At 43.8% G+C, this 71,926-nt stretch overlaps 1 protein-coding gene across 1 annotated transcript; it reads left to right on the forward strand.

Annotated features, from left to right (window-relative positions):
• Positions 1-3,204: 3,204 nt before the first annotated feature.
• On the forward strand, positions 3,205-59,128 carry WASF2 (WASP family member 2). Its single transcript, XM_054999131.1, has 9 exons — positions 3,205-3,303; positions 32,890-33,043; positions 41,078-41,212; positions 42,556-42,709; positions 44,734-44,851; positions 47,293-47,423; positions 51,996-52,151; positions 53,287-53,780; positions 55,251-59,128. The coding sequence occupies exons 2-9, from the start codon at positions 32,914-32,916 to the stop codon at positions 55,406-55,408; spliced, it is 1,476 nt and encodes a 491-aa protein (XP_054855106.1). The 5' UTR covers positions 3,205-3,303; positions 32,890-32,913; the 3' UTR covers positions 55,409-59,128.
• The last annotated feature ends 12,798 nt before the right edge of the window (positions 59,129-71,926 follow it).

The raw sequence follows: 71,926 nt of genomic DNA on the forward strand, positions 1-71,926 counted from the left end.
GAAACGGTTGGGATTGGGCCTGAAATGACCAGTATTGGCTGCTGCCCAGCAGGGGTGCATTCCCCCGCTGGGCAGCAGCCCATTCCAGGCTGAACTGGGCCTGATCCCGGCCGTTTCGGACCCATTTCAGGCCCGAACAGCCAGGAGTGTGGGGGGGGGTAGTTTTAAGAACTGCCAGAATGCCGCTCTGGAGCATTCTGGCAGAAAAAAGCCCTGCTCAGTAATATTGGGGGTCATTTCAATATTGAATGACATGTGTTCCTGTGCTGGAGAGTAGTAAAAAGTCCAGTAGCACCTTTAAGACTAACCAACTTTATTGAGGCATAAGCTTTTGAGAACCGCAGCTCTCTTAGTCAGATCTGTGGCTTTCAAAAAAAAAAAATCTGTGGCTTTCAAAAGCTTATGCCTCAATAAAGTTAGTCTTAAAGGTGCTACTGGACTTTTTACAATTTTGCAACTACAGACTAACACGGTTAACTCCTCTGGATCTGTGATAGTGAGGAGGAGGACAGAGCCTCAGAAACAAGAGGACAACTCGCTCTCTCTCTCTCTCTCTCACTGCATAAAAGCATCTAAAACAGCAGGGAACTTAACCTTTGGGATGAAAGAATTGTGTCATTCCCTACAGAATCTGTGTCAATATCACAGCCACACAACTTCCATTACTGCCATTACTGCAGGTAAGAAATCCTATCAATTACCTATTCTTATTCCACTCTTTCTACCAAGGAGCTCAGAGCACTATATACAGTTCTCCCCTCTCCTATGTTTATCTTCACAACAACCTTGTAAGGTAGGAGAGGTGAAAAAATGACTGGTCCAAGGTTACTCAGCCAGCTTCCATGGCAGTCTCCCCAATCCTAGTTCTACACAATAACCACATCTTCTGATTGCATCTTCTCCCCCCTCCCCTCTCCACCTATATATCTGATCAGTTTCTTCTTACCCTCCATGCATCTGACGAAGAGAACTGTGATTCTCGAAAGCTTATGCTACAGTAAAGTTGGTTAGTCTTAAAGGTGCTGCTGGACTCTTTTCTATTTTGCTACTACAGACTAACATGGCTAACTCCCCTGGAACAGTAACCACAGCGTCACATTGGCTCTAAGTCATCTGAATTTGCTACCCACCCACAAACAGCACATTCTCCAACTGAGGAGAGCCAGGAAGGCCCAGTTACATCTCGCTAAGAAGCAGGACCAGTGTGTGTGTTTGTATGTATTACCAAACCTTGTTTAATGGAAAAAAAAGGTATTTGGATGCTAACATCAGAAGGGGAGCTTTGTTAAAATCACATAGGGAATCTCAGAATAGTTTTATATAGAAATTAATATATTATTTTACATTGGGCTCAGTCAGCCGAGTACCCAAATGGAAATGCTGTCACTGAAGGGGTGACTGACTGCAAGCAGCAGGTGGCTTCAGAATATTACAAGCGGCTTTTAAAATTTGTTCCAAAGTTAATTCAAGCACCTACACCTGCAGTTTTCCTTGTTCAAGCATCTGGATTCCAACCCTTCATTTCCTCTCATCTCCTACATTCAGAGTAGATTCTTGGTGAGGCTGACATACCCAGTCCTATACTGCTATTCCTTCACAGCCATAAATCTGAGCAACCGCAAGTGCAAAGAGGCACAGCAGCTGCAGGATTTGGCCCTAGCCTGGCTAGCCTATGATGAAAATTCTAACAAGGGCTGTCATTTTGCCATGATTTGGTGAGTGGAGAATTATGTGTGAACTCAGGGGCCTGGGATCTTGTCTCTATTTTGCTTTAGAAGATGTGGACTTATAAAAGTGTTGCTCTGTTTAGGATGCCATTCTATTGTGCTGGGACTGCCATTGAGAACGCTGCCATCGAGATCTCCCAAAAGGATGGAACGTTCAGCATCAAACGGAGGCCTGAACAAAGCGGTTGGGCGGTTCTCTGGAAAAAGGCTGTCCATCAAATCTGGGCTGCCAGCTCATGAAGATTATAACCAGCATCTTGTATTATGCCTGAAAGGAAATCAGCCACCAGTGCAGCTGCTCTAAAAATTGATGTTTTGTTTCCAATATCAACCACTGCATTCTGCACAACTGAAAGTATTGTAGCATGATTATAATGCTAGACTAGGATCTGGGAGACCCGGATTCAAATCCTCAATCTGCCATAGAAGCTCAGTGGATGACCTTGGGCCAGTCACACCCTCTCAGCTTAACCTACCCCACAGAACTGTTGTGAGGATAAAACAAAGGAAGGCGACAAGACGTATGCCATTCTGAACTTCTTGGAGGAAAAGGGAGATAAAAATTATACTAATGTGTAAGATAAGGGTGGCGGTGAGATCTTTTTAAAACATTCGACATCTACTGCCCTTGCCTTTTTACATGGTATATCTCAATTTACCCCCCCCCCAATCAGCATCGACACATGGCACAGCCCATCCCCTCAACATATTAAGCCCTTCGTTATGCATCTTTAAAACAATTCTTAAATATATGTATTCGTTACAAGTGACATCAATTTGAATCTAAAGATACGCATTAAACAAAAAGCTTTAAAATAGAAGCATTACAAAGGACAACACCGTTTTAAATGCAGCTCCCTGGACCGTGACAACCCACGTTTGTTTCTCTGTAACGTATGAACGAATGCGTCTCAACAACTATTTTACCAATCAATTCTAATTTTGCAAACCTCACCCCGCCCTTCTCTGTTGGGAGTTCCCTTAACTTTCTTGCTTTGCAGCAATAGACTTCAAACACTAGGGGGCGCTCTTTTTTGAAGACCAACCCATTCCAGCGTAAGAGATAACGACAAGGAGTGGTGAAACCATAAGAGGTAAAACTCCCAACATTCTCTTTGATAACATTATGATGACAGATCCCCACCATTCTTTTTAAAGGACAATGCCAAACATTTTTTAAAATTCGAAAATTATTATCTTCTCCTTTCAACGCAGTACACCTCACTTAACCCCCCCCCCCATTAACTTCAACACATGGTACATCCTACGATGTTTACTCCCACTTTTTTTTTTTAAGTCGCTTCCGTTGGGTGGGGTCGGTGATTTTGGAATCTGGGCGCGTACGCAAATCGCGTAAGGTAACGTTCGACAGACAAGGCGGCCGAGCCAATCGGCCGAAGGCGGGAAGGCTCCGAGCGGCCAATGAGGGCGCGCACCGGCGGCGGAGGAGGTGGGGCGAACGTCGGCCAAAGGGAAGCTGAGGGAAAGCCGTGGAATGGCGGACGGGCGGTGCGGGTCGCGTCGGTCGTGACGACGAGCTGAGGGAGGAAGGCGCGGAGAAGGCGGTTGCGGGCGGGTAAGGCTCGTCCCCTGGCCCTGAGGGGAGAGGGAGGACGGGGGTTAACCGGCGCCTTTAGGTGGTCGCAGGCCAGAGTGATTATCAGGGGCCGGGGTGGTGGGCGGGGCCTGCCCGGGCAGGAGGGCGACGCTCTACCTTGAGCGTGGGGCGTGGTCTGGAGGCGGGGCGTGGAGCTGCAGGGTGGGGCACCTGTGCTTGCTTTTGCAGCTTTAGCTCTGGGAAAGGTTGCCAACCTCCAGGTGGTGGTTGGAGATCTCCCGGAATTACAAGTAGATCAGTTCCCCTGGATAAAATGGCAGCTTTGGAGGGTAGACTCCATGGTATTATACCCCAGTGAGGTCCCTCCCCTCCAAAACCTGCCCTCTCCAGGCTTCATCCCCTAAATCTCCCGGAATTTCCCAAAGTGGAGCTGGCAACTGTAGTAGTGTGTCGTGGGTGCAATGTTGACTTGGGTTCAGGGTCGTAATATCCTCACCAGGTGACCAAGATAGCTCTTAGCCTAAACTTCCTGATGGGGTTGTTGAGGACAAAACATGGAAGAAATGTATACTGCCCAGTGACTCCGGTCTAATAAGAATAATAACAACATTCGATTTAGATACCACCCTTCAGAACAACTTAATAACCACTCAGAGCAGTTTACAAAGTGTGTTACTGTTAGCCTCGGGACAATCACTCTGTGAGGTGGGTAGGGCTGAGAGAGCTCTGAAAGAACTGTGTCTGACCCAGCTGGCTTCAAGCAGAGGAGTGGGGAATCAAACCTGGTTCTCCAGATTAGGGTCCTGCCGCTCTTAAACACTACACCAAACTGACTCTCCTCTCTCCTCACCTTTTCTCACAGGGGTTAATGATATTCTACCTACCTCTCTGAGATTCAAGGTGTAAGGTACACATCTTACACAGGGTAAGATGACGCAATCAATAGTGGTAGCCTGATCAACATCCAATAAGCTGTGTATTAGGACTATGATTACAGAAATCTGAAACAAGCATTCTGAGATATGATTCAGAATGCAGGTACAATGAAGAGAAATGGAATTATATCACGGGAAGATAATATAGTAAAGGTGTATGAGGATCCACTGGGAAAGGGCTGTTAATTCTTTGGAGGGAGGACAGTTGTGATTAAAAAGTATTAGATGACCACTGAATGCATGTTTGTTTAAAACATCTCTGATCTGCATTCCTTCTGAAATAAAATTTTCATTTGTGAAGCTTTTCATTACCATGTTGATAAAGGCCGCTGCTAAAGTACTCGTTTGCTGGGTGGGTACCTTCAAGCAGGAGTAATTCACTCCTGAAAGGATTTTAGAGGTAAGGTGGATATTATATTTATATCCTGTTTGTAGAACCAAAGCAACTTACAATACTGCTCTTCCCTACTCCACTCCTATTCTTAACTCTGTGGGGTAGATTAGGCTGAGAGAGTGAGTAACTAGTTTACGGTTACCCAGCAAGCTTCCATGGCAGAATGGTGGTTCAAACCTGGTTCTCCTGGATCTTAGCCTGACAGTACACCATACTGGCTTTTTACTTTGTACAGTGTATGCAGTCTACTTATCTTCCTACTATGTGGGGGGCATAGTGGTTAGAATGTTCAAGTCTCCAGTCACCCACAAAGTTTGCAGGGTAGCCCTGGGCTGGTTGGCCCCTGGAAGTCTAACTTACTTCAGAGAGTGGTTGTAAAGATAATGTGGAGGACAGTAGAACTGTATAGAGGTCTCTGAGCTAGTTAGATGAAGAGTGGTGTAAAAGAAAGCAGTAGAGGAATGGCTTGATGGGCGTTGTGGAAGCACTTTGCTTTGTAGCTGAAGATGCTACTGAAATAAATCCTGCTGCCAGGGTTTGCACTTGATATTCTCAGATGAGATAAAAATGTGCTAGACATGTAGATTACTCCTATAACAGTTTCTGTGTAGAAGTGCTTTATTTTCTGTGCTCTTCACACAGTTGTGTTCTGCACACAGCTGGCAGTGTGGACAAGTATGGAAGCATAGTTGTTGAAATAATTGAATTTCAGTGGGATCACACTTCATTTTCTTAAATTGCAGTGGTTGAACACCAGTATCAGTAAAACACTTTATTTGCTGTTCTCACAGCCAAGTTGCTTCATTCCCCATTAAATTGCTAGTGCACAGAAAATAAACTGCCTTAGTATAGTTCAAGAACATATTTGTGACTGCCCCCCCCATTGCATCTTTAATACAGCCCTTTGAATTTTTTGGAAGGTTAAAGCCTTGTTCCCATTGGCAAAGCAGATGGGTTGGTTTTTTTCTCCCCCTGCCCCCCCAAACAGTGTGTCTCTGTGTTACGGGGTGATGAAAAGGAGGGCAAATAGGATGCTCAGTGGATGGGTAAGATGGGAAATGATGGGACAGGAAATGGTCTCTTAATCTGGAATAGGGCGTTGACTGAGAAGGGAAGAGTATACACTCTATGTAGCATTTTGGTCCTTGATACTTTGGTATTTAAAGGGGATGGAAGTGGATCAGCTAGTGGGATGAGGAATTGAATGCTGCAAGAGAAGGCAGAGATTGGGATGGGCAAGGAGACAGAATCTACCTCGGGTATGTAGGTCTCTAGGGTGAGGTCCTGGCTTTATGCTCTTTTGTTGTGGCATGGAGGAAGAGCCTAGAGTGGACAGTGAGATGGGATAAAGTGGAAGCTCAGGTCTGGGTGGGATATGCAGCATTGCATCTGGTATGGGATGGGAAATAAGGTAGATCATGGAGGGGTGTATTTTGGAGGGCTGGCTGTAACAAATAGGCAGTCCTGGTGTTCTTGGAGCAGAAGTGTTAATATGAATTAATATGTGTTAATGTTATGTTAATATGTGTTAATATTAACCTGTGTTAATATGGAAAAACTCGAGAGGAGAACTGTCTGCTAACAGGACAGGGGAGTTGTCTCAGGAAGGATTGTGATGTTTGTGTTATGCAGGCTAGAGGTGGCCTGCTTTAATGTATTACCATCAGCCCTTTGGGAGGAGAGATATTCATGTATTCCTTACTCCCAACATATTTGTCCTTGCCAAACGGGCATGGTTGAAACAGTTGAGCATGTGTTCTTGTATTTATTTCAGAAGGATAGCCAACATATATAATTACCTCTATTCTCTCTAAATATTCAGGCTGATCTGATAATTTTACATCTCCCTTCTTGCTGATTGTTGTAATGAAACCACCCTTAAGGTGGCTAAATTTTCTGCTTCAGCATGCTCAATAAGAAAGCAATTGGTTTAATATTTTAGCAACTTCATCAGTATTAATGAGGCTGTGAAATCCTCTTTGAGTATTGATGACTTGTTTGTTATGCTTTGGCTGATTAATTGTAAACAAATAAACTGAACTGCAAGTTGGAGGTAGGACTTGAAGATGAGTGTGGTTGGAGATCTCAGGACAGGTGCAGCAAGGAACATGGAAATAATGTGGCAAGGAAGGGGAGCACTTACATTTGGTAAAGGTGGGCTTTGTTAATAAGAAGGGTTGTCCCTTATTTAATTTTTTTGATCTTTCAACCTACTGTACTCCAAAGGCTGGGACTGGGAATAAGTTGAGGGTTTCTTATCTAGAGAGCCTCTTTGGGAAGGAGGGTGTGCAGTGATATAAAAGAAACCAGAGATACCTTCTCAGAGCTGCTCCCTTCTCTGCTAATGAGTGCTACAGCGGACCTGTTTTTCCAGGTAATCAACCAATGTCCCTCCCATTACTGAACTTGGACTTCAGTTTTGCTAGAAGTTTGTAGTCTCATTTTTGAAGGAAAGCTGGTGTGCATTCACTATACAGATAAAAATTACCAGCGAGTGTATCACGTTTATGTGGAATCATTTAATCTATGGCACATTTGTATAGTTTGTTTCTATGAAATTTGCATTGTTTGTGCAAGTTTCACCCATTTTGTCTTTTGCATGAGGCTGGTTGCCCTTATTTGTAAAAATAGATTATGGGTAGAATTTTGCTTGTATACACATATCTTGTAAAATTAAGATTAGTTTTCAGTAGTGTGAACTACTGCCTGTGAAGCAGAAGCTGACCAGTAGCTATCTTATTGAAGAAGTAGTTGTATTTTGGCTGGGTGTGTGAAAATATGGACATATGATGATACATCAAATGCTCAGTTAACATTTGGTTATGTATCATTCCTGTTAGCATTAACAATTTAGGTTGAGTTCAGTGGGCATGATGCTTTACAGTAAATTTCCTTTATCTTCATCATTATAACTAATAATTCCATTTTCCACTAATGTTTACTTTAGCCAAAGGCACAAAGAATATTCGTAGCTGAGCAGAGATATAAATAAAAGTTCCCTAATCTAAACACGTTACTTTACTGTACACCTCACTGGCTGTCAGATCCAACTTTGGAGAACACCTAGCAAGGTTCCACAGTTTTGTGAAAGGAAAAGTCTGAAAACTCTGGCAGTCAAAATAAATGGTTGTTGTGGGTTTTCCAGGCTGTATTGCCGTGGTCTTGGCATTGTAGTTCCTGACGTTTCGCCAGCAGCTGTGGCTGGCATCTTCAGAGGTGTAGCACCAAAAGATAGAGATCTCTCAGTGTCACTGTGACACTGAGAGATCTCTATCTTTTGGTGCTACACCTCTGAAGATGCCAGCCACAGCTGCTGGCGAAACGTCAGGAACTACAATGCCAAGACCACGGCAATACAGCCCGGAAAACCCACAACAACCATCGTTCTCCGGCCGTGAAAGCCTTCGACAATACAGTCAAAATAAAGTTATGGAAATGTGTATTATGTTCATCTGTGCAACAACAATTTCACATGTCATATTGAAGATCCTGTTCCCTGAATCGTTCGCCAAATTAGTGAGTTGGAGGGGGTGGCTGTTACGGGCTTCTTTCACTAACTGAAAAATCTGGTGCCACTTTGGATAAAATGGGGATGGTTCAATGTGCACAAGTGCAACATGCTTTGTTAGCTGGCTTGAGTCTAAGATATACCAGGGTATTCTGGTGCAATATCCAGGTTAGTCTGATGAAGCAAGCTCTGACTTGGGAAAGTTTTAATGCTGAAATGAATATTGTTAGTCTTTAAAGCACTACTGGGCTTATGTTTAATTATACCAAGCAGGGTTGCCTGGCCCTCTCAACCTCCCGGTGGGGGGATTGGGGCCTGGCACTCGCCTTTCCGGTGTGTGTGCACGCAGCTCCTGCAAGTGTGATGTCACTTCCGGGAAGTGACGCCATCACGTGGCTCACCCCCCTCCCTGGAGCACGCCCATGCTCCGTAGGGGCTTGGATCGGGGCCGCTGTGGAAGGCAGGAGCCCAAATGGGCTCATTTTGGTCCCATTTTGGCATGGATCGGGCCCGTTTTGAGCCGCTGCCGAGCACAGGAGCACTCCTGCCCTCTGCAGTGACCCAAAACGGGCCTGATCTGTGCCAAAACAGACTCCTTTCAGCCTGATATGGCTTTTCTAATACCAAGTAGATAATTTGTTCTGGTAATGTGTGTGGGTTCTGCTAAAGATAGTTAACAGCTGTAATGATTGAGAGATCCCATTTTTTGTTGAGGGGGAGGGAGCATGAAAACTCAGAGATCCCAGTTCATACATTTCACACTGGAAACTTTTTTGTTTAATAGTTGTGACTTGTAGGACAGAAAAGGTGTCTAGTAACATTGAAATGTTCTCCCACTGTTTGTCAAGGATACAAGTAGAAGGACAGTGTTGGCTCATGATAGCTGTGGTAAGGTAGAGCATGAGCCACTGAGAGTAGATGATGACTGAGTGGATTTGCCAGAGATGGTGTCTCTGATCTTGTTAGGTCCTGGTATTGCCTGAGTACATAGGGGACAAAGTTGGTCTCTTGCAAGATCTGGTCCTTAGGTTTGTGTGTCTGTTAGGAGATGCCACAAGTTATTTCTTTGAATCCTAAAAGAGATGCACCTTGCTGATATAGCCATAGAAATTGGGTGTGGTGTCATGATTCAGTCTTGATGTAAAGGGGGTGGAGGATCGTTCTGTGGTCTGAGTTGAATCTCTTGGCTTTAATTAGTCATGCTGATTCACCTCTTTGCATGGCATTTCAGATTGTTTGGAGTCTAATGCACATGAAATGCACCTTCCCATCACTTGTACATCTAATAGGCGTGTGTTCATATAGATTGTGTATTCATATATAGGCCTTTTCAATTTCTTTATTTAAAACACTTCTATGCTACATTCTCAGCATAGTGGCCTTTAACCCTTCGTTTTTTTTTTTTTTGAAAAATTTTTATTGGGTTAGAATCCATTATTTCCACATTTACATTCAATTTTCCCCAATTTTTTCATCTCTAACCTCCTCCCTTTCCCCCCCCTTTTTGTTGACTTCCAACAGCTTTCCAACCCTTTGTCCCCTTTCCCTTACTTTTATTAGCTTCCTCTATCTAAAACAAATATATATTCTCCATTATTCTAAGCAGTACATCCTTAACTATTTTTAACATTATATGCCCAAACTGTAAGCCTTTGTTTCCATCTTAGATAAACAATTTATCCCAATTTTTCAATTTCAGGTATTTCTATATATCATAAACCATATAGATCATACGTTCATTTATATCAAACAATTTGACTTATTCTCTATATATATTACTCATTCTATCTTTTTATAATAGTTCTATATATCTCTCCTCACGTAGTCAATCAATTTGACCCATCTATATCTTCAGACATTCAGTTTGGTACAAAACTTGTCAGAAAAAAAAGAAAATATTGTTAGTTAATCGCTCCTTATATTTAGTCCTTATAATTAATTATTTTCTCTATGTTCTGTTTGTTAACCTATATATATCTATATATATGTCAATCTAGTAATCTGACTGTTTATTAATTCACATTTATCTCTTCTCCCCCCGGTAAAGTCTCCCCCTTCTACTTCAATACTTCAGTAGTTCTCAAACTGCCACAGTTTTCCTCCCACCTCCCATTTCTTCTCCAGGTATTGTTTCAGCTTCTCCCAGTCTGTGTTGAACTGCCCTGAGTCCAGATCTCTCAATTTTCTTGTCATCTTGTCCATTTCAGCCATATACAGCAATTTGTAAGTCCAATCTTCAATAGTTGGCACTTCTTGTACTTTCCATTTTTGCGCATACAAAAGTCTAGCTGCTGCTGTCATATAAAATATCAACGTCCTGTGTTGGGCTGGAATTCCCTCCATTCCCAAGTTCAGTAGCAGGAGTTCTGGGTTCTTATTAATTTGAAATTGTAAAATTTCACTCATTTCTCTTATTATTTCCCCCCAGTACTGCCTGGCTACCTCACACGACCACCACATATGATAGAGGGAGCCCTCATGCTTCTTACATTTCCAGCATTTATTAGAAGTATTCAAATTCCCTAGCGCAATCTTCTTTGGTGTCATGTACCAACGATAGATCATTTTATAAATGTTCTCTTTGATATTAATACATGTCGTTGTCTTCATTGTAGTTTTCCACAAGTATTCCCATGCCTCCATTGTTATTTCTTTATTAAAGTTTATAGCCCATTTCACCATTTGTGTTTTAACTATCTCATCCTCGGTATACCACTTCAACAGTACTTGGTATACCTTGGATATTCTTTTCTTATCTTCTTTAAGAAGGGTCTGCTCTAGTTCCGAATTCTCTATTCGTATACCTCCCTTTACAGAGTCCGAATTATATAAGTCTCTGATCTGTCTATACTGGAACCAATCGTAGTTAGGTGATAGTTCCTCTTGTGTCTTTATTCTAAGTTTGGATGCTTCAGTTTTAGTTATTTCTTTATACGTTAAACATTGTTGTTCATTATCAACAGCTCTCGGGTCTATCACCTCATATGGAACCACCCACAAAGGGGTTCCTTCTTGTAGATAAATTCTGTACTTCTTCCAGATTATGTATAGACTTCTCCGAACAAAGTGATGCAGGAACATCGAGTTGACCTTTACTTTGTCATGCCATAAATATGCATGCCATCCAAATATTTTTTTATATCCCTCTAGGGCTAGTAGTTTCTTGTTCTTTAATGTCATCCATTCTTTCAACCAAACTAGGCAGATTGCATCATGATAAAGTCTCAGATTGGGCAGTTGCATTCCGCCTCTTTCCTTTGCATCTTGTAAAACTTTCACTTTCACTCGAGGCTTCTTGCCTGCCCAAACAAAATCTGATATTTTCCTCTGCCATTTTTCAAATTGTTTGGAGTCTCTGATGATTGGTATTGTCTGTAGCAAAAACATTACTCTTGGTAACACATTCATCTTAACTGCTGCAATCCTGCCCAGCCATGACAAATTCAATCTATTCCATTTAATCAAGTCTCTCTCTATCTGAGTCCATAGTTTTTCATAATTGTTTTTGAATAGATCTATGTTCTTTGCAGTTAATTCGACTCCCAAATATTTCACTTTACTTGTTACTTCACAATCCGTTGTTTCCATTAACAATTGTTGTTTCTGCTTAGTCATATTTTTGCATAATATCTTTGACTTCTTTTTGTTAATGAAGAAACCTGCCAAGTCTCCAAACTCCTTGATCTTATCTATCACTCTTGGCATGTTCTCCAATGGGTCCTCTACAATTAACATTATGTCATCCGCAAATACTCTGACCTTATATGAATAGTCCTTTATTTTTATTCCACGAATTTCATCATCTTGACGTATTTGTATCATCAGAATCTTTAACCCTTCGTGATTGCAAAGGGGTACTAATGTTAGTCTGCAGGAGCAGAATACAATAAAAAGTGGCAACTTCACTCTTTGCTGCTTTGAGTATTACAGAGATCCCAAGCAGAGATCTCTGTGCTCTTTTAGAGCATTTGCTCTTTGCAGCTGAGTAGTTACTCAGTTGTTCATGAGTCACTTCACCCTCTTTCCAAAGAGCCTCCCTTTGTCCAAGACCTAGGCATAATCTTCTTTGTGACTGTGTTGGTTTCAGCTGAGGGTGGTGGATGTTAGCAATTGATTTATGGATGTCTCCAAGGTCCTTTTAGATAATCTGGATGCACTCTTGTAGAATGCACTGAGTGCACTATCGGGGAACAGTCATGTATGGACCTACTAGAGAGTCTGGTCTGCAAATATTTAGTAGGGCTGTTCTTAGTTCCTGTTTTTCTGGATTCTTGTAAGCTTTTGTGCTGCCTGGTGTTTTGCATGCAAAGAGGATTCTTGAAAGTATGCACAACTAACTGATGATACTTTTGTCAGGGGCTAACTAAACAGAAAAGGGCAAATAATGGCTAATAAATTGCTTTTTTATTCCAGTTAATGTAGAAGGTATCATAAGCTCCATTTGTGTGGAAAAGCAATTTAAAAATACAAAATCTGTAGATTGGAAAGAAACAAATGTTGTGCATTGCCACCGGGGTAGATAAAAAGGAATGATTTTTTAAAAAATCAAAAAATGATGTCTTTTCAGTAAGATTTTTATTTAAAAATTTAGCTGTGGGTTTTAATATTTAATGTATGCGTATGATCTGTTAAAGTTGGATTTGTGACCCTGTTGTGAATTTAGAAAAAGCTGTTTTTCTTTATAAAGAGAGTACTGTGGGGGAAATGTCTTTGTTAGGTATTATGCAGCACGCTTGTTAGTGCTCTTATAATATGGCTTGATGCTGATGACAAGTCCTCACTGGTGTCACCCACTCATGGGGGCACTTTCACTCCTGATCTGCCCAGTAACTACCTCCCGCCCTGGCTTCTAGTTGGGTTTATTTACTTTTTGTGGGATGATGGTGAGGCAAGAAGACAGAAGAAGGAGCAGACTAAAGCAGGAAGGAATATGGGGAAGAAGCTGCATCTTCTACTGTTGATTGGAACCAACACCCATCTTCAAAAACTTATTGTAGCTTGGATTGTGAGCATCAAGTTACCCAATTTGAAAAAGCAATAGTTTGATTGCAGACCAGTGTTTCTGCAAAGCGCACGCATCTCCACCTACATACAGTGATCTCTCCCCCCACCCCCCGCCCAGCAGCCTAAAATGCTCCCTGAAATATTTAATAAACTTCCAGTGTGTCCCCTGAGGTAGTTAGTATAAAGACTCTGTATAGTTTTTAATCAATGTGTTTGTACGGTTAGTGTGAGAAATCAGTATGTTCTTTTGTTTAAGAATATCCAGCAATGGAAAATTTGGATTCTAAACCAGCTTTTTATCTTGTTATTTTAATCAGTGCACCTTGACTGCTGCTATCTTTTTGGTGGAGGCATAAAGTAATGTAGTTTTTATTATCACACTTTTTCTCGAAAGTGCTCAGGATGGTGTACATGGCCTCTCCCCTGTCCCCCAACAACACAGTGAAGTAACTTAGGCTTAATGATAGTGACTAGCCTAGGGTCACCTAGTGAGTTTCAAGGTTGAATGGGGCTATGACTCTGCCTCCCTGGTGGTTATCTGACACTCTAAACACTACTTCATGAGTTTAACTGCATTGGCTTTCCCCAAAGAACTGTGGGAATTGTAGTTTGATGAGGGTGCTGAGAACTCTGTTAGATCCCTTACTACCTTAGAAGTCTGCTTTTTTTTTAAAGCACATAACAATGAAACCATTTTAAATCTATGATATGGATATTCCTTATCAGGGGATTTGACAGTAAGGATTCTGCCTAGATTCTCACAGGTGTGTGTGTGGAGGTGGTTTGGTTATTGCCAATTCCTCCCTACCACAGCAGCCCCAAACACTCCTCAAAATGCTTCTCTTGCGGGGCAGAGAGACCCTCACAGGAGCAGAGGATCAGCACTCCCCAGTGCTCCTGCAGAAATCTAGGAAGGATCCAAGACAATCTTGCTACCTTAATTATAAAATAAAATACAGATATGTGTAAATCTGGAAATGTTACTGATTGGAGAAATTGGCCTATAAATATTCCCTTTGCAAACATTATATTTAATATCAGCAAATTCTGTTAGGTTTAGTCTTGTAGAGTTGTTTTCTAGCTGCTGTGATTTAACTAAGTTGCTGTGATTTAACTAAGCCCAAACACTTTTTGTTCCATTACTGTTGATCTTCTGCTTTACAGAAGCTATGATTTGATCATATGTATGGGGTTGTCAATCAAATTTGATGGGCTGAGGCTCCAGCCCAGTGTTGCACGTGGCACCAATAGAGACATTCTTGACTTGGGCTTGTTACGGTGCAATCCTATGCAGAATTACTCCGGTTGAAGTCCATCAAAGTCAGTGGGCTTAGACCGGAGTAACTGCATAGGATTGTACGGTTAGTCATCTACCTACCTTCTGGGGCATAGTGGGCGGACAGTCCCTGCATGACTAATTACTGTACTGCCTTAACTTTCCAAAATGTAAAATCCCAGGATGGCATGAAACTCCACCATTTCACACAGTTGTCAGACAGACAGTGACACAGCCCTTTAACAGAAGTGCGTGCATAAGTGATTCATATGGGCACAGTTGATTCATTTATATAAGCTCTAAGCAGAAAATACCTTTTTAACAATTATTTTGATGGCTGAACACTCTCTAACAGGTTAAAACATCAGGGAATAGTAGATCTTTTTTAAAAAGGTTGATGCCTAAACTGAAACTTTAATGAATTTTTTGTTCTTATTCAAAATTAAAACATTTACCACCACCACTCCTGGTGGATGTTAGGAAGTGATTTTTGCTGCATGGGCATGTTTAACAAAAGCCTGTTGTTAGTTAGCTGCAGTGATTTAAATAAAGAGTAATGTTTTTCACACTTATTACAGGAGTTGTACCTCTCTTTCTTAGAGACTCCTGTTGCCACTACCAATGGTTGCCATTTGCTCTTTTGGCGTGCCTTAGAGCCTGGACTTTGTCTTCCTTGTAGTTGCTGCAGCCTTCATTGATTATAGGCCTGTCTAGAAAAATAGGTATGTGCAGCTTCCTCTTTGGCACTGAGGCTTCTCCCTTTCTGTTTTGATGGTCTTCATTCCCTACTGCACTGCTACGCTTCAGTGTACAGCTTGGCTTGCTGAATGTGCAAACTGACCAACCAGAAAAGAGCAGCCCCGGGGTACAGATCAGACAAGAGAGGGCAAACAGCCCCCCCCCGAGGCATACAATCAACAATAATAGCCAAAATTATCAAAACTAATATCTAATGTATATGTAAAGTGCCCAAAGGGCCTCAAGAGTCAAACTCCATCTGAAACAATTCAACCATATATATATACACACACTTTTACAATATTCAATGGTGGGAACACAATATGTACATAGAAAATATCCAGTATATGTCTAACCCCATTCAAGAATATATGTACATAAACGTTGACAGTATTCTATGGTGAGAATACAATTGGCACATGAGAACTATCCAGTGTTTATAATTCCATAGTGGCTTTGTATATATCCAGCTGTTAACAAACAGTTCATAGAACTATAGAAGCCTGCAAAGATGCAGTAGGTGCAGGACACAGATGTTCAGTCCAAACAACCATGCCTGCGGATTTCGCCAGCATGTCAAAAGTCCATCCCGTTTCGCATACATAGCTTCTTCATAGGCAATTTAATAATATTTTAACCAATCAATTTCATACCACCATTATCCTCTGAGATAAACGTATTAGCATCGTTCTAATACGTTTATCTCAGAGGTTATTGGTGGTATGAAATAATGGTCTAATAATTTTGACCATTTCATCTTCCAGAAAGTGGAGGAAAAAATGAGGGGGTCTGTTATCTTGGATCTGATTCTCATCAACAGGGAAGAGCTGGCTGATGAGGTGAAGTTAGTGGGGGCCCCAGGTAGCAGTGACCATGTCATTTTGGGATATTAAGATCTTGGGGAAAGGAAAAGGTAGTCAGTCATATAGACTTTAGAAAAGCTAATTTCAACAAACTCCAATGCTGGGTAGAATACTATGGTTCGACATACTCAAGGAGAAGGGAGTTGCATGATGGGTGAGAGTTTCTTAAAAGTGGGATATTGAATGCACAATCACAAACGATTCCAATGAAAAGGAAAAATGGGAGGTACCTGAAGAAGCCAGAGTGGTTCCATAAATAGCTAGTGAGTTGAGGATTAAAAAGGACACATTTGCATACAACTAAGGATGAATATAAACAAATAGCCAATGCTTGTAAGGAAAGTGTTAGGCTCAAGCTCAGTATGAGCTCAGGCTAGTGAGGGATGCTAAACACAACCAAAAAGGGCTCTTTGGTTATGTTCGGAGCAAGAAAAAGAACAAGGAAGTGATAGGTCTACAGCGGGGAGAGGAAAGTAGAATTTTAACGGTGGTAGAGGGCAGAACTGTTCAACTCTTACTTAGCCTTGGGCTTCCCCTGCAAGGGAAGCTGTGTGCAACCTGGCAAAAGTAGAACACATGTGAAGGAAGGGCGCGAGTTGTAGCTTAGGAGAGGCATAGCATTGGTACATAAACATGTAGCTTTTTAACATGAAATCAAGCCCTTGGGGGCAGGTGAACCATCTCCCCACCCCAAGTCTTCAGCTTTATTATTTATTTCATTTATACCCACCATTCTCTCTAATTGGTTTCCAAAGCCACTTACATTGTTATTGTCTCCTCAATTTTATCGTTCTAAGAACCCTGTGAGGTAGATTAGGCTGAGAGACAGAATGATTGGTCCCAGGTCACCCAGTCAGCATCCATGGCAGAGTGGGGATTCAAACCTGGGTCTCCCAGGTCCTAGTCTGACATTCGAACTGTTACTCCACTCTGGCTTTCAGCTTTCCCTTCTTTCCTCCGCTTGCAGTCCGTCCTAGGAAAAGGCTGGCCAAGTTGCAAAAATCGTGCAGTACTAAGTCACTCCGGTAATTTGTGTGGTGGCTGTTGCTGGGCCCAGTAGGGTCACCAGCCTCCAGGTGGGTCCGGGAGATCTTCCAGAAGTGCAACTGATCTTCAGACTACAGTGATCAGTTCTGGAGAAAGTGGCTACTTTGGAGAGTGCACTCTGTCGCATTGTACACCGCTGAGATCTTTCCCCAGACTCCAGCCCCAAATCGCCAGCAATTTCCCAGCCCAGAGTTGGAAACCAGCCAAGCCTCACAAGTTATGCAGGGGCTGTTGCTGGGCCCAAGCAGATTGTGAGATAATCATGTTATGTAGCTGTCACTGCACCTGGATGTCTTGTGCAAATTGCATATTACTGGTGGTTGCTGCTGGGCCTAGCCCTCCCTTCAGAGCAGGGGGCAGGGAGCAAGGGTGAATGGGCACTGTGAACTGTGCTTTTTACTGACAGAAACAAAGGTTTGAAAGATGGCAATATTGTGGTTGGCTAGCAACCTCCATAATGCCCACTGTGAGGATGTTCATTTCTTAAAACTATAGGTACTAGTTCTGTTTGTTTGTAGAGATACCCCCAAGGTATTTGGGTGGGGTTTTTTAGTGAGATTTCAGATTTTTCTGCAGACCAAGGTCTTTTCGCAGGTATGTTAAAATATCTGTCTTGTCTGTTAATGGCCCCAGTCTCCAAATTTAAGTATCCCCAGTTGGGGCCCCAATTCCCCTTCCCGTACTATTTCCTCTTTCCCTTCACCTGGCAGCCGCCATATCCTCACCTTTCTGTCCCTTCTCTCCTTTCCACCCACTAAACTTCCCTGCCTCCCTGGTCTTCAGCTGTATTATTTAATTCTTTTCTGCCATGCCTTTCTCCCAGTGGAACCCAAAGCAGTTTATATTGTTCTCCCGTCCTCCATTTTATCCTCACAGCAGCCCTGTGAAATAAGTTACATTGAGAGTAAGAGCATGACCTAAGGGCATCCAATCGTGGTAGAGTGGGGATTCACACCTAGGTCCATGTTTATCACCAAACAGTACTGGTTTTTGTGTGGTGGCTGCTGTTGAGTAGTAGTGAGTTGCCAAGTGGTTACCGCTGGGCCTTGGCGAGTCATGCAACTGACCTCAGTGAGTCCTCCCTCCAGGGAAGGGCGGTGGGGAATGAAGATGGCCTGCAAGGCTAAAAAAGCCTCTGAGTGCCCCCACCCCTTCCCCCTGCCTTGTACTAGCACCAATCAGAAGGCTGGCAATATTGTCATGGCCACTCAGGAGTCATCCATTTCTTAAAGCTACAAGTGCTGCTTCTATCATTTTGAGAGGTTTTATCCCCTAGTGTATTTTTTTCAGATTTGTCTACAAATCTGTGGCTTTTCTCAGTTTTGACAAGATCTGGTTTCTCTTTGTGGTTCCAATCTCTGAATTTTAAGTTTCCATAGGCGGAGCCATGTTGAGCATTAGATATATTGATAATAAGCCTTGATTCCAGGTGCCAAGTCACCATCTTGACATGAAGTGGTATTAAAGCTCCAGTGGTCCTCAGCCTGCAAACTATTGCAGGGTTTAAAAGGTGGAGGAGGTAAGGGGGGAGTCAGCACTTAAATTGAATGCCCTGCAGAAACTTCTGGCACATAGCTAATTTGTTGCTAGGATATGAGCTCAATGGCTCCTGGCTCTCCTTTGCCTTTGCTGAGAACTTTTGCTCTCTCCTGGGACAGCTGGGGGAAAACTGGAAGCAGTCATGTGGTTGATGGGCTGGACAAAGATAAGAGACTTTCTCCACAAGGGTGGGAGACAGAGAAAGCTGGCCTGAAGGGGAATCAGCAGGTCTTTCAGTTTTCTAGCTTTCAGTAGAGTTGGAAGCATTCAGTGTGTAAATAGTAGTTCATATATTGTGAGCAAGTTTTATATTTAGGCTTGGTATACTAATTATATACACAGGATTATTATCCAGATTTACTGAATCGCTGAAGTGGGGGCTTCTGTTTGAAATCTGTTCACTACCCCCCCCCCCCCGCCCCAGCTCCATGCTTGAATTGAAAAGAGAACAATTCTTGGTTATTTTTCTTCTTTTCCTTCTAGTTATGCAGCAGTCTAATGGTAGAAGTTGGCCTGCCTTATAATATTAGCTTAAACAAAAATGGCTTGATTCTTCAAAAGTTTATGCTGCAATATCTGAATGTTAGGTGCCCCAGGGTTCTTGTTTTCGTTAATGCAGACTTATCCCATTGGAACCCATTAGTTTAGGCCCAGTTCGTTTACATTCAGCTGGATCAAATGGTTGGATTTTATTATTACACAGGCCAGTCCATGATACTTTACAGAGCATAAGAAGGCAAGTTTGTGCCTCAAGGAGCTTACAGTCTAAAATCTGAGACAATGAAGATGACAAAGAGAGGGGAAAGAAGATGAAGGTGGAAAAAAACTGTGGAAGACTGTTCATTACTGTGACATATACAGGGGTTAATTCCTGTAGGGGAACTAGGGAGTCGTGTGAAAGTTTTCAGTTTTTTCCAGGACTGTGCCTCTTCCAGAAAGCATATCATACGCATAAAACATTTGCACTCCATAAAAGATGAGGAAGAAGCAACTCTGCACCGTATTCAGGAAGGCATTCCAGAGCTCTGGGCCAACTGCAGTAAAGGCCCCGCTCTACACAACTAACCTCTGAGTTCTTACCTCTTCAACCTGATCTGCTGATTTAAGGTTGCCAGCTGGTATGGAGAAAAGTGTCCTGTCCCTTTAATAATAGGCTTAATGTGTGGAAATGGACTGTTGAAGCTTTTTGTCGAATGGAGGTAAATAAGATCGCCTGATAAATAATGTCCCATTAATCCACTATTAAAAGAAAAGGACATTTTAAAGGCAATATTAAATGTGCTTAATATGATAAATAAAAAATTGTATTTGATATAAAAGCTTCTGGGCTCCTTAATTTTGAGGCTGGCTCCTCAATTCACAGAAAATTTGTTAAGGTTTGATATATAAATAATATAGATATATAGGGCAGCAAACTCTACATCTATTGCCAGTGGATGCGCAGTCATGACCAGAAGCACAGATGGCTTTAAAAGGGGGTTAGAGGCATGGATGATGGGACTGTCAATGGCTACTAGCCTTATTGAGAGTAAAGGGAACTTCCGTATTTACTGCTGAAATCCAGTGCTAGCAGACAACATCTGTGGACTGCAGCCTCTGTGCCCTGTTTGTTTGCCCTCTGGGGCAACTGTTCAGTCACTGCGTAAAACATGATACTGGGCTAGGTGGACTGCTGGTTTGATCAAGCAGAGCTCTTCTTACATTAATATTTCTAACATATTTGCACTACTCTGGTCATGAAGGTCTATCATTGGGAAATTACAGAGAGAAAATTAATTGATGACAAAATCTGTGCAGGTGTTGTCTGTCACTTATCTTTGAAGCATTTCTGTGAGTTCGATTCAGGCTGAGCTGGCAGTTCTTACCATTTCCCCCTTCCCCCTCTAGATCCCCCCCCCCAATAATGTTATTCTTCAGGATCCTCCATCCCCCAGGGGCAGTATTTTGTTCAGTGGGGTGTAGGGAGGGAAGAAGCTTAGTTTTTGCTGATAAAAAATATAGCCTCATCCAACTGACTGTGTCCTGCTGTTCCGAAGCAAAAAACCAATATGTCAGTGTCACTGGCCTGTGCAGCCGATTGAGAGAAGTCCATACTTTTTTTGGTAGTTTACTTGGCAGTTTGATTTCTAGGCAAGATTGGAGAAGGAGATACGTGTTTCTGTTGATGCTCCCAGATCGTGTCCTCAGTGGAAGGTGAAAATGATGGAGTGTATTAAGATAAAGTAAGGCGGGGGAGGAGGCAGGGTTTAGCGCTCCTTTCCTGTTCGTTCTTTAATTCCCCCAACACACATTTTACACTTGAAAGAGTAGATACACATGTGGATCCCCTCCACCCTATAATGTCTAGTTTAGTCATGAGCTTCAAGAATGGGAATATGTTGAGCAACTAGCCATCCCATTCCCACCCACCCCCACCTACCATAAATGTCTTCCTCCACTGCAGCAATGCTTTGCTCAGGGCATCTGTTCTGTGTGGACAAAGGTTGAGCACTGGTTCAAAGAGTGGTACTTTGGAATATATGTAGGGTGGTGTTGGGGAGGAGAGTTAGTTCACTATTAGCCTAAGACAAGTAATAAAAATGGCAGTGGAACTTCTCCCACTTACAAGATCCTTAACTCTTTTGCTACGGATAACAAGAAATAGATATCCATAGTTGATTAGAACATTGTTCTAAGACCACAGCGGTGGTCACAGTGTCTTGTCATTGTATAAATGCATGGTTTGTGGCTGATGTCTAAATACCTAGTTGGTTGCCCTCTAAACAATATCAAGATGGTTGGTTAAACTCAAATGTCTTGCTTTTTTAAAATTAAAAAATTCTCTGAGCAGTATTTTCATGATACAACTATTTAGCCTCTAGCATGCATTTTAGTGTTTACAACTATGTCTTACCAAAATAAACTGTACCAAGGATAAGGGGCTGAACAGTGAAGTCCTAAGTAGAGTTAACCCTTCTAAGTCTATTGTCTTCAGTGGATTTAGAAGGGTGTAACTGATTAGGATTGCACTATAGGGAGCTGGAAAGAGAGTGTCAGGCTGTAACCTGCTCATCGGAGTCTGCTGTGCCATGGACAGTTACTGGAGCATACCCTGAGACTTTTCAGCCTTGCTATTTTGTGAAATTATGATCCCCCTGGCTAGCCTCTTCTTTCTTTTAATATGCATGAGTGAATAAAAGCTGATCTTGACTTAGGTAGAGTGTATCATTTTAATTGTTTGGGGCCCAGACCCTTTCCCAGTCTCAGTGCCGTTTATAGATTGGTTAGTTCAAATACTTGAAGCACTTCCTCTGCAGGTTTTGGGTTTTTTTAAAGAATGAAATCCCAACAGCTGTGTATGAAACATTTACGAAAAAGAAATTAGCTGCCATACGTTTTGTAATGTCAAAGGTTGACTTATAATATGAATGTGGCAATGATTAATTTAAGATATTAAATCTATTCAGGCAAGAATGCGTGTACATATTGTAATGACTTCATTTTCTTACAATTAAAGTAATTGGATTATATTTAATGAGCTATTTACATTTAATAATTAAGAAAAGACTTATCTTTCCAGTATTCCCCAAGTGCAACAAGCAGAAGGGGGCATTCAGTTCTGGGATATAATTAACAAGCCATGAGCTGAAACCACAAGAGCTAAGGAACTGTTTGTGGAAAAGGTACTTTATTTAGCTAATTTAGAATCGTTGTTGAAAAATTGGTGCATTTTAAATCTACTTCCAAGGACTTGCTTGCGTGACATAATTTTGGGTGCTTACAATGGAGGAAGCCACCAGATAACCAGCGCTAGCTAATGTAATGCGAGGGACAGTGGGTTCTTTCCCCTTTGTGTAAGAAACTGACACATGTTTTTCGTAGTTGAGCTCATAGAAGCATTTAAGAAAAGGGGAAACCCAAGTTAAGAAAGGGATGTCCCAACCATAAGCAAATGAGAGTGCACTTAAATATCTTTAGGTGAATTTAGATACTCAGGACAATACAGTTTGCAAAAAAAGTTCACAGAAGTTACTGGCCCACCCAGACATATATATGTTAGCAGTTGGTCAGGTCATGGAAGAAGAAATAGGCTTCCAGTTTGCAAACATTTCCCTCTCTGGGCAACCAAGCAAGCATCTGTTTACAAGGGTTGGTTAATCTCTTTGCAGCTGCTACAGTTGTTCTCAAAGTAGGAGGATGACTTTAAGAAGGAAGGGCTGTTCAACCCTAGGTTAGAGATACGAAGGCCTGGAAAAGTTGGGAGCAAAACGAGGGCCCCCCCCCCCATTTGAAAGGGAGAAATGGGGGGAGGGGAACGTAATATTTTTTTTAAGTGATAAAGGTTTTTAAATATTGCTATTTCAAAGTGCATTTTAATATTTATGAAATAAATATGTAAGATTACACATGATGTTGTGGATTTTGTGTGGCTAATCTTGTTCACTGTTAACTAACCTCCATGTTGCTTCTGATAAACAGGTATTGCAGGTTGTATTGTTTCTGGAAAGTCCTGCCTGTGTGAAGAGGAAACTCTCTAAGTCCAGATGCTAAGAACGTCCTTTATTTATTACAGTGTTTATGGTTTCTATTTTTAAATTTCATATTCCTCCCTAGTTTTCCAGCTGGAACAAATCAAGATAGGTTCAGAAACTTAGAGTGCAGCAGCTTGCCTTTCTGCCTCTGAATATATCTTCAATCTATACAAAACATCTACGTACTAATGTATTTGTAAAATTCAGAACAGTACATTTTTAATGTGTTTACAATGTGTCTCTGTTTTCTTAAGATTTTATTTGATAAGAAAATAAGTACAGCATATATTTCAGTTTTGTGCCAATCTTGCGTCATTTTCTGAATCAGAGGCGGGAGCCCACCTCTGGAAATGCTGCATCTCTAGTCAAGGCCCTTTCCACCGCTGCCTTCCTGGGCATAGTAATTCTGTGGAGAAGCTCATCTCAGTGGGTCTAGACTGGAGATGGTTACAGTTGAGAAGGCTTAGATGGCCTCTCAGAGAGCTCCCTGTCTCATTCCATCTGACAGACTTACGATATTGATTGTGTCTGTATAGTTTGTATCTATACAATTTGCATTCTTTGCTTGTGTCCTTGCAACGCTTTGGAAATCTTACTGTCCTCTTTAGTTACATGCACCAAAGCATGAAAATGGTAGAGTGACTCTCCTTGTGACCCAAGTTGTATGTTTGAGAAGCTGGTATGATGGTCATCTGAATTAAAAAATGCTAATTCTGCCATTTCCTGTTTGAGTGTGCATCCTTTTGTGACATGGTGTCAAAAAATCAAGTGTGAAGTGGCTGTTAATCACTGCTTGATTCAGTCAAGTCACTAGCTTGATGGCTGTGATTTCTGTGGCAACTAAATTTGTTGTTAATGGACATGTTCTCATGGATACTTACTTTGCACAGGTCACTGAACATACATTTTTCAACCAACCAGTACGTGAACCAAAGATCTAAAGCTTGTGTTTGTGTTGTTTCAGTCTCCTTTATCCGTTCTTGCTTGCGTGCAGTTCTAATAGGAAGACTCCGGGGTGACATTGTTTTGGCTGTCTGGTTTTAGCATTAGAAATTGCTTCTGTTTATAAATGGTAGTAGAGGCAGTTTTCTTTGGCCTTGCCAAATGAAAAGAAGAAAAAAACAAGCAGTAAGGATGTGCATGGCCAACCTCTATCATCTTCCACTACATCTTTTTCCAAACAAAAAGCCAAGCAAGATTGAAGCCCAGAAACTCAAAATAACACCACGGAAGTATAATTAACGTTTGTTAAAGAATGTACAAAATATTAGAATTCTAGAAACTGTGCAAGACATGGAAGAAAATAATAAAACTAAATAACTACCCTAAAATACAGGTTTTGGTCCTCTTGGAAAAATGTTACTTTGTCAGACTAGAAGCACAAAAGTCCAGTTACAACTCCCAAGTCCTGGCAGTTCAGGTCTAGAGCATGGAAAGGCGCATAGCAGCAGATTTTCTGCCAGCAGCCAAACAGCACCCAACCAGAGCAGAATGGAAGCGCATCTGACTTCTGTATTCATCCTCCGTCATAATTACACTCTAAAGTCTCATTAAATCCTGCATAAAATCTTTCAGGAAGTAAAAACACAGGAAATGGTTTGCAAAAGCCAATTCGTACCTTCAGTCCTTGCAATGATTTTTTTAAAGTGTAATATATGTTCCATAACACAGAAAGTTCTGTTGTCTCAACTAAAAAATGTTTAAGAGTATCAGCATTAAGTTGATGTCTGTCAGAATTATTCTTGCTTTACGTGGTTGCTTTGAATCTCACTCGATGATGAAATGGTGAATAGTGCAGAAGTGGCTTTGTATAGTTCTCTTCCACAGTCTTTGCCAGAAAGATGATTTATATTTTTTTGGCAATATTTGTTTTGTTGCCAAGTTTTTAAATGTTGTACTTATCTTCAGAACAGCAACACTTCAGGTACTAGATCTGCACTGTACTAAAGGGAAAAAAATAGTTCCAGTTGTAAATGCCAGAATCAACGGCATCCTTGGGATTTTCTCGCTCTGCATTAAGCTCATTGAACTGCAAGCACTTTCTTATGCCCTTGGTTTCCTGCCTCGTAGGTTTGTCGTCTTTCCTGGCAAAGGGTGAGGTGAGGGCTCTTCATGAGTAGATTATTCTTCTTGTGAGTAGGATATTCTTTTTGAGTTGCCTAAAGTAGTTATAAGCTTGGGCTAGGATCTGGGAGACTTGAGTTCAGGTTCAGGACCCATAAAAGCACATTGGTGATCTTGAATACACATAAAGCTGCTTTCTACAGAGTCTGACCATTGGTATGCCAAGATCAGTTTTGCTACTCTGAATGGCTCTCTAGCATCTCAGGTGGAGAGACCTTTCCCATCACCTCCTGCCTGATCCTTTTAACTGAGGACTGAACCTGGGACCGTCTGCATTCCAAGCAGATGCTCTAACATCGAGCCTCTGCCTCTCCCTGACCTTGGGCCAGTCACTCAGTTTAACCTTGTTGTGAAGATTAAGACGGGAGAGGGAAGAATTATGTACACCTCCTCAAGATCCTTAGAGGAAGAGAAGGATAAAATTGTATGGTTAGGTGGATTTTCCTATACAAAACCTGTTTGGATTGTTAGAAGGGGAAAAAACCCTATAGTTGCCCTTAGCTGCTAGTTGTCTCGGCTATTAAAGGGAAGTGAATGTAAGCTTTTTTTCTTCAGGGGTGGGGAAGAATATAAATGTTCATTACAGCTCACTGAATGAAATGTTGTACAGTATCTCATGCAGATTCTTCATAATTATCGCCGTGGAGTTGAGGCTCCTCCCTTAGGGTGGTCCATCATTGCTGTACTCTAGATTTGCAGCAATGTATTCTTTGTTGCCACATTTCTAAATATTGTGCTGAGCCCTCAACAGAACTTTCTGCTGACTACTTTTTCATTTTTGTAAAGTCCCTGGTCCCTGCATGCCTCTTCAGTTTTTGGTCTGGCCATTCAGAGTTATGAAAAGACAGTCTTTTTCAGGCTGTTTCACAGAGGAACTGTTAACTGCTGAGAGAAGCTTGAAATCTTACAGCTTGTCATCGTAGATGGTGGAAAGAACAGTTGGCCTGTGTTTGCACAAGTAAAATGAGATTTCAAACTCTGCAGCCTGATGGGAATTTCAGATCTGATTATTCCGTTCGCTGTCACATACCTTTGGGCGTGTCTAATCCATCAGTGGGCATTCTGAAAAGCAGTCTCTCTCACTGAAGGTGGGGGGGGGCGTGTTTGTTATAGTTAGAATTACTGCAGGCACTCCTGAGCACAGGGTACGACATTGCCAGTGAAACATTTTTGAAGGTAGTTTCAAAAATATGCCAGAAATCTTGAGGAGCGGTTTGTCAGTAGCCAGTGACAGTTATGGCAATTCTAATTGGAAGAGCTAGCATACTGAAGTGGTTGGTGGTGGCCTAGCATCTGGAAGAAGCAGGTTGGAACCCACCCACCCCCTCTACCATGGATGTTTGCCGGGTGACCTTGGGCCAGTCACGTGCCTTCCTAACAAGTGGGTTTGAGGATAAAGTGGAAAGTGGAGAACAGTGTTATAAGCCATTTTGGGTCCCCATTGAGGAGAAAAATGGGTATAACTTAAGAGATTAAGGATTGTTTTCCCACACAAGTGTAAAAGGGTAACTTCTCAAAGTACTGCAGTTGCTGACATCTGTACATTCCCCCACCTTGTCCTTCCCAGGCCCTTTTAAACAGCAGTGCTGAAACAGGCTTCAGATTGCCTCCAAAAACGTATCATCTGAAGCTTTTCTTGCATGTTATATGAGGGTGGGGCACACATTGGCTTCCTTCCTCTCTGTGACTACGGATCACTCTTGAAGCAAAAACCCTGAGTAGCCTGGTACCAGGGGGGTAGGTCATGGGTGAGAGCTCTCCTAGCAGAATTGTGTGACCTTCTTCTATGAGAATAAGATGATCTGGTTTGTTCAGAGACTTACCTGCATGCTGGAAGGAAGGCAACTTAGGGTGTGCTCGCGTTTACCAGATGCTAGGTTATGTTTCCTTCTCTGTATTATGCTTAGATGTGTCCAATAAAACATTATTTTTTTCTGGGCTACAAAGTCGTTTCTTTGATGCTTATTCCTGCTGCAACTTAAGGTACTGTGGTGAGTTTGAGATCAGCTACTGTCTCTGTATAAACCTAACAGAGTAATATCTTTGACTGTAGGAAACATGCTATTAAGAGATCATTGTGTGCAAGGGAAGGTGGGGGGAATAGCCAGTAGTCCATGCATGGCTCACAGCTCAACCATTTCTGCTTTCTGATGCTTAAAATATGGGATTATGTCATTGTATGGTTTAGTCTCTTGCCACAGGGAAGAGTAGCTGCTATTGAAGGATCTGAAATAAAGATGTAGAATCATGGCATGGTTTCTTCTGTGTTGTATTTTGCTGTGGTACTGGCACTAGTTAATTGATCATGGTGAAATATTCCGTGAAGCCAAGAATGCCACTGCATATAGGAAGCAGGTCACATTTGTCTTTCACAGAGATATCAACCTTGCTGTTGATTAAACGGTATTGTTTTAATAAAGTTAATGCTTTAAAAATGCTTGACCATTATTTGACCAAGATGGGTAGCCATGTTATTCTGAGCATAGTGGTAGAAAAGAGCAAGAGTCCAGTAGCACCTATAAGACTAACAAAATTGGTGGTAGGGTGTGAGCTTTCATGAGTCACAGCTCACTTCAGATACAGCTAGAATATGAGTCTGTCACTCTACTTTCCAAGATATAAGGACAGATGGACTCACAGTCTAGCTGTCTCTGAAGAAGTGAGCTGTGACTCACGAAAGCTCATACGCTACCACAAATTGTGTTAGTCTTATAGGTGTTACTGGATTCTGCCTTACAGCAATGTGTGTGTGTCATGCCTCAGGTGGGGTGAGCCACCTTACGCTGCCACCACTCTGGGATTTAGGGTCCCTTGGGAAGGCCCAGAGTACCCTCCCAACCCTTCTGACCTCTGTAGCTTGGCCAATAAACAGGTGTGAGGACCCAGCAGAGTAACAACAAACAAAATAGTTTATTTACAAGGAAGTTAATATTAAACAAACAAACACACAAGCAAGGTGCATTAGCAACAATAGATGGGTGAAAGCAAAATAAGCCAAAGGCTCTAGCGCGACTGAACTCCCTGTCCCTCTGTCTGCCAGACCTGCCTTCTCACCCTACCTGGATGAGGGCCTCTCCCCCTAGCAGAAACCTCCTCTGACCTGCTCCCTGGGAGGAAGAACACAGGCTTTTTTTCCTCCCAGATTTATATAGCTCTAGGCCCCTGTGTTCTGATTGGCCAAAAAGGGTGCCAAAACGACCCAGGGGCTCCTGGGAATTGTAGGCAGGCCTACTCCCACTGCTAACAGGCTTCTGAGGCCTTGCTAGGCCTTCCTGGCACAGCCAGATCATGACAGTGTGTTTCTTTGCAGATTCCAGGAGGCCTGTGAGCTTCCAATTTTAGAAATGGAGCTACTAGAAGGGAAGGCCATACAGTTTTCATTGCCTGGTCACAATGATATCCTCATAGGTATATTTTCATGTGGTGGTGGTTCTTCTTGGTAATGTCTACCATGTATAGCTGAGACAGTTGATCAGAGTCTTTGTTGCTCTTTCATTGTATGCCTCCTTCGTTCTATGATTACCTTGTTGCAGGTAACGTTCCCTCTAATGTTTTGAAATGTACATGGCATGTGTGTGCAGTGCAATTTTGGGTGATGTAACGAGTCTCCCAGAACAGTCCTGTGGTGCCAGGGCTTCTGAGTGGACGGTAAACTATCTAGGACTCGGTTTGTTCTGACTGTGTATGGCAGCACTGGCACAGAAATTGCTCACTCGGCAAGAGTGTCTTTGCACTTCACAAAGTTGATAATGTGTTTTCTGCCAGACTTTGCCTTTAGAGTTTTTTCTTTAAAAAAAAAAGTGATACTTTTGCACAGAACGAACATTACAGTTGATTGACCTGAGTTGCACAGAAATGTGATTAGTTCTTCCAGAATGGAGACTCTTTATCTGAGAAACAGGTATGACAAGTTTTGTCCACATTTTTGTCATTCTATAAAATATGAAAATAAATGAATAAATAGGGGGAACGACCTGAGATCTGCACATTTAGCTACTATGTCAGGAAACAACAAACAGGGCGCCGTTAGTGCCTGTCTCATCAGTCCGGAGTCTTGGAGTGATACTGGATTCCTCCTTATCAATGGAGGGCCCGGTTATGGCAGTTGCCCAGGCTGCATTTTTCCATCTTCTACAGGCCAGGCAGCTTGCACCCTATCTGTCGACCTGCGACCTAACTACAGTGATCCATGCAATGGTCACCTCCAGAATAGACTACTGTAACTCGCTCTACACAGGGCTTCTCTTGGGCTTAACCCGGAAATTACAGTGGGTCCAGAATGCTGCTGCACGTGTCCTGATGGGCACACCATATAGGGCACATATTACTCCCATCTTGCAGCAGCTGCACTGGCTCCCCATGGAGTTCTGGATTAGGTTCAAGGTTTTGGTTTTAACCTTTAAAGCCCTAAACAGACTGGGACCAGCATACCTGCGGGACCGTCTCTCCTCATATGTACTCCGGAGAGCATTAAGATTAGCAAATAAGAACTTGCTGGTGGTCCCCGGCCCCAGGGAGGCCCGGCTGGCCTCGACCAGGGCCAGGGCCTTTTCAGTCCTGGCCCCAACCTAGTGGAACTCTCTGTTGGAGGACACCCAGGCCCGCCAAGACCGTATGTCCTTTTGGCGGGCCTGTAAGACGGAGTTGTTCCACCAGGCGTATGGTTGAGGCCGGTCTTTGATTTTCTGATTGCTTAGGAGCCTCCCTACCGGTCTCCCACTGGGGAGGCGACAAAGTCATCTGCCCCCTATAAGCGCTGTCACCAGAATATTATCAAACTCTGACCCCCCCCCACTTCTCTTGGTTTGTTTATGTTCAGATTGGGGAAATTGAAGGGGGCTGCCATCTGATATGCTATTTCAGGTATTTATGTATTTATGTTTTCTACATTTTAAAATCTATTTATATATGTATATATATTTTAAATGCTTATTGAGCATTTTACTGTACTGCGCCCTGAGCCCATTCGTGGGGAGGGCAGGCTAAAAATCAAATAATTAAATAACAACTTTGCCAACAACTTCATCAGCTGCCTTTGGGATATTTACATGGTCTTGTGGGATAGTATTCCTTAGAATGGTTGCATAGAGAAAACCCAAACATCTCTGTAGCATAGCTTGACGAAGGTATTGTGTAGCACTTTGTATCATATGCAGCTGATTACACATGTGGCAACGTCACACGAATTGTCGTGTTCCAGAATAACTGAGTAGTAGACTGAGTAGACTGGATCTTATTCATTCTTTTTGACTGTCATACAACAGAGCCCAAATTGTCTTAGCAACCAGTGTGTGTGTCGTCTTTTCTCCGCCCCCTGATAGCTAACTAAAGCTGATTTAAAGCATGCAGCTATTCCGGATGTGCCATTCCCTTGCGGCGTCCTCCTTTCCCCTTCTGCATGTGCTGCTGGTGTGATTTTCCTCCTTATCCCTTGCTCACTGCCAGTCTTCCTGTTGTTTCATGTGTACCCTCCTTAAAGGCAGCATTCCAAATCAGTGATGTCACTACCAAGAAAATGGTGGCATGCCCTCCTTATGAAGCTCATTAAACAGGACACAGCACAATAGAGCAGCCTGCAGTCCTTGATGTCAGAGAAGATATTGCCTGCTGGGTGTTCTGAGCAATTCTAGTGGTATGTCTAAACAAAATGCACTACAAAAACATGGTTGTTTTTTTAAAGATGTGTTAGAAATATCACTGAGCCACTTCATTGACCTCCTGCCTCTTGTTGGTTTTGGTTGTTAATTTTTGGTTGTTAATTTTTGGTAACCTCATGTTACATGTAAAAAATTGGATGCTCTGCTGTGCCCTCCAGATCTTGAACTCCTCTGCAGATGCAGGTCAAATTTGGAAATTCAGATTTTTGGTTTGGGAGGTAATTAGCAAAAGCTAATATCAGCTTCAGTCCCTTGACACCCTGATAGAAAAGCATCCAGGAGCGACTCCTGTACCTCAGAGATAAGCTGCCAGCTGCCATAGAGACTGTAAAAGGGTGGTTCAAAGTCAAGCGCAAACGGCTGACTTTTTAAAAAAACAAATGTTGGTTTGTCACTGTTGATGACAGGAAGAAGCCCCATTCCCCAAAGCTGTCAGCTTCCTGCTTTATTTGTTACCATTCCATCCACAGCAGATCAGAGTCTTTGTTGCAAGACATCTGTCTCTCCAGCAGGGCTGTTCACCATCTGACCTTGGGTGTGTGTGTGTGTGTGTGTGTGTGTGTTCCTTCTAAGGTATTAGCCAAGGAGGCATTGTGCATTTTATTTTCACTGTTTGGAAGTATCATAAATAGCTGGTTTTGTTTTTCTATAAGAGTTCTGAAGTCTTCTGTATAAAAGAAAAATTAATATGTGAATTACTTCTTTATTCTTGAAGTATCAGGCTGATATAACTATAGGTGATGTAACGGAGGGGGGAGGAAAGCATAAATGGAAGACCCTGCTAGGGTGGGGGAAAGAAGGCAGTCCTTGCCTCTGATGCCTCCGAGATGATGACCTTTGTGTCCAGCGTGGGAAGTCTCTGTGAGAGGACAAGATCCCTAAGATAGGACAGATCCAGTCTGTTTAGGGCTCTAAAAGTTAAAATGACCCATTTGAACTAAGCTTAGAAAATTGACCCATGAAGATGCAACAAAGTAGGAGTAACCAGCTGCTGTTATCCAGTGCTTATAAATTAACATGGCGCACTAGCAAATACTTTCAGAGCCTTATTTTAATACCTGACGGGAGAATCTCATTTCTGACTGTTGATATGTGTGGTGGACCATGAACTGCTCTCTGTTTTTATGTAGACTTCAGTACGTTTGAAACAATAAAGGCTTTGTGCTGTAAAGGAACTTGGGAGTGTGGGTGGGGCGAAGCTGTGCTTCAGCTCAGAAGCAGTTTTAAGCAAGCTTCCTGGTCAGCTAAAATTGCTTCCTGTTTCCTCAAGAAAGCCCAGCCTGTTTGGCCTATTGGAACTATTTTTAAATATGCCCTTACTCATTTTATTTTCGTAGGTTGTTACTTTGAGCTTTTTCAGTTCACCCATTTTGGTTGCTGACTCATTTGGTGGTTTTTATTACATTTTAAATGCAACTGATGAAAAGAAATTAACAATTGCACTGATTTAACAGGGAAAAGTGGGTTGCAGAAACAGAAAAAAGAGTGAAAATAAAGATTCAGAGGTTTTGTTTGCACTTGTAGGAGCAAAATTGCAATGGGGACTTTTTTTTTTGTCAAAACGATACTGAGAAATGCAGCAGCATCCCTGGTTTTAATCTGCTTGCCCAGTTTAAACTAGTCCCCCCCCCCCACACACACACAATGACTTTTGTGTAAACAGTCAGGAGTGTTTGGAAGCGGGTTCAGCTGGATTGTTTTTGTTTGAATGTGAAGCAGTGGATGGGATAAAACAGCAGCACTAGTTTTATGTTAGCTGGGCGTAGGTAGCATCCCACTGTCGCTGTTCCTGGTGGTGTTGCGACAGAGCCTGAAAACATCTGCATCTTTATTTTGAAAGACTCATTCGAATAAGTTTTTGGGGGGGGGACGTAAAGAAAAGGATAGAAATTATTACTTCAATAAAGCTGGTTCTGAGCAGAGAAATGAGCGCTGTGCCTCTTGTGTCACCAGGATTTGTGGCTGAGTAATCCTTTCCCCTGTTCTGGGGTGTGTGTTTATATTTCAGAACACTGCCTGAAGCCAGTCCACCATGCCATTAGTAACAAGAAACATCGAGCCAAGGCACCTGTGCCGTCAGACGCTGCCTAACATTCGGAATGAGCTGGAGTGCGTGACCAACATCACCCTGGCAAATGTCATTCGACAGCTGGGCAGCCTGAGTGAGTATCACGGCCAGCCGGAGTGCTGCCCTGTGGAGCTGTTGGGCTCTTGATTTAGCCATCTACTCCCTGCCTGTTTTTTCCCCATCTGTCTTCCAGGGGTAGTGCTCAAATATCTTCCCAGTAAAACTACCTTGAGCCTCCCTTTCTGTTCTTCATCCCACCCCACCTCTTGCATTGCCCATGCTAGAGGAGGAGGGCGCATCTGTGTAAGAATGACATGCAGTGGCTGCAGCAGAAGCACAGATGAAATGAGCGTGAGCAGGTTTCTAAAATGGCAGGCACGCAGAAGCTTTGGGCTGAGACTCTCTTGCAAGTTGTGCACACCCTCAAAGATAGCTCTGTATTTAAACTTTCAGTTTGCTGCTTTGAAAGTCTCCAAGCCTCTTAACAGAGGATACCAATTACTCCTGATGTTAGTATCTTCATGATACTTCATGTGTTCTGCAAATGTCAAATAGAAACCAGTGGATTTGACATTATCTTTTGCTGGTCAGCAGCTCTATGAAAGGGTGGGTTTAAAACATGGATCTAGGCTTTATTAAGAGGAAATAAAGGAACAACCTGGGCTTTTGTTTACCTTTTTAAAATCATGGCTGCTTTGGAGTTGCATTAACTACGTCCCATCTCTAGAACTTTTTATTTTAAAAAGTGTTGGCTCACTTAATACTTGTAAGTTGTAACAATCCAAAGACGTGGGTAATCTGAAGGGCGATTTGCCCAAGACCATGCAGGGTCCTCCAAGACTGGACCTCTCCTTTTCAAGTTTATATCTGTTTCCTGATCAAGTGCACATACTATTTTGCTCTTACACAAAGAAATATATTGGAACTTTTATACTGTCACATTATCTCACCTGTAGGGAAGCTTTCCTCCCAAAACAGAGACATGGAAACAAAGACAATTTCAAAGCAACACTAACCACTAAACCACAGGGCCATCTCTTACAGCCTTCTAACTGAAGAGGGGTCAGAAGTTTATCATTTCCAGGGATCAAGTGGAAAACCACCTGTCCCACCCAAAAATCACTCTTGTCTTGTAAGAGTTTAAAATCACTCTGATCACTCTTGAAATTATCAGATTTAAAAGAATCATAGTAATACAAATACATGTCCATATGTCAAAGAGATTGGAAATGGATAAGTATACATAATGTACAATACATTACCCAATGTATTGTAAAGCTAAAAGAAAATACAGTTTTTAAGAATGTCAACAAAGCTTTTTCAGAAAGATACAGTCTCGTATGACCAAAATCTGAGAGATTCAGAGGTATTTGGGGGTGTGGCTATTAGATTTGGGTTTGAGTTCAGTTACTTGGCCCAGTTACCTGAAACTCACACGCTCATATCAAAACCTTCCAATTTGTCAGTTCTGATGGTATGAGGTGAGTGCTTCTCTAAGCTTAGAAGGAATTTCCCATAGAAAGATACGTATCAAAACTTTATACTGTTAGCTCACGTGCCCTCTTAATAGGCAAGATCCACCCAAATGAACTCTGTGGGTGAGCCTGGGGATATGCGAGTAGCATCTCTTGGATCCTAGACCTGGACCCAGTAGAATCTCGCACTAATTAATACAATACATGGTTGACTTGCTGTCTCACTTTAGAACATTTTAATTCAGATTCATTTTCCCCATGGTTTGTTCTTTCACACTAAAAGCAGTCTTTAGCTCAGTGTGTTTGGCTTAGATGGTCATGATGAAGTTTTAAGAAGCAGTAAATACCAGTCGAACATGATGTTTGGTCTTAAAAAGAAACCCAAAAAACTCTCTGATTTGTTTCTCCTGGGGCTTACGTAGCTTTTCTTCAGACTGGACACCCTTGGAAACTTGACCTGGTTGGAAGAAAGAAGCATAGACAGTGCAGTGGAAAGTAAGAAAAGCTTGAACAAGATGTGGGAGAGCAGAAGCCAGCAGAGCAGGCTAAAGAAGCTTCTGATGCCCCACTTGTAAAAGTAATAAAACCATGAGAGTATGCTGAAAAGACCTAACATCATTACTAGGGCTTAATTTTCCAAAAAGCCAAGTGTTTAGCATTCCTTCATATATCCTAGACCTGGGCTGTTTGGAATTTAAAGGTCAAAAACAGCACCTGAGATCTGGTCTGCAATTGGGAGGGAGCGTTTTGGCAGAATCTTGTGTTATCTGCTGCCTGCTCAGCGCCCCAAATGCTGCATTCTGGATTGGTTAAAATGTCCAAACACCCTTCCCAGGTGTATGGAGCATAGTATAGGAGTCAAGCCAGGAAGTTATCTGGACATGTAGTACAACAGCAAAGTCCCTTGTTGAGAAGAGCTGGGGTGGGGGAGAGTTGGTACATCAGCTAAAGCTGTTGAAATATACACTTGACCACAGCTGCTACCAGAGAATCCAGGAGCTACATTGGCACCAGGAATGCTGTCAACTTTGTATATTTTGTGGAACAGGACCCCATCTGAGATAGTTAACAGTACACCCACTGCTTCATGGACCCCTCTGCCTCGCATGCCAAGTAACTCTGACATACCTTGGTGGATCAAATTTCTCTTTTGTTAATAAGTAGCAAGTTGTGATAAAGTTTTTAATGGTCTCTTAAAGAAGTAATGATTAAAAGGCACTTCAGAAACTCTCCTGCTAAATGAACGAACTTGGGTGAGCACAGTAAAGCTAACCAAAGTGGCTTATTCCTATAAAAACTTTCTTCTGAGGCAATTTCCCTTTAAAGTAAGGTAAATGGATAGCAAGAGCATGCTGTATTGACAGGGGATCTGAATGGCCAGAGTATATGTGAACAGAAAAACAGCACCTTCTTGCAACACACTTACATGATACGTTTAGTTTGCTTATTCTGCTTGTAACTTTCATAATTGTGAATGCATTATTTGGGACCTTGTAGCAGGGCCTGTGATGAGACAGGAAGTACACAGGAGACCCAAAGACCGGGGAATGGAAACCCTGTGGAACAGTGTGGGGGTGCTGCCCTTGAACCCTTATTTAATTTCTGGTCTAAGACATGATACTGGAACGTGCTTGCCACCATCACTAATGACTTGGTTGGCATTCTGATGCGGTACTTCCAACTTTTTACATATAGGTATTTATGTATGTGGTGCCCTGGGGTTCCATGGTGCCTGCTGACACCTTTCCTTGCACCTGCCAAATGTTTCTAGAAAGTGGGCAGGGCTAGGTAGGGCATTGCCCAGGAAGGCTTTTAATTGGCCATTAGAGATTTGATTGACTGTGCAGGTTTTTTAAAAAAATATTGCATTGGCCGCAGCTGCCACTGCAGCACTAGGATCTTCACTATGTGAATGAAAATAAGCTGCCGCAACCATTTTGTGACTGGCTCCCCTTCCTGCAGCAGCCATTTTGTGGCTATACTGTACCTATCACATGGTGTCAGAATTCCAAAGGTATTTGCAGGCTCAAAAAGGCTGGGGACCCTTGGTCTAAGCAATAACCCTGTTGCAGAGGGTTATCTCCCCACCCCTTCATTGAGATGAGGGATCAGTACCATCTCCATATAGAAACATGTGCCCGTGAGCCAGTCTGGTTCACAGATAAGCCACTGCTTGAACTCTTAGAAATGAAAAGCAGGTTGCAATGCGTCAGACCCCAGTTCAGATCTTTGCTGTGCTCTATATTTGTATGGCTGACTTGTGCAAAGTGACTTCCTCAGTCCCTGTTCTGCAAAATGGTGCAGGATTGTTAACAAAGTGCAGAACAAGCACTTTTGAAGTATGTATTACATCTGAAGTACTTCTCTGGAGCACAATAACATGACTTTGAGAAGTGTGAGGTCTTCGCAAAAGATTAGCTTACCAGAACCGCAGCAAGAGCTCTTTTGATCTGAAAGAGTTTTGATTTTGGAAAGCTTATTCTCCCAAAATCTTGTTGATCTCTGAAGTGTCACTGGACTCAAATCTTGAAACTCCTTTGGGTTGTGTATTCAATATCTGGTTGTGTATTCACAATATTCAAAATATTTCAGTTCTCATTTCAGTGAAGCCTGACTCCTTTCTTGGCAGCTACCAAGGAAGACTTGCTCTGGGGCTTGTTGTTGGCCTGATTAGTAGAGCAGTTTGTACTTGCTGCAGACTTCCTGTGGAGGGTGGTCTGAGTTTGGTGCTGATGCGCATTTCCAAGAGAGTGGGGAAGAGAAAGAGAAGGGAGGAAGTAAAAAGCACAACCTCTTCTCTTCCTTCTCTCCTATTTGCAGCATTTATCTTGATAATGCCTGGGACTTGGTGAGGGACAAGAAGATCCCTTTGTTGTCCTGGTTGTGATTGAATTGCTTTGAAGAAGAGCAGACTGCCTTGCTACCCCAGGGCATCAGAATTTGTCGTCTATGGCCTTTCATCTGTGTTGTCATGCATCAGCTTAGCCTACCTCTCTGTGTGGTTCTCTTTGTTTTTTCTCCCTTAGTTGAAAACCTAATGTGCAATGAACTGGGGTTGCTGCATCTTCTTTGCAACTGCTTGCACAGCATGGTCAGAATGCCCAGTTGCATATTTCTCCAACTAAACAGGAGAAATAAGCTAGCAGCCACAGAAATCCCAGCACTGCATTACAAGGGTTGTCTGTTCCCCTGGATGCATAGTCGACATGGGGGGGGGGGGGGGGATGTGAATCAGATACCAGAGCAGTCAGCCATTACACTTGGTCAGAGGTAGGTAAGCATCCTGAAAGCTGTGTTTGTAGGGAAGCAGCAGAATTGCACTGGTTTCTACAAAATAGGGCTTGAAAAACTCCTTCAGTAATTCTGTTGATGAAGTTTGTATGGTAGTAGCCAGACCTGGGAAATCAGTGGGACTTGTGTCCAGCTACATATATACATGGCTGAAAGTTGTTACTACACAATGAATAACAGTGTGCAATTAACATAGCTAGTGATAGCTATGTGATAGTGATGCACTATCAATAGTGCAATAGTTTGAAATATGTAGGCAAACTAGGATTGGAAAGACTTAAGTCCACATCTCCATTTAGCCATAATAATTTGCTAGGTGACTTTGGGCCAGTTGTGTGCTCTTCTCCTAAGCTACCTCTCACACACATTGAGCAGCCTTATACTGAACCAGACCGTTGGTTCATCAAGTTCAGTATTGTCTACTCATACTGGCAGCAGCTCTCCAAGGTCTCCGGTTAAGATCTTTCCCTACACCTGACCTTTCTAAATGGAGATGCCAGGGATTGAAACTGGGACTTTCTGCGTGCCAAGGAGACTCTTTGCCACTGAGCCACAGGCCCCTTCCCAATAACCTTGCAGGGTTATTGTGTTTGGAGGGGAGAGGTGAACCGTGTACTCTTTTGGATGAAGAGTGGGATAAGAACGTAATAGATAGAAGCTGGGAATAAAATTTGAGTTGAATCCACACTACATTTTTCACTAATGGAAGGGGAGGTATAATTTCAATTCGTTTCCCCTGCAGACCACTGATTTGCCCCCATGCCATTCTTGAGAGTCCTCCGGACCCTCAGCTTGCATATTTTGGGGGGATCAGTGATTTGCAGAGGGGACAGGGAGGCAGGAAGGTTCTGTTCCAAAAATGGAAGTGCCTTTCTCTTAGTGGAAAATTTAGTCTGGATCCAACCCTTTGGTACTGTTTGTTGCACTTAACAACCCCTTGGTTTTTGCGTGCACACAGACACCAAGAAATTCAGAAACAAACAAATTGCAACCATTTTGTGTAAGGTGTGTCTGTATTAAAATGTGTGAGCTGCCATTAGAAGGAATGTATCGTAAAAACGAGAAATCCATAAAGCTGTTTATAGTACTTCTGCTCTGTATTTGGAACCAACCACAGGGGACTGAACTTTCTTGAGAAGACCAGTGGGCCTACTGGTAAGAACCTACTAACAGTACATGGGAAGAAACTATTGGATGCAGCAAGTTGTGACAACCAACTTCTGTTCTCAGCTGGCTGTCTTTTAAAAAGTTTTGGGAAGCACATGAAACTGGTGTACATCTCTGAAATCTGTATACATTTGAGAGCTGTTGCGGGATAGCTGAGGTGTGATGTGCGTTGGTAATCAGAGATTATACTGTAGAGCACGGTTTCATGAAATGTACTGTGGTTAGCCTACTCGGTTTAAGTAACAAATTCCAGTTTACACATAACCCCCAGTTCGTCTGCTGATCGCTGCTTCTTTCCCTTCCTGGTAAGAGGGATAGCCTGTAGTATATACTGCCATCTCTGTAGCCAGGCAGGACAGTGCCACTTGAACAAACTGGTTTGGATCCAAGTTAAATTTTCTGCTAATAGGAGTTTGAATCCAACCCTGTACTGTGTGGATTCAGGTATCACAGCAGCCCCCAATGCATTCAGGCTACAGCTGGCTAAACAGCTACAAATCCTAGTTTAAAATCCCACTTGGGCGACAACTAACATATCATTACTTACTGGATTGTCTGCATTTGGACATCATGGATTTAATCAAACTATAGTTCTATCCATGTCTGAATGCAGACAGTATCACATCTCTTACCACCTCTGCTTTCTTTGTGGATGTAACCCTTACATTATAACCATTTACAGCTCTTTGATTATTTATACTCTACATAGTAAACTATTCTAATTTTTACAGTTGTTTTCTACTGCATTCAAGACAGCTTTGTAGATATGGAACCTGTTGAGGACACGGATCTGTTCTCACAGTTGTTACATCATCATCAGTATATCTAATTCTCAACAGCCCCATCTGTGGATACTTAAACCCAAAGATAGATGCCATGAACAAGCAAGATGGATCTTCCTACAAACCTGAGAAAATCTTTTTAAAAATGCATGCATACACACTGGAGATTTAAAAAACCCAAAACGATAAAAGGAGAGGTCTATGGGAGCTGCCATGGAAGGGAAAGAAGAAATAGTGGGCAAGAGGAAAATAAGAATCCCCCTCCCAATCCTTGAGGGTCTTCCACTTGTAATTAATATTTACATGATACATGTCCCATTGTGCTCCAAAGATCAGATGACTCACAAACCTAAAGAAACATTACGTGATAGTTTTTGTTCTGTTGATTTCTCAGAATTACTGGACACCATTTAGGCCTCTTGGATCCTCAGAGAACATCAAATAACTTGCAATTCTGAATTTTTGTATTTACATATTTAACTCTTCAGATTTACTCCTTCAGTTCATTTGCTGTTTGCGTTCAAGTGAAGCAGGAACGTGCTTTGGCTCAAAAGTTGGAGGCCTTATTTGCAACCTTGAAAGAACTTTGCTTTGTTTTTCTAGGCTGCAGGTAATAAATGACTTATTGCAAAAGGCAAGACAGGCAGGGAGTTCCTTTTGGTAGCAGGTATCTCCAGGCATCTTTGGAGTTTCCAAAGCACAATGAAATGGAGTTGAAATTGTGCAGGTCTCTAGCAGACCATCTTGGAAACCTAAGTGACCCACAGCAGAAGTAAACTCAGCATTGTTGCTTGCCCAGTGGTAAATTTTAATTTTATTTTAACAAAGTCTTTAAAATTCTACTTTGCTTCCTTTTACTGCTTAAAGATGATCTAGAGGATTGTATTAAATCAGAATGGTTTACTAATGTCCTAGTTGTGAAATTCTTGATGCTGTCCTTTAAGAAAGATCGAAATATTTGGTGTATACCAGTGCGGTGTAGTGGCTAAAGTGTTGGACTGGGATCTGGGAGCCCCAGGTTCAAATTCCTTTGCTGCCAAGGAGCTTCCTGGATGGACTTAGGCCAGTCCCGCACACTCAGCCCGACCTTCCTCGTAGAGCTGCTGCTGTGAGGATGAAATGACAGAGAGGAGAACAGTGTAAGATGCCTTTGGTCCCCACTGGGTAGAAAGATGGAGAATAAATGTAGTAAGTAAATAAATACATATATATACCTATAAGCATTTCACACACAGGCACTTTGATACAGAAGCCCTTAGTTCCCCTCTGCCCATCAACACTTGAGATGCATTGCAAATGCAACAGACAAAGGATGAAATGGTAGGTTTGGAGTAAGAACAAGAAGCTAAGGGGCTGGATGACTCAGACCATTTTGGAAGTGGTCACATTCTGCACCCTTCTTCCCCTTTACAGGTAAATTTGCTGAGGATATCTTCGGTGAGCTTTTCACACAGGCCAACACCTTTGCCTTTCGTGTGAGTTCTCTGTTTGAGAGAGTAGACCGCCTGCAAGTCAAAGTCACTCAGCTGGATCCCAAGGAGGAGGAAGGTAAGGGAGAAAATGATGTCCTTCTAGGCTGAGTACTCCGAAGAGCCATGGAAGCAGTTCAGGAAGGCTAGTGGCCTTGGAGTGAACTTGAAATGAGGGCTGGGCACCTGTCAGTTGGCCATCTGTCCTGCATGCACAGTCAAAACGGTTGTCAGATATTACATATAGTCAGGAATGCCCTTGTGTAAGCAGTCTCCCTTTTTATTGCACCATGAGCTCATTTGATAGTCATTCCCCTTCCTCTCCATCTGGGAGTGTTAGGGTTGTGCATGCATGTTCCCTCTTTTAGGAGCAGGTGCTTTACACCCTTCCCAGAGATGTTCTGACCTCTCCCCTTCTGATAAAGATGCACAATTTAGCTTCTCCTAATGGACATGAGTGATAACTTTTTAAAAAAGTAATGGTAATGCTGAGTTCAGGGAGAAGTATAAAGCAAACACCCCTCACAATCTGTTATGAGATCTCAAGCGTCCAAAAGTCAGGAAGATTGCTTTTTTTTTTTTTTTGGTGAGGCTCTTAAAAGGTGGTCTGCAAAGCTGATGGGCTTGACTAAGCTCCAGTGATTTGTAGAAATCAGCAGATTTTATCTATATTCAGATATTGCAAGCTCTGGTTCATTTGTGACGACCTCCAGGCTGGTTTAATCCCAAGGTGCCATGTTTCCTTACGTATTTGATCCTGGTTTGTGGCAAGAAACATATTTCAGTGTGTTTTAGCACCCACATTCTGTTGTCGCAACCAGCAGTTCTTCATTTGGACAGTCTTCATTCTCAGCTCCCCGTGGGAGGAGAGGGAACATGTGAGCCCAAGAATAACCCAGGCTTGAGCTCATCATGAACAAATTGTGGTTTGTTTGTGATGTCTGAATATAGATATTGTACCAACCATAATTCTCAGCTCTTGTTATAAATAAACATTTTTCAAATTATTTAACAACATTTGATCAGTCAGCTGACCAAAGTGTGTCAGTTCTGTTTAAAGCTTTCTGAAGGCTGATGGATATCCTTATTAACCATATGTGTGTTGTGTGTGTGCTATCCATATCCCTCCCTTTTTTAAAAAAAGAAAAGAAAGAAAACCTTCTGCTACTTAAAGAAGAAAGATTCCAAGGCAGTCTGATTCATTAGCGCACATGCACACCATTGAGCAGTTAAACCTATCAAGGCTTCAAATGCGGCTTCAGATAATGTTGTCAAAAGAGTTTCTTAAAAGGCTTCCTTCAAGAGGCAGCTAAAAGAATCCATACTGTTACCAGAGTGCACTGAAAAACAGTCACTGAACAAACAGTAGCCTAGTTTGTGTTTAAGATCAAGCCTCAATTTTCTTTTTTTCTCTCTTCTTAGTGTCCCTGCAAGGTATTAACACAAGGAAGGCCTTCAAAAGCTCCACAACTCAGGACCAAAAGCTCTTTGACCGAGACTCTCTCCCAGTGCCTGTCCTTGAAACATACAGCGTTTGCAATACACCACCACCTCTGAACATTCTCTCCCCTTACAGGTAACGGAGCAGGGAAGGCTGCCCAGTTGACTGATGAGGTCGTGAACCTACATTGAAACTGCCTTCTTCCCCAAAGGCAATGGAGTAGCGCAGCTAGTCCATAAGCAAGAGTCCTGTGTGATCAAGGGATTGGCTCCTCCTCCCCACACAGAGAAACAGAGGAGGCAACACTGTCTGGGCCTGTAAAGTTCTGAATCTCTGAAGGAGAGAGCAGACTAGGAAACACTTTTTCTCCAGTAGTACCAGAACTCTGCATGACTCAGTGAATTTAACAGTTTGTTCAGGGTAGACAAAAGGAAATACTTCTCCACACAGCATATAAATTGGCTTTTAAAATTGCAGTAGCAGTGTCCACTATCTTTGACTATTAGCTGTGCTATCTAAATGTAACCTCTGTGTTTGTAGGTAATGCACTCTTTGAGTATCAGATGCTGAGGGCAAACAGGCCTTGATCCGAGGACAAAAAGACAAACGTGCCTTGGTCCCCATTCTCTAGGGCAGGTTGGCCGTTACCTTGAGCCTGGGTGGGGACTGGATTCTCTTGACCACGCTGCTTGTGTGGGTGGGGGGCGCATCCAGAAGGGACGTGAAGTCTTTCCTGAGGTTTCTGCAATGATTTCTGGTTCAGTGCAGAGAGGAGTATTTCCCTCTCCAGTGTGTCTCTTTGATTTTAATGCAAGGAAACTGTAGCTTGGCTAAAAGCAGTGTGAGAGTAGGGTGTGATGCTTTCTGCCCAGCAGGCACCGCTCTCTTCATTAAACAAGAAGGATCCCTGGCCCCTCCCCCAGGACTCTGAGTCATTGCAGAGAGCCTCCGGGGCAGCCTGTAGCCCCCAGAAGACAAGGAATCAGCAGGTGACTCTTCCAGGCCTGCCACCCCTTGCCACACTGAGTTACAAGGGCATGGGCCTGACCCTCCTCCTCCTCCTCCCTCCAGGAAACAAAAGAGGTGCTGTTGCTTCCTATTTGTCAAGCACGTCTCTCACTCCCTAAGGAGAGCTGGGCTGAACACACCCAGGGAGGGAGCCCTGTGTGGCCTGCAGATCTCCAGGACTACCCATACTGTTGCCCTGACCTGGATAGTCCAGGTGAGACTGATCTTGTCAGATCTCAGAAGCTAAGCAGGGCCGGCCTTGGTTAGTAATTGGATGGGAGACCTCCAACGAAGACCAGGGCTGTAGAGGCAAGCAATGGCAAACCACCTCGGATAGTCTCTTGCCATGAAAACCCCACCAGGGGTCACCATAAGTCAGCTATGAGTTGCAGGCACTCTCCACCACATTCCCATACCATACCAGGATTTTTGTAACTTTTTTGTAGAGATTGTGCAAATTGCTGTGGCTGGAAAACCATCCATTTAATTATGCTGTTTTATATACCTTGTGCAGTGGTGCTTTCAGCAGTCAGAATCACTACGTAAATTTCCGCAATGACAAATCTGGCATATAATTTTATGTTTTCATGCACTCTTTTGTGTAATCTCACTCCCGTTTCCTTTTCTATGCAATTTACAGTGCATATATTTGCACGTAGAGTTGCCTGAAGTAGGTGCAGGCTACCCTTCTGGAAGGTGTGCTTATCTGTTGGCCCCTCTGCACCAGGTCTCGGGAGACTGACGCAACCCAGGGGTAGAATATGGTGATATAACCAGCCGGTTTCCTTCTGTTAACATCTAGCCATGTGTCATACTGCAGGATAGAAAGCAGACTGGTAGGGGAGGCTTAGTCAGGAATACAAATATTTCATTCATAAATATCTTTTGAACAGATAAAAATGAATGACAGCTGGAGGCAGTGGTGTTCCAAGAGGTACTGTTACCTTGCAGAGGAGGAGTGTGCAATGTTGGCTTCTTCATTTTGCAGGCACCCTTGTTCTTTAGGTTAAGATGGAAAACTTTCTCACCTCCCTCCAGAGTTTTTTTACGGGGTGGAGCAGGATCTTCCTTCGGGTAGTGCTTGTACCTGGTATCTAATTGGTTTTTTTGAGGCTTCAGATAAGCATCAGACTGTCTTATTTGTGTTCTAGGGATGATGGCAAAGAAGCACTCAAATTCTACACAGATCCATCTTATTTCTTTGATCTATGGAAGGAGAAAATGCTGCAAGACACCAAGGATATCATGAAAGAAAAGCGGAAGCATCGGGTGAGAGGAAGGGCATCTCGCGCTCACTGATTTGTTTATTTTTTTGACTTGGACCAGGTTGTGAACAGTTTACTTTGAAGAAAATCTGGGTTCATGTCCAGATGTCCCCAGTGTAATAATTGAGTCAAACTTGTACAGAGTAGAAGCAGTGTGGATTTGGGCTAAACTTCTGGTTGGAGTGCCCCCAAGTGTGTATGTGGTAGAAACCCAACTTTCTTTTTTTAAGTAGCTCACATATTTTCCTTTGTTGCTTCTACTTTGAATGTGACAGATCAAGGAATCCCTTTACCTCCAAACAAATTACTGTGTGGTGGGGAAATGACTTTTGGAGACAGCATGCCAGAAGACACCTGTCCAGTTCTCCCCCCGCCTCCCTAGCCGTCTCGTTCCCCAGGGTAGTGATAGCCAGTTAGTGGCCCTTTGGAGCACAATTCCCCATGGCACCTGCCATGTGTTACAGGAAAATGGGCAATTTTTTAAGAATCTGAAAGAAATTAATCATTTTTATGGGCCAAAGGGAAAACTTTCATTTTTAAAACACAACACTGCTTGTCCGTGTGTTTTGAAGATACGGGGCTTCTATGGCTGGGTCCACACAGGCAGCTAAATGAGGAGGTGAAACAGAGCACACCCCTGTGGAATGCTAACCCATAAAACAAAACTCCCAGTAGCTGGGAAAGACAGCCCAACATACTCAGAGATATTGTGGTAATTAAAACGGTTATAGTTACGTGTTCTGGGTGGGATCCAGACTTAAATTTTCTAGTGCAACCCACTGATACTCATGAAATACTGCTCCTGGGGGACATGTGACCCCACGGGATGACATGAGGGAGAGTCCTCAGCAGGAGGTGGGAAAACTGAAAATTGCCCATGTAGTCGGGATAAGCCCTCTTATTCATACATGTTTGGGGCCATGCACTGGGCATACAGTAGCCACGTGGCTCTCTTTGTTGATGGGATTTGCAGACATAACTATCAGATCTTTGGAGTGAGTATCACTGCCTCAGGGGTGTGATGAAGATGTGCCTGGATTTGGAGGGAGTTTGGGTGGCCTTTTGAGTCATAATTATTTTTGTACTGGATATCCACAAGTATATATTCCACCATTGAAATATCAGTGGTCTTATTTGGGGCCAGTTCCTGCTTCAGCATAGTTGAATCGCGTGATTGAATAATGGGAGGAGTGTTGGAGAAGCAACCCTCCAAAGTGCCTGTCCAAGTGGAGCACTGTCCAGTGTGTTCCTTTCCAACCCTAATAGTGCTACCTTACTACTGCTTACTACTGCCATGTAGCTGTTTTGTAGAGCTGTGGATATCCAAGTCCCTAAGCAGAGATTTGCTGCAAATTAGCGACTCTGGCATTGTTTGACATCTAGACCAATGGCCTTCAGATGATGATATGGGTGTCAGTGTGGTGCAATTGTTAGAGTATTGCAATAGGATGCGGGAGACCTGGGGTTCAATCTCAGACCTGCCAGGAAAGCTTTCTTGGTGACCTTGGGCCAGTCACACACTCTCAGCCTAACCTGTCTCACAGGGTTGTTGGGAGATTATAATGGAGGCGAGGAGACTATTGTAAGCCACTTTGGGTCCCTACTGAGGAGAAAAGTGGGATATAAATGAAACAAGGAACCCTGGGAATTGCCAGTCCTGTTCAGGAACATAAGTGGTGGACCAGCTGCTCTGAAATACAGCTTGTCTACTATTACTGCTATTGTGGAGTGTGTTCTAGGACATATGGGCGCCCTCTCAGTTGGCATATGGCAATGATGGAACCCCATGGGCCCAGGCAGTGCTGGACATGAATAGTGTGTATCCCTAGCATGCTACCCCATATCCTCTGCTGTGTATAGCAGTTCATAGGCAGAGAGAGTGTGCACTATCTAAAAGGTAAGTTATGAAAATTTCCAGTGGGGTTCACTTGTGTTGGGTCTGGCACGTTAGTGCCTCATCCTCTGACCTGCCCTCTTGAAAATCCAGAAGAGGGAGCAGGATTTGGTGATCGTATGTGTCTTTGTACAACAATCCTCTGGATTGCTGAATCTCTCGCTTTGATCATCACAGTGACAGAGGACAGTGCAAATGTCTCTGTATTTCACCAGACGTGTGTAAAGAGAGGACGAGGCTGCTAGGCGACTGCCTGTGGAGGCCTCCATTAGGAAGCTGATCAAAGAATTCTCTAGGAAAGCAGAGACAGCTTTTGAATTCTACTAGGAGACTCTGCTAGCTTCGCCCTCTGGAAGGCTGAAGAGACTTGCGGCTTTTCATTCCTTAATCTGATCTGCTCGGGCAAGGGAGAGTGGCCTTTTGGAAGGCCCCTTTTTTCAGAGATCTGCAGGAGTATCTTTCCTCCTGCCAATGCAATGAAACAGGAGCCTCTTAACAAAGCAACTCTTTCCAAGCTCGTTTTAACAAGATTTTAAAAAATATTTCTCTAGAAAGAAAAGAAGGATAATCCAAACCGAGGAAATGTGAATCCACGGAAAATCAAAACCAGGAAAGAAGAGTGGGAGAAAATGAAAATGGGACAAGAATTTGTAGAGTCAAGGGAAAAATTTGGACCATCCGGGTAAGAGAAATGGTATCATTTGAGCTGCTAGAAGACTAGCATGGTTGGTGTGAATGTTGTCTGGCATTCACTAAACAGTATCAGCCCTATCAATGCTTTATTAGATTCTCTTCGTAATCCAGTGGCGATGACAAAAACTTACTAGGTAGGTAATATGCACACTTGTATCCTGAGGTGTCTCTGGGATTCATTGCAGGTTACACACATGATTTGACACTTGGCAGAGATAAGGGAAAAATGCTCTCTTCATAGAGCTCCAGATCTGATTTGTCCCTAGAGTGAACACAGCGGAGCTTACGGTGACTGGGATCCGTAGAACCATGCAGCTAATGCTGGATGCCCAGGGAAGGTTTGGGGCTTGTGCTGTTCGTCATGTGGCATGGGGACTGCTGTTCAAACTTGCTTGAAAACAGGATTTTAACCAGACAGCTGGATGTGGCAGGGAAGGTAGCCTGATGACCAGAAAATGCACAAAATCACGCAGCGCCATGCTCAAGCCCATAGGCATGCCTAAAGTACTTCTATAGAGTGTGTCCAATTCCTTTTAATTTTCTGTTCCTCTAATCACAGATGCTTAGGGAGTGATAACTAGTTACAAGGCTGTCCTGATTGTTGATTTTTTTAGCCTTCTAAAGAATACACATCTTGTTGCACACTCACAAAACCCTCTTCTACCTCCCATCCATTCTGCAGAAATTCAGAAACCAAAGTGCAAGCATCAAGGCAATCAAATCAAGCATTGTAACTCATATTACATACACAGAGGTAGGTGGGTTTGCCTGAAGTGTACACCGAAGGGCAGCCAACCTCAAAGGCCAAACCCAGGAACTACTCAAATTGCACACTGGTGCTGAGGAGCCGCCAAGATCTTTAGGGACTGCTGGCTTCTCCAGTAGGACTGTCTAAAGTCCAAGGCAAGGGTTGTACTCTTCACACTGCTCATTCCTCACTTGGAATGGATTGGGTATCTAAGAAAAGTCTCTGCCTACCAAATGACACGCAGCAGATTTCATCAGCTGGAGAGCAGCTATGGGTGTGTGTTTTTCTTCTTTCTTGCTGTTCTGGCCCGGCACGTTCCTACAGCAGGCACTGGCATTTTATTTATCAAAAACATTAGCTACCTTTCCACCCTAAAGGAGCTCAGACCAGAAACAAACATAAAAAACACTTCAAAATGCAGGTACAAACTACCTATACATTTTGACTAAACAGAGATCATCCTAGTTTTTTTTAAAAGGCTTCATCTGTTCCCTGAAGATTGAGAGTGAGGGGGGCCGTATGTCTCAGAGACATGGGGAACTTTGGCTTTCAGGACACTTCTGGACTCTCTCGGTAGTTTAAGCAGAACACTTCCGTTCCCTCTTCTCTGTAATATTCCCTTGGTGGTCTTACCTGCCTTTTAGCCGAGTCTGCAGATTGTCCTTTTGTGTGATAAATGTGGCACTGGGAGGAAGATGGCAAACAGACTGGTTTTATGGTGCTGGGTTTGTGTTCCTTTTTTTAGCCTAGAGTATTTGCAAACTGTTTTTTCTTTCCTTCTCCAACTGCTCTTCTGAAAACGCCTGTCTTCCCTCTTCATGTATGCATTTTTATCAAGGGATTTAGCTTCTGGGATTATTTTTTGAGGTAAAAGTGAACTGCCATAATGGCATCATGAATGCCAGTTTCTGCCTCTCGTCAGCCTCTGAACTGGATGGAGCTGTGGGCGTGTTCTCTGCAACTGCTTGAGGTACTCTCCTCTTAAGTCACTCTTGCTTGACATTTTGAATGCCTCTTTGTGTTGGAACAAGAGAAACCTTTGAGGGCAGGAATAGAAGACAAGGCTGACCGTTGCTGTGCCAGTGGTTTGGCCTGGCCTGGCCCTGTCCAGCCTGTTTTGCTGGGTCCCGGTCCCTTGAAAATACTCGCCAGAGCTGCCAAGCTATCGTGTGTTTCAGAGGTTCCTGTTGTCTGCCCACCGGCATTTATTTTCCACGCCTTTTTGCTCTAGCGCCGAACTGGAAATGTCAATTAGGCATCCTTAAAGGCTTTTTAATTGGTTTGGCAAACAGGTGAAACTTTGATAATTTTACATATAATTTTTTTTAATGATACCTATCCTTCGCAGCCAGGAATGATAGGTATCATAGCATAGCAAATTTGCAAACTCTTAATGAGCATTAATCTGAGTTGAAATGGTGGCATATTCAGACATAATGCTGGCTGGGTTTGGGAAATGCTTCTCTAATGGGTGTGTGTTTTACCCAAGCTGGTCTGATCAGGAATTAGATTCACATGACTGCTTTTCCCCTTCTGCTGGGTAATTTGTTTCCCACATATATTTGCCACTTTCACAAGGTGCAGTGCCCCATAGACCCCACACTGAGGGCATCACAGCTCATCTTTCAGGTGGAAAATAATTGCCGTGTGAATCCACTATCCAGGATCTAATGCTGCATCACTTCTAACTAAGCCCGTCGGCTTTGGGATCAGTTCCAGCTAAGCATGCATGGACAGTTGGAGCCCTAGGGAATTAGCAGCTCTCTTGAGTGTGGGACATAACCTATATATTTTCAAACACTTTTTTTTTGTTTCACTAATTGAAAATGTCTCTTGAAGCATTTCCAGCTCAGGCAACTGCTGTGTCGTGCAAATTTAATTGAGCTGGCTGTTTCCGCTTTCGCATCAAAGGCAGATAGTGGAAACAAGTGTGCATCTTGATAAATTGAGACAAGTACTAAAAAGTGTACATTTCTGAAGTCAAAACAAAAGCAATTCTCTCTGTTGGGTCCTGGTTGCACTCTGTCAGAGCACAGAGGAACTTCTACCTCTGAAGGTCTGCTGGAGCTTAGCGTGGTTCTGCTCTCACTGCAAGCTTTACCCCCCACTCTCTCTCCATGGCCTTTTCCTATCTTTAGCAAGCTCTCAGAACCCTGACTCTGTCCTCAGTGCTAAATGTTCTTGCAAAGAACAGCGCTGAAACTTTTCCTTTTCATGCACCTGATTAGCTCCTTAGCTCTCAGAGAAATATATATTTGTATCCCACTTTTCTTTGTCTAAAGACAATCCCCCCCCAAAAAAGCCCCAAAAGCAAATCTCAAGAGAACTACCACTTACAAATTGGAAACAGCCTTTCTGTCTGTCCTTCCCCGTCCTACAAGCTGGTTGCTGATGTACCCCAAGAGGAGAGGGGCCAGGTGATAGATGAGTAGACAGAGATCACGCTGTCTCCTTCTGGAGGGTGGTTAGTTGTTGATGCAGTACCAGGAGGGAGGGGTCAGATTACAGCTGGCATTTTACTGCTTGAGTTTTAACCAAAAGTGTTATTTTTATGTTAGTGGCCTTCAGGGTGCACTTTGGAGAACCTGAGGCTTCATGGGAGGCCTGTCTGGTTTTTCTCACTGGGAAGGTTCATAAAGGCTTGAGAAGCTTTCCTGGAAGCCGCCTTGCCTCCTCCCACCTGCGCTGCCAATTTTCCCTGCAGTGCACAGCCACAGGCAGGTGGGGGCTTGGGTGGAGCTCCTTTCACACAGAGTAGCAGTGAGGCCCAGTAGACCTATGACTAGTTTTCCGTGCGATCAACCCATATGCCCCCAATTCTCTGCAGTGCGTAGGGTTTCCTTAGCAAACAAGTCAGAGGGGAAAGTTATCCTTGAATGGGAAAAGTTTGAAAGTCATGGTTTTAAGCAGAGAACTGCCAGCAGTGCAGGCAGCCCTTATGCTGACGAAGTGCAGGGCCTAAGTCATCTGACAGAAGAGGGGGTCACCCTGTAAAAGTCCTAACATGAAGGAGGAGTGCAGAATGGATTGTGGGCCCGGAATGAATAAGGCAGAGGCCAGTGGAACAGCTTGCTTTTGTTGCAAAGCAGAAAGCAGGTAAACCTGCCTCCCCGTTTCAGGAGCTGGCAAGACTCACCTGTCACTCTACCACCTTCTTTCTGTGAGAAGTTCAGCAGTTTGCTATAAAGAGCTGGATGCCGTGTTCAGACGTAGGTGGGAAAGCCCTTCCTGAACCACACCACCTGAGATTGTAGGTGAATGCTTGTGTGTTCATATTCTTCCCCGTATTTAAGGCAACAACAACAACAACAGCCTACTCATAGGATATTGGCCTGTTAAGAACCCTCCTCAGCATACTAACTTTCGACATGTAAGAAATTCTTGCCATGGAGGAGCGTTCAGATGTTCAGTCGCCCACCTGCAGTCAAAAGTGGTAAGATCCAGAAAGGGCTGTGACTTATGAAACTTTCATCCTGGAAAAGCAACTACTTCCTTCCGTTGAGAGATCTTCTCTCCCTCCCTTTATGATCCTTTATATGTTAGCCCAAATCAACATGCACATGTCAAGTTATGATGCTCAGCGCTTGTGTGCCTGCAGAGTAACAGGTGAACTCTGCCAAAAGACTTGCCGCTTAAGTGGTGGGGTGATATGATTCTGGGCATTTTTGTCTCTTCTTCCTGACCTTAATGTGCCTGAGATTATTTCTCCTTGATGCCGTGGAACCTTGGAAGAGGAGAATCTTGTTTGATGTTGATCTGTGTAGCTCAGGGTGGTTTTTTGTTTGTTTGTTTGGCTATTTTGGCCATTTGTAGGTACCCCTCTAATATGGTGTACCAGAATGGCAGTATTGGCTCCAATGAAAGCGTAGATACAAGCTACTATCCACCTCCTCCCCTGCCGGATTCAGTTTCTCCATCTCCTCCTTCGTTCACCGAAGACAGCCTTCCTCCACCCCCAATGGAATTTAGGTAAGCACAAATCACAAGAGGTGGAGAGCTTGCCAGTGAGCTTGGTTCTGCAGTCCTCCAAGCCATGTGCTGGATTTTATTTTTTATTTATTTTATTTTTCTTTGTTTATTCCCCTGCTTTTCTCCCCAAAGGGGACTCAAAGCAGCTTATGTTATCCCCCTCTCCATTTCCTCCCTCACAACAACACTGTGAGGTAGGTTAGTCTGAGAGATCCTAGTCCGTCACTCTAGCCACTACACTAATACTGACTTTCTGGAACTGAGTCTACAGTGAGCCTGTCCAATAAGCCACCTCAGTGATAACAAAGCTGCTTGTTGAGAGCGGTCTGTAGGACACCAGGCTAAGACTGACATCCCATGCTTGCTTGCCGGGTAAATGCCCCTTTTCATTTGAAGATTCCTCTTAAGGCTTCACACTAGAATCTTTATACTTCGTGGAATATAGCTTCCATCTAGGAGGAAATAGTGTGTGCTGTTGTGTGAAAATGACATCTCTTTGCAGTCATTACACATGTATGGAGTCACTGTGAAGCACATTTAGCTTCAGTTCACTTCCCAAAGACGTGATGCACTTTCCCTCTAATGTTAGTGTGGAAGGTGAACTATTGCTCCATGACTTCTGTATTAACTTGAGATCTAGGGACTTAATTTAAATGAAAGATGATGTTTCCTGGATCTGGTAGATGTTGTACAATATTGTGTTGTTTGTGTGCGTCTCTTGTCTCTGCAAGATGGATGTTATAATTCTACACCTCCCTCTGTGGGAAAATAGTACTATGGGATGTTCTCTAGTCATGAATTTCCCAGACAAATCCATTTGCTGGAGCTGCTTTTAAAACATTCTGTTGCCAGGGTTGTCTTTTGAACTAGCCGGGTTCAAGGCACATTCCAACACTGGTAGCCTTTTTTTTCACATGAGATGCAGGAGAATCCTCCCAAAAGCCAGACATAGGCTGCAAAGCAGAACATCAGAATATAACTTAAGAGACTCCTTTGTCTTAGGCAAGTCTATCAGGAAAAAAATCAGGAAAAGTTGGCTATTAGTTGCTTTCCCTCACCCCACCACAGATGACTAGGTCTGCAGTCTGTTGTAAAACTAATGGCTCTGTTTCTCTCCAATCTCCACTCCCAACAGCTATCCAGCACACAACCAAAGTAGTTCTGGGGGACTGAAGAAATCTGGCCTAGTCAGCCCAAGCCACCCTCCACCAGCTCCACCCATTGGTTCGCCGCAAGGAGCCCGACCAGGTTTTGCACCACCTCCTGCGCCTCCACCGCCTCCACCGATGGCAGGGGTTCCTCCGCCGCCTCCGCTGGCAGGCTTCCCAACTGTGGGCATCCCACCACCCCCATCTCCTCCTTCCTTTCCCCCTCACCCTGATTTTGCTGCCCCTCCACCCCCACCTCCTCCAGCAGCAGAGTACACTCAGGTGCCCCCACCCGTCTTGCCCCAACAAGCAAGTGGTGCACCGCCCCCTCCTCCTCCGCCCCCTCCTCCTGGGCCCCCTCCTTTGTCTGTCAGTGGCACGGATGGCCCAGAGGTTCCTCCACAGCTGGACTCCAAGCCAAAGTCTTCATTGCCTGCTGTTAGTGAGGCTAGAAGTGACTTGCTTTCAGCTATTCGTCAAGGTAAGTCTTGATTCTCCTTGTGCATGCCTGACATAGCTTCCTGAAACTAGATGTTTCCCTGCCAGTATGTGTGGGATTCGGGAGTGTTTGAGGCCTTTCCAGCTGCAGGCCTGTGGCAAGCATGTGCTGAGAACGCCTTCGGTGAGCCAGGCTACCTTCCACTTTCACCCCAGTGCAGGTGTCTTCTTTGAGCCAGACCTTCACAGTTTGTTACAAATTTATTTGTATAAATGCAGTGCTTCAATAGATACACAGGAGGCTGTTTTGTATAGAGTCAGACCTTTGGTCTGTTACTCTGTGTTGTCTGTTCTGACTAGCAGCAGCTCTTCAGGGTCTTGGGCGGAGGTCTTTAAGAGCCAGTGGTTTGAGAGCCAGTGCTTCTGCAGGGGCACCCATGAGGTCTCTGAAGTGGGCGTTTTCCTTCCATCACTTCTGCAACTATCAGACAACTATCCCCATTGAAAAGCAGTGGCTCAGGACGGCACCCCTAGAAACACAGTATGGCGGAAGTTAAACCTGGATGGCCAGATGCTTTTGCAGAAATGTCAGGTGCTTTGCACAGCTTGCAAGATATTTCCCTCAAGACTCTTGTATTACTGACAGGCCTGTACCAGCAACACAGTCAGTTGGATCCAGACTACATTTTCCCTCCGCAGTGTGGAAAATTCTTGCCTGCCCCCTCCCACTGTAGCCCACAAAATGCTACTCCAGGGGGAGAGGGGAACATGAGGGCTCTACAGCGGGAAGGGGCTATCAGTGGAAGTTACCCGTTGAGGCTGAATCCAACCCATTGGGTTGCTTCCTGTGGATCCATTCCACCAGCAGAGGCAGTATCCTCGAGTCGAAGGGGCTGCCCCTTGATAGAAGGCACTCTTCCAAGTATCTTGCATCGGGGAAGCCTCCCTTCTGTAAGAGGGCGGTACCTCTTCTACTGGAGCAGGTCCATAGGATCCAATCCATTTTCTTCTTCCCATTCCCCTGATTTATATTTAACTCCCAGCCTGAGGAAAGATAATAATAATAATAACAGCAACAGCATTTGATTTATATACCACCCTTCAAGACAACTTAACACCCACTCATAGTGGTTTACAAAGTATATTGTTGTTATCCTCACAACAATCACCCTGTGGAGTAGGTGGGATTAAGAGAGCTCCGGAGAGCTGTGACTGACCCAAGGTTGCCCAGCTGGCTTCAAGTGGCTCTCCAGTTTGGTGTAGTGGTTAACATGTATGTGAAACCCGCTAATCTATGACTTTTAAGCGGTCTTTATGAAGGTAGTACTGCATCACTGCTCCTGTTTGGCTTTTTTAATGTCATCATCACAGCTGTCTGCATTTTCTTTTGTCACGCTGCTTCGGTGTGCTTCCAGATGTTGAGCTGGGCCCTCCACACAGCCGCCTTACAAGTCCCTGTTTCCCACAAGGGCTTTCACAGTAACCTGTCCCTCTCCTCCTCTTTCCTCGCCAGGATTCCAGCTCCGCAAAGTAGAAGAGCAGCGCGAGCAAGAGAAGCGAGATATCGGGGGCAACGATGTGGCGACCATCCTGTCCCGCCGCATTGCAGTGGAGTACAGCGACTCGGAAGACGATTCTTCAGAGTTTGACGAGGACGAGTGGTCTGATTAGACGCCCACCCATAAAAAAGGAAGAAACAACCATCCTCGCTCAGATTGCCAAAGCTCTTCTTGCTTTTGTCTCTCCTCCAGTAACCAAAGATTGCTGTACCAAGGACTTCCAGTTAACCGCCTGCCTTCTTTAATTGACTGGACTTGTGCCTCCTTTCTAGTTAAAGAGGGAAACAGAAATTAACCCCAAATCTCCAGATTCTCAGGGCTGTAGAAGAAATTCTGGTTAAAGATTTCTCGGGGGTGGGGGGGAATGCAGTGGGAAATAGTGGGGAAACTTGAAAATCAGAGGCCCCAAAGCAGTTGAGAAGCATCCTTTCAAATGACCACTATTTCAAAGAGCCCTATAGTTAAAGTCAGCTCTTTTTTTCTTTTGCAGCAGTACATCTGGCATTGGAATGAAAACTCAGCAGCAGTCGGGTGCGTGGTTTATTGAACCACTCAGATTGGGCACTGCTGCAAGCAGATGAGCTTGTTCTCTCTCTCTCTCTCTCTCTCTCTCTCTCTCTCTCTCTCTCTCTCTCTCTCTCTCTCTCTCAAACTTTTAAAAGCTAAATTCGTAAGTTTGAAATGGATGCTTGAGGAGGGTTACATTCTATACAGGATAGTTGGGACTTCTAAAAAGTTGTGTCCTTCTTAGTCCTTTGGTGTGGTCTTCTCAAAATTATCTAAAGGGGAAAAATGAACCAAAGAGTGCAGGATCTTACCAGCTTTTCAAGCTGTTCTTACCCAATTCCCCTCCTTGCCACAGAACGCCCCCCCCCCCGGTCCGTGTGAGACTGCAGAATAGCCTTTACATTGGTCAAAAGGGGGACCCCCACTCCACTAACCCTTCTTGCTTCAATTCCACATTGCCCAGTTCTTTGCAGTGTCATCTGAATTGGGAAGTAGTGTCTAGCACTGAACTAGGACCCAGAAGCCCTGGGCATAGCCTTATGATGTTGCGTGCTCTTGGAACCCGGAGCAGAGAACTGTATGGCACCCTCTGCTACAGAATGAGTCGGTGGTAAATTAAAGCCATTGACCCGTGCCCCTTTTCCTCTCTAGACATCCTGGGGAGGTTTTATGGACCAAATTGGTCATTGTTAATACACATCCAGTCTGCCTTTATTAGCCTGTTTTAATCCCTTCGGTTGGTTTTGCCGTCTTCATTACCAGACAAAAAAACACTCATTCTATTTCCTAGATTGAATTGCAGGGGTGATTTGTCAGTAGTGACTGATGGGGAACGTAAACTGCTTTGAGGGTGTGATGGCAAAGCAGTATATAATTTTAAATAAATTAGGTTTCACTTTAAATCCGGAACAGCAGCGTTAGAAATAAATACTCCTTTCTAGTGAGTGCCTTTTTAAATGGCTTTTTTGATCTTGCCTGGCCCTGCAAAATACCCAGAGGCCATTCCTGGGGATCCTGGCTACTAGGCTGATGTGGAGTCACCCTCATAAATAAATGAATCTGGTTCTGGGTGCCAATAGAGTACCTACTACCCTCACGACATTTTCTTTAAAAACTCCACAGAGTTTTTGATGCCAGAAATACTTAATAGCCCAGATATTGTTGGTTTTGGCGAAGGGACCAAAGTATCAAAGCAGGTGCGTGTTTCTTTCATTCTGAGCTCAAAGCCTCAGAGAAGGGAATGGGGAAGAGATCGTGTCTGAACTTCACAAGGGGAGCCCATTCCTTTTCAGAACATTCCCACTTGGCTTCTTGGCACAGATCTGCCGGAAGTACGTTTTCTGTGTTAGGTTGGGAGGAAAGGGGATTTCTCATTCTTGCTGGTGAGCTTAGCTATAAAATGCCACACAGGATTTTTGCATAAATGATTCCAGCCAAACGATCTTCTATTCTTTCCATCCTTCCCTATTTAAAACAATACCGCTTATGGGAATGGAAGGTCCTTGCTTCATGCAGGGCATGGATCCTGGATGGTGCTGTGTGCCTCCTGAGATTTGGGACACGAGTTCATGAGCAGCTTCCAGAGAGTGCAGCGACCTTCAGTCTGTTCCGTTCCTGTAGCTCTTCCCAGTCCACACTCTCCTATGCAACAAAGCCAGCAACTTTTTGCTGGTGTAACTATTAGGGAATTACATTTGTGTGTGTTTTCTTATGTAAGGGAACAAGTAGTGCCTCGTGCAAACTTTAGTGTGCACAAACACACTTGAATCCTTTTTATACTTGGGATTGTAGCAGATAGTGCACTAGAGAAATTGCCCCCCTGTGGTGTGCAGAGTGGTTATTTCTATCTGAGCCCGTAACCAGCTGTTCAAAGCCAGGGCATAGTGTGGTTGACCCTAAATGATCCAGAATAAAAATGAGCTTCTCTTGTGTGTTTAGATTAAATACTAATAAAAAACAGTCAGAGCACCTTTCTCTTCTAAAATTTTTGTGGCTCTGTTTCTGCCCCCGCCTCCCGGGCTCTGATGCTCGACTCTCTCCCGCTGGTTCTGAAATGCCAGCTGTTGATTTCTCTGTCCTTCTCAGCTGACCAGACCCAGGGAGAGGAATCCTTCAGAGTCCCAAAGGCGACAGAGTGGCATCAGACAACCTTTAGGTAGAAACGGGCAGCTTTAAAATGTGCCAGCCTTTGATCTCCATGGCTGGGGAAAGGGGGCAACGTCCCTTTGAAAAGGTCCCTATGCCTTCAGAGAATTTCCTACGATGCTGCGTTTGACTTTCTTTTGTATGTATCTTTTTTCCACCAAGTCTGCAAGCAGAAGTGGAAGAGTCGGGATTGAGGGTCTGGTTTTGTTTTTTTCATTTCAGCTCCTAACATGATTCATTTAATTGATTTAAAATACTAACCAATATTTTATTTCCTGCCTAGTATGATAGGTGATTTTTGTAAGTGCCTTATTTCCTATGACAAAAATATATTTATGAATAATTATTGCAAATTTATCATGGAGGATAAAAAATGAATGCTACACGGAGCCGCCTCCTTAACCCCCTCCCCCACGGTTGATTTACAACGCCATCCTAAGCAGAGGCACCCCCTTCTGAGCCATCAGCGTACTTAGGAGGGTATAATTCTGCTTAACACTCTGATTCGGATGACATTATTAGAGTAGACCTATTGGATGAACCTTGGTATTGGTGGGGAAAATGGTTTCAGCTGGAGTTCCTTGAAGCTTAGCGACGGGGAATACGATTGGACCAAGATCCTGGTCCCCACGTGCTCCTGGCCAGTGCTGTGAGTTCTCAGATGTGTTCACATGCTTGCTGGAGGTGAGGCATGTGGTACTCTTTTTTATTTTTGCACATTCACAATCTACGATATGCCTAGAAATTGGCTCTCACTCTACACTCAAACAGTGTGAATTGGTCCTAAGGCTCGATCCAAAAGAAAGAAAAATCCTTTTATCAATAAAAACTAAAATGACCCTACCCTTTTCCAGCACCAAGGCCAGTAACATGTATGTTTCTGAACAACCTGATTATCGGGTGCCAAATTCTAGTTTCGTTGACTTGAGTGATAACTTAATGTCATTGACCATCCGTAAAGTTACTCTTCAGAATTTGGCAGCCTCTTTTTTTTTTTTTTTTGTAAACATCTCTTGATGGTTGACGCTTTTAATCCAAACTTTTAATACGGCTTTTGTAATCTCTCTGGTCAGTCATTCTCTCTTTTTCTTGAGGGACTGTTTGTAACGTGTGTGTGTTTTTTAAAAGGGTCCTTTTTACTGTGTAAACTTCTAAGCAATCATAAATTCTTTCTAGCCAATTAATGTTGTGTTTATTACATGGAAATTAAGAGTGAGGGTAGCTCACATACAGTTGGGTTCCTCTTCATCCTGTGTGGCTTCTTTGCTAACCCAGAGAATTAGGTCCCCTTGTTACTGTCGTTTTTTAAAAAATCTATTCCATGTGGATGCAAATCTTTGCAAAGAAAAGCTTTGTTCACAGTGGGGTGGCCTGGAATGTTAAAACAGTCCGGAACAGGCTTGACCAAGTGGCCCTTTCCATGCTGGCACCACGGGGGCCACTGGGCTCAGCTTGCTACCGGCCACTAACGTCTCTCCAGGGCAGTAAATCGCCACAAATGATCCTGGTAAGTGATGGGTCAACTTCCCCTATGGTTCCCTCAAGCCTTTGTGATTGAGTGTTGCCTCCAACAAAGATTATCCGCTTCAGGCAAACTGTAAGAACATGGGTCAGACCAAGGGTACTCAATTGCAGAGCTGGAAAAAGGACAGAAGAGGGCAGCTGAGATGATTATGGGGTTGGCGCATCTTTCTTAAAGGATGTTCCAGCCTGGGACTTTTCAATTTAGAAAAGTGGCAACTAAGGAAGGAACATGATAGAGGTTTATAAAATTAAGCATAGGGTAGAGAGATCAGACAGAACTTTTTCTTCCTCTCTCTAAATACTGCAACTCAAGGGCCCCCAATAAAATCTATCAGCTGTAGATTCAGGACAGACCAAAGGAAATACTTCTTGACTCAATGAGTGATTAAAACGTGGCCTTTGCTGCCAGAGGACGCAGTGATGGCCACAGGAATAGGTGGCTTTAAAGAGACTGTGATGACTGAAGAGAAGCTCCACATTCAGAGGCCATAAACCTCTGAATATCAGTACCAAGAAGCAGCATCAAGGGAAGGCCTTGGCCTCCATGCCCTGCCACTATCTGAGACAGGGTGCGGGTCTGACCCGGCAGGGCTCTTCGTTATGATTTTATGTTCAGTTGAGCATCTGGTCCGGCAGAGAACAGTCAGAGAAGTTCATGATGTAATGGCTACACCCTGTTCTCTCGCCAGCCATCACAAGAGGTTCCATTCGACTTGCAGGTTTTATCAGTGGATATTAGCTGTCTCTGCCTAATTCACTTTTTAAAAAATCAAGCGTGTATCAGATGCCCGCCGGCTGAGGAAAGCAACCTTATAGTTGCACAATAGTTCCTACAAGACAGCCTCTTACAACAGAATATAATTGGAGCCTTGGCATACTAGAGGCATATTCTAGGACTGGCTTTATCCTTTATGAACAGCAGTAATGGGAAGATGTGTGTAATCCCATTAATCTTTTATCCCTCAACAGAGATAATGGATGGAACACGAATACCTCCTGTGTTGCGTTGTTTTATCATCCCTTTGTTGTTAGTCTTCTCCAAGATAGGCTTGTGGGGAAGTTTGGACACCAGTTGCTACAAGATTAGTTTTTTTTTTTAAAAAAAAAAAGCCATGCTGGCTATTAAAACCTCAGCACTCACATTTTTTTTTTAAATGAGGGTTTTATATTTTTCAGCATTAAAGAAATACTGTAGTTTTAGCAGTGGCAACAAATAGTATCCCTTCCTGCACCCTCTTTGCTAAGTTTGTGTGTTCTTGGAGAGAAGAACTTGGCTTTTCCCTTGTCCATTGCGGGGTTTCTCAAGAAACCTGTTGCTGTGAGAACATCGGAGTACAAGAAGTTGCTGCTGGATGACACCAATGGGTCTATCTAGTCCAGCATAGTTTCACTAACGGTGTTCAGTTTGATGTTTCCAGGACGTAAACCAGCCAGGCTACTGCCCTCATTGTAAAGAAGAGGGGGAAGGTGGCTTTCCTTGCTGGGAAACTCCCTTAGCCCCATGGGTTCCCTGAAAATACTAGCAGCCTGCTAAACAAATGCCACCACCCAGAGGCCTCCTGAGAAGATCTAGAATGACCCACTGAGATGGTTCCTTTCTAGCATGGGCTTAGACCAGTAAAGAATATCGAAGTGAAACACTGGAGTATATGGGAAACTATGTAACATCTGTACAGTCTGGCACACCAGGAAGTGCTTAAGAGAAATATACTGTACTAACTGAAGCAAAAGAGTCTTTATGAAAGGAGAGTTTGTTATACAAAACAACAAAGGAAGTGGGGGTTGGATTAAAAGGGTGGGAATAGGGGTCAAAACATACAGGGAAGAGAACCACACAGCGGACAGACTTTCAAACAAAAATGTTACATGTATTGTCAAAGGCTTTCATGGCCGGAGAACGATGGTTGTTGTGGATTTTCCGGGCTGTAGAGCCATGGTCTTGATCACACTGTGACACTGAGAGATCTCTGTCTTTTGGTGCTTCACCTCTGAAGATGCCAGCCACAGCTGCTGGCGAAACGTCAGGAACTACAATGCCAAGACCACGGCAATACAGCCCAGAAAATCCACAACAACCAAAAACGTTACAGTTGATCTCCCTCACTTCCGTACACTTTACCTAGGCTGTCTTAGGTTCCTCAGGGCTCAGAGGTTTTGGTACAGTTTCTTACATGATGGAGGAGTGCATAACCCTTCTCGGGGTCTCCAGATCAACACTGTTCCAAATGGAGACAAAAGGTCTAGAACTCCCAGATATTTATGGGCAATGGAATCTGACGTGAGCTAGTTGCTTCTGTAAGAGAGCTGATTTAGTCAATCCAGTTACCAATGAGAAAATTATTAAAATGATAGTCCTTTGTCTAAAAGCAATTAAGTTTGGAAAAGTGACCCAATGTGAAAAGGGTTATTCTAATGTAAATCACAGGGGAGGGGTCAAGATTTCAGATTCTGTAGGTGACTCTCCTGAGCCATACTGAAGTTTAGAGGATGCTGTTGCAACTCATAGACTGTCTGATCATAGAGTTTCAGTATTGTGTAGAGCAGGGGTCCCCAACCTTTTTGAGCCTGTAGGCACTTCTGGAATTCTAACAGCGTCATGGACACAGCAACAATATGGCTGCCACAAAACAGCTGCTGCAGATGACAGAGCCAGCCACAAAATGGCTGCTACAACTTACCTTCAGTCACATAGTAAAGATCCTTGTTCTGTGGAAGCAGTTTCCGCCAAAATCTGCACAGCCAATCGATACTCCAATGGCCAATCAGAAGCCATGCTTTGCAAAAATCCCACCCACTTCCTAAAAACACTTGGTGGGCACCAGGAAATGTGTCAGCTGGCACATTTGTGCCCAGGGGCACCATGTTGGGGACTCCTGGTGTAGAGATTAGTGTTGCCTGGAATGAGAGCATACAGAGATTTAACCCCTACTCAGCCAGCAAGTTCATGATGAGGTGAGCATGGGGGCAAGTTACTTTCAGCTTAACCTATATCATCACAGACTTGTGAGGTGAAATTAAGGAGAGGGAAGAACTGTCGACTGTCCTGTACTCCATAGAAGGAGGATGGGATAGATGTGCAATAGCTGAACGTTGTCCATCTCTAGCACTAGCTGTTGTTAAGGGAAGAACTATGGCTCAGTGGTGGAGTGTCTAGTTTCTGTGCAGAAGACCCTGAGTTCAATCCTCAATCCAGGGTTTCTGCCACTCTGAGTACACAAGACTGAACTGTGGTAACATCTGGATCCAGCCCATCAACTATCAAAAGGTGGTTGCAGAGAAGGATCCGGGCGAGAGGGAGGCGTTTCTGCTTGAGGTGAGGGTGACTTGCAGCTCCTCTTGCAATTCCTGCGATGCCGGAGCAGCTGCAGGTCTTGCCCTTCCTTGGAGGTCATTTTTTTAAGTTCGGTTTATGGGCCACTGCAAGATTCAATGAAAGTTTCAAGGTGTAAGAGTCCAAAAGGATGGCTCCAGGATTTGGAATGCCAACCCACTCCCCTGGAAATCTAGTTGGCCTCTAAGGTGCCAGTGGACCTGGATTGTGCCCCCCAGGCTTCCTTTGTCATCGAAAGGGAATATAAGGAAGACTCGATTTTCCTGCACTCCAAATGTGTAGTGGGGTTAAGTTGGAAAAAAAAACCCTACTGAGTAGTGCCATTCTGAGCAGCTTCTGGTGTTGCCACTTGGCTTCTAAGCAGATTGGTGTGGCTCTATGGCAAGCCACAGCTTGGAATATCAGGTCTCCTGCTGGCAGCTAGGGTGGCAGCGCCCCAGTGGCACAACACTACTTTCAGTAAAACCATACAAGTTTTGGGCCCATGATAGAACATCGCCGTGGCACATGGATATCACTTCCATTTCATGCCAGAAGTGACATCACAGTGCTGGGAGACGCCACATGGATAGCTCCCTACCGCCAAACTCCCACCAGTTGCCCAGACTTAGGCTGCCAACTCTAGTCACAGCCTCACTGAAGGTGGTATGAGTTCCCCTGGCTTCCCACAGCAAAGGGAGGGAAGGCACGGGAGCAGCTGTGAAGTCATTCGTCTGGGATGCTTAAAATCCTTGGTCTGGCTCTGTCTTCAGCTGTCTTGTAATGCCCTACCCAGAAGACATTGACAACCATGGTTGTGTATAAAGGTACATCCTGGGGGCATATCCTGGCAGATTCAGAGTGGCCACTGACTGAGGAGGAAGCATAACTCAGTGGGACTGGACTTCAGATCTCTCCTGGCTGTTCTATGGAGCAGAATTACTGACTTTGTCCTCAAGGCCTTCTAAAATGCACTGCATTGTTTGCTTTTCCATTACTCTCTGCTGCAGAAAGAGAAGCATGCTAAGTCTCAAAGAACATGCATGAAAATAGGGGTGGTTTACAACCAGACAGCCAGTTAAAATCCTCTTCCCAGCATCTGCTGTCAGAGGGGAGGTGGGTGGTGACCAGAGACAGGGCTCGCTCAGTGGTGGCCCCTCACCTTTGGAATCCCCTTGAGGTTCACCTTTCGGTACCAGGTCAAGACATCTTTTATGCAGGCTTTTGGGGGGGGGGTCCATCTTGATCATCTGCTTTTATACTGTCTCTAGCCTAGGGACTGTTTTCTAAATATCATTTTCGGCTGCTGACTTTAACTTTATGAGGTTTTTGCGGCTTGTTCAAATATTTTAATAAGTGTGTTACATTTCTACTTAGTGAGCATTCTCAAGTAAGTCTCTGGAGAAACAGCTTTTTAAAATAAAAATCCATTGTGGGTGTAGGGTAGGAGAGGGGATGGACCCTGAAACTTTAGGGTCAAACATTAAGATTTAGCAGCCCTATTTTAGGATGATTTATGTACTTTAATGAGGCTTTCACCCTGTTCTTCTGCCAAGGAGCTCCATTTTCCTTCTCACACTACCCCTCCATTTTTCTGCTACCCCTCCATTTTTCCTCTCACACCAACCCTGCAAGATTGGCTAGGTGGAGGAGGCCCGAGGTCACCTAGTGAGCTTGAGGGCTGAGTGGGAATTTGTTCCCAGGTCCTAATCCATCAATCCTGGCTGTTTGTCGGGATTTGGTTTCGTTTTCTCCGCCATGTCGGACGCTCCTCTTCGCTGGCTCGAGAGGAAGCGGCCGAGCACCCTGTCCGGGCGGCTGATCTGCGAAGATTAGCCCCCAAAACTCCCAGTGAGGGAGGCTGGGTCCAGGACGCTGCGGGAAGAGCCCCCTGGAATCAATGCAGGGGGTTAATTGCCCGTTTGTCCCTACGGAGGCCGGCGGACGTGCGCGGCGCCTTGAGTGCTGCCGGGCCATGAGAAACGGCAAAGAGCAGAACTAGGCGAGAGCCTACAAGTAAGCGAATTCCTTCTGTTATTACAAGCGCACGTGAAGGAGAGGTGAGATCTGAAGCTAAGAAGGCTCACTCTTCCCCTGTGCTGAGTCTCAAAATTTGGTTGGCGCCCCCCCCCAAAATGGCAACAAAAAAACAAAGTCCTGCCCTTGGCAAGTCAGTTTCGGCTGCCTTAAAGGGAGAATCGCTGGAGGAAACTGTACGGAGGGCGGTTGGTGAAGCTATAAAACCCTTTGTTGACAAGCTGAATGAAACAGATCAAAGGGTGGGCTTAATTGAGAGCGAAGTGAAAACCAACAAGGAAGCAGCGGGGGGGGGGCAGAGAAGTCTGCTCGGGAAAGTGCGTCACTCGTGAAGGCTGCGAATAAAGAGCTTAAACGTGGAGAATCAGTTGATCGGGCTACAAGTGGAACGAACACAGACAATTTTGCGCTTCCAGAATGTGAAAGAGGAGGAAAATGAGGATTTACGGGGTCTTGTCTCGGAACTATTGGCGACACCCGCGAGGGCAACTAAAGAAGAAGTTAAAAGCGCCATTTTGGAAGCCCGTCGGGCTACTTCAAAGTATGCAATGAAGCGTCAGTTGCTGCGCGAGATCATCATCGATTTTTCATCTAAGAGGATCCGGGACACTATCCTATACAATTCATACAATGTGGATTTGGACTTCTTGGGCAACAAAATTAAGATATTGAAAGACGTCCCATTTCTAGTCCGGAAAAGACGTTTTAAGTATAAAAAGTTCGCAGCTCTTCTGAGAGAACGTGGAATAAAGTACAAATGGTTATTTCCGGAAGGAATCTGGTTCACCCATAAAGATCAAGCCTTTAAGATATTATCAGAAGATCAACTAAGGGATTTTGAGGACAGGAACCCAGAATTCCAGTGCACCAAGCAAGACGAAAAGGAGAAGTCTGAGGGGGAGGGGGAGGAAATGAGCACTGCGGCTGCAGTTGCGCAGAGAGAACTCCGTCCGGGACCCAGGAGGGGAAGAAAAATTTAACTTGAAATTAAATTGTAATTTGCATTTAGTAAGGTCAACTACTCCATCAATATAATATAAAGCTTTAACTTTTGAATAATGGCAGTATGAAGGGAAAACAGAAATGCAGTGTTTAGTGTTTAGTGTTTGTAGGGTACCTTCCCCTTTTTTCCACCCCTCCCTCCCTCTCTCTTTTTTCTCTCCTCTTTCCTATCCCTTGTGTTATTGTAGTCTTTTGTAGTTACTGTTCTGTAGGGTATGTATGTATGTAGTAGTTGTATGTTAGATATTGAAAATAAAAAAATATATAAAAAAAAAATCCTGGCTGTTTGTCCCTAACACAAAAGGAGGTTGTCACCAGAAGATTTTGGGAGGAAGAATAATGCTTCACTAAATCTTGCTTTATGAATGTGCTTAGGCCTGGAAACAAACCTCTCTGAGCACAGCACAGCTTCGGTGATGCTGTCACAGTGAAGCTCTTGCCAGGGGCAGATCTTGGCATGCAGAAATTGCACATCTGTGGCTTCTCCCTCTGGATTTTGCTGCCTTTTTTTCCCTTTCCAAGCAAAGCTGCTAGGTTGTGAAATCATTCCCTCTGCTGAACATGGGGCAGAATGCGCTTCTCTGAAAAAAACAGAAATGTACACGTCTTCTTGACCCTCTTTGAGATGACCAATTACTTCCCCTAAACGGTATTGATGCTGACCAGTGAAAGAGGAATAGATTGAAGCCTTTTGATTATTAATAAATAATGTTATTTGATTGAATCGCCTGCCTTTTAAATTGACAAACGCATGAATGAATTATACTGAACGACCGTTGCCTGTTGGCAAAACCTCAAGGTAGGTGCTATGGATGATCCTAAATCTGCTTGACGGGACTGGCTAACATTTTAAAAGCACCTGTCTGTATTGGGAGAGACCACAAAGCAGTCATCCCAGCTTGTTACATGCTTTAGGTTGCCTGGACAGCAACGTCCAGCGGGCCCGTCTTCCAGTCTACATCAAATGGCTCATATTCTACTCCAGAGGAACTGCCCCAGTTTCTTTGCCAGTTTCCTGGACGTACAAATGAATAAACACTCAGAGAATACAGGAAGTGGGGCTTCTGAAAAATGAGTCAGGAAACCATCCTAACGTGAGGCCTTCATTTTTGATGCCAGTGCTTGATTGAATTCAGTACTCTGTGATGTTCTTTGCCCAGGGGTAGGTTGTGTGATTTCCTTGATGCGATGCCGCTATTAGTGCTATGGAAATGGGGCTTTCCACGGCTTTTTTTCAGCAGGAACAGGGTGGAACGGAGTTCCGGAACCTCTTGAAAATGGTCACATGGCCGGTGGCCCCGCCCCCTGATCTCCAGACAGAAGGGAGTTGAGATTGCCCTTGGGCAATCTCAACTCCCCTCTGTCTGGAGATCAGGGGGCGGGGCCACCGGCCATGTGACCATTTTCTCCGAGGGCAACCCACTGAGTTCCACCACCTCTTTTCCCAGAAGAAAAGCCCTGGGGCTTTCACATGGCTGGTTTCCTTACCCTGCTTCAGTCCTCTCCAGCAGCCATTTACCCTGGGCCACCGAGGATTTTTCAGGTTTGTTTTTTTTAAAACAATCATTCATTGACATCATTGTAGCACTATAATTTGTTGGTCAGTTTCCCCCCAGTTTCCATTTTTAAAAACCCCTCCAGCCCTTTTTGTTAAAGAAATAAGGGAAAGAGATATTCCACAAAGAAAAGGATTACAGATGTTTTTAGATGCAAGCTGAGAATTCTGAGACCTGGATAGGTGAAGCATTATAAAAGTAAGTCAATTGCAGATTTTAAAAAGCAGTCCTTTGGTGGTTGGAGCGAATGGCCGCCCTGGGGAACTGGGGTGGGGGGAATGGCGTTGATGAGGGCAGAAGCAGGAAGCTCTGGACTTTCCTAGCCACACAGCAGCCACCTCAACTTTACTGCGAACGATCCAAAAACATCACCACAATGTAGGTTTGGCAAAGATAACAGGAAAGATGGGGAAAACCCAGGAGGCGCTCAGCAACACCACAATCCTGTGGAGAAGCTGTGCGGGGAACCTGCTTCTGAAATAACATCTGGTTGAGGGCACACTGTGTGTGAGTGATTGCTCCATGTCATGGAGTGGTATCCTTTAGCCTTGCTAAATGAGGAGACTGAATGGTGAGGCTATTCACAAGGTCTTCTCTGAGCCTTCCTTAGGAACAGCAAACGATGCATGTTTAAGTGGAGTTTGAATGGGAGTTTCTGATGGTTGTTGTGGATTTTCCGGGCTGTATAGCCGTGGTCTTGGCACTGTAGTTCCTGACGTTTCGCCAGCAGCTGTGGCTGAGTTTCTGAATTTTGAAAATACCGTCGGTGAGATAACCATCTTTGAAAAAGACCATGAAACGGGACCCCCCAAACGAACCGGTCTTCCCATTAGATGGTATAAATTCCAACCTGCATGTACTTGGACCTATACTTGAAGTTGGATCCTATGAACTTTTTGAGTGATCCTAAGGAATACTAATGGACTTTAAAAGTATCAACTGTTTATAGGTAGTGTTACCATTGCTTTGCACTAGCACTTTATGTAGAGGTCTGTATATGAAGACTGTGTGTATTGATATATATTGAATGGCAAATTGAACTATGCAATAACAATAAGAATATTTTTGCAAGTGTTATAAGTGTTTATTTCGTTAGGTTGTCACGATTATTGTTCTCTATTGCTCTCTCTTCTCGTGATTCTCTGCAATTGGTTACACTGGCTGGCGGCGGGGCGGGGGAGACAGGGAATGAGTCTCCCAGGTGCATTCCCAGGGCAGGTGCAATGATGTCATTGACATCACTGCACCCCCCTGAGAGTGCTCCTGTGCTTTGCATCGAGCCAGTTTGGGTCCCAAAAGGGCTGAACAGGGCCTGTTTTGTGGCTCAGATTGGCCCACTGCAAAGCACATGCATGCTCCTCCGCCTTGTATGATGTCATTGTGCTGGTGTGCGGCCACATACATGAGGAACATGCCGGGAACAGTAACAAGGTAACACCACCCCCACCCCCCACTGGCAACTCTAGGCAGAAGAGAGGTTCCTATTTTCTTGTTTTGTGAGACACTTCAGTCTCTGGAGTCTCTCTGAGGGTGTGCCCACGTACAACTTATGAATCCAGACACAGGCTTAAATTAAACTTCAGTTTATTGAGTAACAGAGTTGCTGAGCATAAAGCACTCAAATTCAGATAACAAACACAAAAACAACCTCCCTGTTGCTAGCTAAAAATCTGCCTATCTAAAACTTATAGAGCTTGCTACCTATGCATCTCTGGTTAGCTTCTTAGCTGGTTGTTTCCCACTGGTTTCTTTAGCTAGGGATCCCAGACCCCCGGTGGGGGCAGGAGATCCCCTGCCCCCACTCCCCCACCCCGCCCCCACTTACCTAACCGGCAGGGGCGCACACCTTCCTTGCAGGCTCCCCCACGGTGCTGCACACTCCTGTGCGCAGCAGTCACTAGGATCGGGCCCGTTTTGGCCCATATCGGGGCCGCTGCGGAGCACAGGAGTGCTCCTGTGCTCCGCAGCGCCTCAAAACGAGCCCATTTCAGCGTGGATCAGGCCTGTTTTTGAGGTGCAGTGGAGCACAGGCACCTCAAAACGGGCCAGATCCATGGCAGAACAGGCCCGTTTTCAGGCGCTGCGGAGTGCAAAAGCACTCCTGTGCTCTGCAGCACCTCAAAAACGGCCTGTTTCAGCACGGATCAGGCCTGTTTTGAGCCTCTGCGGAGCCTGGATGTGCTCCCAGGGTCTGCATGATGACATCACTTCTGAAGTGACATTATCGTGTGTGCACCCCCTCTCCCCCAAGGTAAGTGCCAGGCCCCTATCCCCCGCCCGGAGGTTGAGGGGGCCTGGCAGCCCTCTTTAGCAGGTGTGCCTGCTCCCCTGCCATGCTGCGTGAGGCATGCCAAAGCACTGAGGAACCTGGAGCCTGGAGCTTTTCTCTTACATGATGGTAAAGGAATAATAGTTAGAGAAGGGAATCGGGTGAGTTGGGTGGCCATCTTTTCCGGACTCCAGCCATCACTTTACCAACCAACAGCCAAGCAGGGCCCAACTGTCCAATTAGCATTTCCATCTGTGTGAAAACGGGAGTGCAGATAGAAGCTGTGGGAGCCAGCCTCTTAAGTTTGAATCTTTAGGGAACAGAGACTGGCCTGTAGGTGTTTGAAGCAGCAGGGCCAGCACATTTTTGAGCTAGGCCGGAACTTGGGCCTGCAAATACTTATACAACTGAACCAAGTCCAGCCATTCTTAGTTTTTTTAAAAAAACACTACGGATTTTTATTCTGCCCTTTCTCCAAGGAACTTAGGGCGATGTACAGAGATCTCTACACCAGCCATTTTATCTTTGCCACACCGCTCTGTGAGGCAGGTTAGGCTGAGACAGAACAGCTGGCCCAGGGATGCCTTGTGAGTTTTGTAAAGGGATTTGAGGCCGCATCTCTCTCTCTCTAGTCCAACACTCTAACCACAATAGCACACTTTTTTTTTTTACATGTTGAGTATAAGATACAAAAGTAAGCACTTTCATGTTATGCATTAATGTTTTTCCTGCATGCTTTTTGTAAATTCCCTTACACTCTGGAAGTGTGCAGGGATATAAAACTTATCTCTTGTCAGAAGGAAAATAACCTTCTTTTACAGTAATGTACTCAAGCCAAAACATAAACAAGTGTGTCATTAAACTGAGACTCTTGCTAATTAGCGAACTAAAGGTTTAATTGATGAATCAACTGATTAAACCAATTGAAGCTTACAGCCCTATTAAAAATTGATCACATTTCTAATGAGTATTACAAGCGATGCATGCAACTTTCTATTGCAAGCGCAATCGTAAAATAGCAATTTAATAAGAGATCATGCAATACAAAAGCAATACAAAAGCGGGGGCTCGTACTATAATGGCATTTTTCAAAACCTAGTTATTAACCTTTACAGAGGTTACAGTATATATCTTATTGGCCACATCATATTTTTAAGTGTGCCATTTTTTTTTAAAAAAAAACCTTTTAATCTGCTTAAAATGGAACACCCGAAGCAGATTTGTTCAATTTTTTTTAATGTTCTGTCCTGCCTCTAATGCCTCTAAAAATGCAATCATATTAAAACAATGGAATACCTGAAAAATGATCTTCACCCATCAGCAGGGCTTTTTTTCAGCGGGAACGCGGTGGAGCAGAGTTCTGGAACCTCTTGAAAATGGTCACATGGCTGGTGGCCCCGCCCCCTGATCTCCAGACAGAGGGGAGTTTAGATTGCCCTCCGCGCCACTCAGCGGGGCCACCGGCCATGTGACCATTTTCTCCAAGGGCAACCCACTGAGTTCCACCACCTCTTTTCCCAGAAAAAAAGCCCTGCCCATCAGTATCTGTATGTACTCTGATATAGTCTGCGGAGACCCTAACTGTAGGACCTCACTGGAGGCACGTTGGGTGAGAACCTATGCAAAGAGCTTCTCGGTGGCTTTCATTAGAAGTTAAAACTTGATCTCCAAAGAATTATTTTTGGCCTCTTATTAGAGGCCTTCCAACATTAATTGAAGCCTTTCGTTTGTTTTTAAAACACTTTTTATTAGAATTCCTTCCACCCCTGGTTTGAAACTGTTGCCTTCATTTTTAACATTTTAAATTTTACTGTAAATAGTTACAGTGATATTTGTGTTTTGTTACTGGACATAGTTTTTAAATGGAAAGGTGGCATTCATATCAGTATTCACAAATAAAACATATTCTGGTTGTTACAAACTTAGCACTTGAGAATGGCTCTGCTTGGTAGGTTTGGCCTCAAATGGCCTGCTTGGAGGAACCAGAATCCAGAACAAAATGTGGCTCTGTTACGCATTGAATGGGTTGGATCCAGACTAAATACTCCAATGGCAGGACAGAACTTTCCTGCCTCCCCCCGAAAAGGCTCCTCCTGGCTGACTGGACGTATGAGGGATTGACATGAGAGGAGGACCGTTGAAAAGGGAAATCAGTGAAAATTGCCAATTTAGACTGGATTCGAGCCAATATATGTGAGAGGGCTGTTGATGTAGCAAGTGTCAGATGACTGTTCAAACATAAGGGCTCAAAAAAGACACACACCATACCTTATGCACCAG

The sequence above is a fragment of the Eublepharis macularius genome, chromosome 15, assembly GCF_028583425.1.
Source record: "Eublepharis macularius isolate TG4126 chromosome 15, MPM_Emac_v1.0, whole genome shotgun sequence".
Lineage (NCBI taxonomy): Eukaryota > Metazoa > Chordata > Lepidosauria > Squamata > Eublepharidae > Eublepharis > Eublepharis macularius.

Bases quoted from the DNA above. Each gene is read 5' to 3' on its own strand.
- WASF2 (XM_054999131.1), top strand. From the start codon at position 32,914: ATGCCATTAGTAACAAGAAACATCGAGCCAAGGCACCTGTGCCGTCAG. The intron at 42,710-44,733 runs GTAACGGAGCAG...TTTGTGTTCTAG, and splicing joins AACATTCTCTCCCCTTACAG to GGATGATGGCAAAGAAGCAC. The intron at 52,152-53,286 runs GTAAGCACAAAT...CACTCCCAACAG, and splicing joins CCACCCCCAATGGAATTTAG to CTATCCAGCACACAACCAAA.